The sequence below is a fragment of the Perca fluviatilis genome, chromosome 17, assembly GCF_010015445.1.
Source record: "Perca fluviatilis chromosome 17, GENO_Pfluv_1.0, whole genome shotgun sequence".
NCBI classification, from domain to species: Eukaryota; Metazoa; Chordata; class Actinopteri; order Perciformes; family Percidae; genus Perca; species Perca fluviatilis.
Window position 1 is genome coordinate 1,353,885 of NC_053128.1, and position 54,961 is coordinate 1,408,845.

Sequence of the window (54,961 nt, forward strand, 5' to 3'; positions counted from 1 at the left end):
TGTTACCAATCATAATTTTGATTTCAGATCTCCAAAATGAAAAACCTTTCCAGCTATCCATAATGTCATTTTGAATATCTAAATATTTAGACTAGTACAAATGTAATTACCGATATCCACAATTGGCATTATGACTAGTAATAATGCTATTACAGATATCTACAATCTACAAATTATGACTAAAAACAGTGCAATTGTGTCAAATATGTTTTTTATTTTGGAAAACTAGAAATTAAAATGATCACTATTAACAATTGGATTGTAGATAGGCTTTGTGAAAATGGAGCTCTTCCAGTTATATTGTAGATATCTAGAATGTTCATTCTGGATAGCAAGACTGTCATTGTGGATATCTGAAATGTTCTTTTTGACTAGGGAGAATTGAAATGCGGATATCTGCAATAAATATCCAGTCTAGCTAACAAATAATAATAATAATAATAATAATAATAATAATAATAATAATAAAACGGCCACTTATAGCCTACTTTTTAAGGATTTAAAGATATTAAATGAGTTTAGTAATGTTCAGTTGTAGATATCTTGAAATACAATTTCTACAAGAAAGAATGTTATTGTAGATATCTTTCATTACCATTCCATGAGAATATAATTTTCACTAGGAGAAATGCTGTTATCATAAACTGTAGGATTGGAGTGAGCAGATAGGAGTGGGGTTCGATTAAATGTTCGAACGGCTTGCCATACTCCCGTACTGTCCACAGACGTCTTATATACTGTCTATGATAGACTGTATGGTACTGTCCCGTACTGACTGCAACCACGTCACGTGACGCCAACACGTGACCGGGTTCACAGTTGAAAGTCACTGCGGCTCAGCGTCCTCTATGGTCCTCAGCATGGCGGTCCTAGTGGGACATAGAGCCCTGTTGCAAGCCTTCCGCGTGAAGGCAACGGGCCATGACAGTGTGTGTAGGCTGGCAGCGGCCTTCTCCTGCTCGAGACAGTATGCTTTCCCCGGGAAAGTCTCGCCTTCTTCTCGCTTGAACGGTCCCGGAGCAGGGACACGACACTACAGCTCGGACCCGAAGGAGGACCTGCGCGTCCGATACCTGGACGGAGAAGACGCCGGTAAGTCCCGCTCAGAATCAGTGTCATTTTAAAGGCAGGTTTGTCAAAGGAAAAACTGGAATTATTGTAAACGGAAGTCCCCGGTAGCTTGCCAACAACCGGGAATTGACTGTGAAACCATGTAAAGTCTGCCATTCCACTGTATCAAAGTAGAGTGTACGCGTTGACGTCATCTTTTTTTTAACGTAATAACAACCTACTGAGTTGCATTATTATGCAAACCTCTCATAAGTGGGGTGTGGGGAAAAAATAAAAATCTTATGCATCATAATTATTTTTGCCGCGAAATTGATTATTTTCCCTGAAAGCGATATTTTAATTTTGTACTAATGATTGAGCTAAATATTTTGTGTTTCTAGCGATAGGGGCCGAGACTGAGAGAGCTTCATGGAGCTGCATGGATAAATATGTACCAAACAAGCCACTTTGAAATTTTGCTGTTATCGTGAATACAAAAGTTGGGTGACCCTCCCCCCTAGACTAAAAAAATTGGATGACCCTCCCAATACTCAATATTATCGAATTACAATACTTATCAAAAGAAAATAAATTTTCTGTCATGTAAGAGAAAGCAACCTGGAGACTTCACTTGAGAACCTGGACAAACGGTTAATTGATTATCAAAATAGTTGTATTTGATGTAGTATTGTATGACATCCTGTTAGTAGAAAAGGTTTAAGTATGTCGTTTCTAGTACACAACTGCCAAAACAGTATACAGTACCAAAATGAAATGGCTTTCTACGTTCCTCTGCTGTACTGTAGTCTGTTGCATGTAGCAAGGACTTAGGATGCAGCGTTTTAGTTTTCATGTGATTTTTTTGTTGTTGTTTTTTACATTTGTGTTATTATAATAATACAGTTTATTTAAAGCGCCTTTTATGACACCCAAGGTCACTTCACAAACAAACAATCATCAAACATCGTTAAAATGATATTCATCTTATAAAAATGTGATGTCTAACATGCTGCTCTTCATTAATGTGCTTGTTAATCAATCAGCATGATGTAACTCTCTTTCAGGTATTGTTGTCGTTGGGATAAATCGACCCAAAGCGAAAAATGCCATAAGCAAAAATCTGGTCAAGATGGTATGTATTGTTATTTACTTTTTTTATTTTTTTTTTTAGATTATTTTTTGGGGCTTTTCCCTTTTAATGATAGTTACAATGGATAGACAGGAAAGGTGGGAGAGAGATGGGGGATGACCCGCAGCAAAGGGCCGCAGGTCGGACTCGAACCCGCGCCGCTGCGAAGGCCTCTGCCTACATGGGGCACACCCTCTTACTGGGTGAGCTAGAGGTCGCCCACCTTTTTTATTTTTTTTACCATATCTATTTAACAAAGATGACTAAGTCAACTACGCACGGCAATAAGCATGTTCGGTCCGCGTACAGTAAAGGCAATGAGTTTTGGGTCTTATTTGACAAAAATTTTTGCATTTTGTTTTCTGTTATTTCATCAACAAAAATGTATATTATGCTTGAGAAAATAAAATCCCAATTAACAAAACTGGTTAAAAAGATAATATTAATATTTAAATAAATAACCGTGAGAGTCCGGTATACAGCCTGACTCTCATATTCCTTGTTCAAAGGTTGTTTGGTAAATTGCTCTTAAACACATTCAGAGACGATTTGAATTGCTCTTTTAGAGATGACCGTGTGTATCCTTAGAGGAGCCTCATTCCATCTTAACTATGATGACAGTGTATGGAAACAAAGTGATCAATAGATCTTAAAAAACGTTGAAGTACCTGTAGCTCTTCACTGGCTTCCAGCACTCAGGTTCAGTGTTTTCTGATCTCTCGTATAATTTGAGTTTGACTTGAAATATGCTCCAATTTATTATTATTATGGTTTGTTAATACAAAGTGAATTTAAATCATAAAACATTTTTTAAATCCCCTCCCAAAAAAAATTGTGTTTCAGATGTTTGATGCTGTGGAGGATATCAAGAAGAATAACAAAGTGCGCAGTGTAATTCTATGCAGTTTAGTTCCTGGGATCTTCTGTGCAGGTACACTCTCTTTGTTTACTGGCATGCTGCATTTCCTCTTTTAAATCCCTTTTTTAAAAATTAAGACGTACTTTATTGATCCTGCAAGGGGAAATTAAATGTTTTCACTCTGTTGTTACTAATTACACACAGGCCTAAAATACAAACATGCCTATACATGCACTTATGGAGAATCAAAGTTGGCAGTGAACTGCAAGCAGTCCACACTCACGTCCACATATTTGGTCCACACGGGGACTTGAACCGGCGACCCTCTGGTACTGTCAACCCCTAAAACCATGTAGTCATGTGCTTTCTTAGGGTTTGTGGCCGGAATTCACTTATATCTTTTATGTCACTTCTTAAAACCTATTTACATACAAAGGTATTCTCTTAACTTTTATTTTATTGATTATTTAAATTAAATTATTTCATGTTTTATATTGTTTTACTTTTTATCAAATGTAGCTCTTTCGCTCAAACTGTTTAAAAAAAATATTATTGTTGCATTGGAGGGGTTTTTCACTGTTGGAATCTGCTGTTTGGAATGTCTTTCTGATTCACTTCTTATTCTTCAGTTGTAGACATTTTGGATCTAGTAAATATAATTCTGTATTCAGCTGTATGTTCAGAGACCTTGAGACTGAGGTTTTGGCAGATCCCAGAGCTGTGAGTGGTGGACCACACTGTTTCAGGAAGCCCCAGACCTGTGGCGCCATGCTGATGCTCTGTGGGTTTGTGCAGGTGCAGACCTGAAGGAGAGGGCCAAGATGCACCAGAGTGAAGTGGCACCGTTTGTGTCCAAAGCCAGAGCACTCATCACAGAGCTGGGTAAAGAATGATCAAGTTCAGTGTAGGGCTGGGTATCGTTCAAAAATATTCTATACCGGTACCGAGCCAATACCGGTATTGACTTTGATACCTGTTCCTAAACGATACTTTTTTTAATACCAATTTTATAAAATCCATTTTAACAAAAAGTAATGACAACATTACACATTACGGCACAAATCTTTGTATTTATGTTTCAGCTCCGACTAGGTGAGGAGTCTCTGTGTAACAGTTTTTCCTGCGTGTCTCTACGACGTGTAATGTTAGACAGCCAATCACAGACATTATTAGATCTTGGTAGAAGCACTCTAAATGCTGATTGGCTCACTGACACTGACACTGACGAGGGATTTTTCCATACTCAATAATTTAGAGGCAATTCGGTCGGTGCCTACGAAGTATTGAATTGGGTACCCAGCCCTAGTTCAGTGACTGTTCATATATGGACTTGAACGGGGGTCTCCAACCTTTCTTCATCTAAGGGGTACTTTAAAAAAAACTAAAGTGGCCAAGAGCTACTTGCATCACATCATTTATTAACATAACACACATAAGCTGAATGAAGCTACTGTTTGATGAAATTGCAATACCCAAAGCTTATGAAAAGTCTTAACTTCACGTCAAGGTTCATGACTATTTTACACTTCTTTTAGACCAGATAGTTAGCTACATCACTGAAAATATTCCCATCAGGGTCCAAGAAAAAATGACCACTTTACACGTCTACGGCCCACAAAGTCAGCTACCTCACTTTTAATATGGTGGTCATTTTGTGTCTCAGTTTGTCAACCTATTGGCGAGCTACTGGAAACCTGCTCGCCAGCTACTTGTTGGAGACCCCTGGACCTGAATGTGACAGAGATGCATGTTCATGCATCACTTTATTTAATAATAATGTTTGTAATAATGATGTTCGTTTACAGATCTCATGTTATTTTGCTGTTATCATTACTTTGAAAAAGTGAAGAAGAAAAGAAATTTGAATCTCGAAACTTTCATTAATGACCACGAGTCAGGGCAGCCCAATAAGGGACTGTTCGTTATTTATTTCAGGGGCCACCGGAGGAGTTTTAGGACCTTTAGTGAAGAATAGACATGACCCTCCCCTCACCAGTAATATTTTTTGCTATGACCCTCCAAAACAATTTTGAAAAAAGGAATGACCCTCCCCCAACAATTTATCAATACCTTCTGTACTGGTTTGCGATTGGCAAATATATACAGATTACCATTGTTTTTTACAGCAATGACATACGTTACTAAACCTCTGCATTCTCATCTGACGCATCCTACTCCTCTGTTATGGTGGGGGGGCCATTTCAGTAGATGTACTCACTAACATTGTTGTGGAAACACAATAAGCATGGAAACTAAAAGCACACTTACTGCATTACTTCAAATACTAAGTTACTCCTCTAGTAAACTAGTATTCACATGAAATAAAACAATAAAACATTGAGACCATTCAGCAAAGCACTCTGGGTAACATTCAACACACAAACTGGTTGCTATGGACTCGTCACTAGGCTTCCTCCACTTAGCCGTTTAAACAAAGTGGAATAAACGTATAAAAGTCCAAATCTACACAAAACCTGCAATCACTTAGTAAGATGACATCAAATGTGGCATTTAGGAAACCTTTATTGCAACCTTGGCACGGTAAGATGTCCAGACTAGCAACAGTCATTTTCGGTTTTTGCTGCTCCCATCGTCAGCCAGGAAATATTTTTTTTACTAGAGCAGTATATGAAATCAGATTTATTAGGCTATCTACCACCATTTAGTTGTTTTGTGTTATTTAGCTAAGATATTTATAAAATATCTGGTCATGCCAGACGTAATTATTCCACTCATTTTTTAAACAATGCAATTACCAGTTTCAGCCCCACAGCCAAACTCCTGGGTCAGACCCATCTGCTAGCGAAGGAGGTGCCGAAACTAAGAGCTACATGGAAAATATGCACTAAACAATTAGTGCATGACCCTTCCTTATTTTCCTCCGGTGGTCCATTCCATTAATACCGAATGATCCCTAAGGTTTCATTTTCTGCTGACTAATGTAATTATATACTAGTTAAGTAACTGTAATGTAATTCAATGCTAATGTTATAATCACAGTTTTTGCGCATGTTATCGTTAGCAGGCGGGCGGTTCCTATCTTCTCACCTGGCAAAAGCTGGGAACACATCACCGTTGATTATGTGAGGATTGGAGATGATTTAGATTAAGATTCAGATAACATGAGTGTAATGTGAGCTTCACTTAGAGATGGTTTGGATGGATATTTGATTGAAATATTCATTCATTCAAACTATTTAAACTCGAGAGATCATAGCGGGGCTGCCCTCATTTACAATGACATCGAGTAATTACAAAAACAACACAGAAAAAAATACATACATCATACAAGAAAGATAAAAGACAATAAAACGCAATTAATGTATAATATTTGATTAAAAAAAAGTTAGGATAATATGGATACAAAAGAAAGTGCAGTTATGTAAAGCAAGTACAAGTAGCAGTTTGCAAGTTTAAAACCAGATTTCTGAATTGTCCAAAAGGCACAAGTGAGTTGATTTTCAGAAAGTGCTGTAATTTGGTGAAAGGGGTTAGGGTTACGAAGTGTCTCTGGCTAATTACTGTATATGGCCCATAGCCCAGAAGCCGGGGGGGACTTTGTCCATGTGAAGTAAATATGTGTTCCACCAATGTAGTTGGAGTTTAAGTTGAATAGTTGTCTGATGTCTCTTGATGGGTACCTTGTTGTCTTTTCTTTGACAGGTAACCTGCCGGTACCAACCATTGCTGCCATTGATGGAGCTGCCTTAGGAGGAGGCTTGGAAATGGCCCTTGCTTGTGACATCAGGATTGCCTGTAAGACTCAGTGGGCTTTATTTTTGAGGTTACAGATAATGTTAAAGGTGCCTTTATTGTCATTTCTAAGCATACACAGAGAAATGAAACTTGTCCTCTGCATTTAAAGTGATGGTTCGGAGTAATTTCCCCCTAGGGTCCTTTGTATCATGATCACCAGAAACTTTTACATTGAGTTAGCGGAGTAGCGTTAGCCGCTGAATAGCTTACGCGAGAGCTAATGGATCCAAAGTGTCTATCACATTCCCCACTAATGTCGAAATGATACCAAAGGTCTACACTAGTATATATAGTTATGCACTCATAAAGCGATGGATTGTATGAGTGTTATTCAGAAGTTTATTAAATAACACTTGCCTGCTGGCTTCTGCTCTCTGCTGTTGTTGTTGTTGCGCCAAGACGAGTGTGTTAGGACGTCTACAAATTACTACACCGAAAAGAGATGCAACAAAAATATTTTTAATTTAACTTATTTTTTAAAGTAAGTGCTGTAGTATAACTAGCAGGAGACAAGTAATAATTGAGGTAAGTTTGGAGACATTACCTTATTTAATCATTAAATTAATAAATATTTTTGTTGCATCTCTTTTCGGTGTTGTAATTTGTAAATGTCCCTAAGCACTCTTACTGCCCGGTAGTAACAGCAGCAGCAGCAGCAGAGAGCAGAAGCCAGCAGGCAAGTGTTATTTACATAAACTTCTGGTGTACTTACAAATTTTACAATCCATCGTTTTATGAGTGCATAACCTATTTGTACTACTGTAGACGTTTGGTATCATTTCGGCCATTATTAGTGGGGTAATGTTAAGAGACACTTCGGATCCATTAGCCTCTGCGCTAAGCTATTCAGCTGATAACGCTACTCTACGCTAACTCTCCCAATGTTAGACCCAGGTGAAAAAAGCTTCTGGGGGGGTGTTTGGCTCGAGATCATGGTGCAAAGGACCCTAGGGGGAAATTACTCCGAACCATCACTTTAACCCATTCTATACATAGGAGCATGGGCAGGCTCCCGGAGACCAACTCTAGTTATAATTTTCTTTGCCAGTGCCTTTTTTTGGTCAGGGGGCACTGACAGGAATACTAGCTTAAAGTGTCTATATGTAACTTTCAGTCTGTGTTGATTCTAGCAGCCCCTTTGGACTAAAGCGGTAGTGTTTTACCACCTGCTGTCCTAAAGCTCTTTTCTTTACGGTGCTGTATTACCTACTGTAGATTACTGAGTTAGTGTTACCAGGAGGTCATATAGTTGTGATGAATGTTTAGCTCAGACAGAAAATCATTCATTTACAATAGGGATGCACCGAATATTCACCGAATAGTACGCTCTTAGAGTCTGTCAGCACACGTTTCAGTGAGATCTATTCGGATCCTCTGCACTTCATCGCGACTGTACTTGATCCGCGTTATAAAGACCATTACTTGGATGCGGAAATAAAGCAGGGCGCACGAGAAATGATCCAGGCCGCGATGGATGCGGAGAACCCGCGTGGAGACGGAGACGGAGCAGCGCCCAGCGCAGGAGATCAGAGCGCAGAAACAAAAGACTGGTCTCTCTGCACCAGATGAGGGGCATGCACCCTCGTTGTCTGATATGTTCAGTGAAATCCTTCAAGAAAGTGCCTCAAATAATAATAATAATAATAATAATAATAACAATAGGTAAGCTATTCTGTTCTTAGGCTACTATATACTGTATGTGACTATCAGATTGTTGCCATATTTCTGCTAGATATTTTTTTTATTAAACTTTAATATTAATTTATACAATTGCAATGCCTTGATTTTAGTAAAGTTAGTACACAGTCATAGCCATAAATGCAATGGTACTAATAATTGGCATAATTTCTTTCGGTGTTTCGGTTTTTCGGTCTTGGTTTCCTCTTTTTCGGTTTTCTGTTCCGGCAAGAATTTTCATTTTGGTGCATCCCTAATTTACAATAACAGAATACGTTACAGATGCATCCTTTCATTTCCAGTGTTGCTACGGTAACTTAGCCTCCTTTGGATGTCTAGTGAGATAAACCAGGTATCACTGTCACTGGGTCACGAGCCAGAGCATTAAGAGATTGTTGTAGCAACCAACATAATAATAACTTAGATTCATATAGCACATTTCATGAAACCCACGGACGCTTTACACAAGTAACGTTACAGAGGGACAAAAAGAAAATAGTAGGCCAACACAAACACGGACTAAAAGGAATAAAAACAGGTGCTAAATGTAAGGGGGACGTGATTTAATGTCTGCTACTGACATACAACCACATCAAGCATAAAGTTCTTTTATGAATGAAATAGACATATTACATACCTGAGGGCCATTCGGGGACATTTTTGAATCATTTACAGTCCAATAATTGTCTCCCATCTGTTGAAAGCCCGACTGAGTGTGACTCACGTTGTCGCCGGTCGTCTTTCACTCTCACTTTTAGCTTTCAGTTCTTCTTTTAATTTCATTCTTTCCTGTGATGGTCCTGCCACAGTATCATCCATAACTACAACATATCACTTCTAAAATAACATTAAAATACAATTAGGCCTATATAAATACATCTCCTGCTACCTTTTACCTGGCTGGATACTTACTAACACAGGCTTTTCCGGTGTTACACTGAAATCTGTGACCTGTCAGAATGTGTGACTGTAGCGCCGTCTACCTGCCGAAAATCGTGACTTTGCGGGAAAAATCAGACCCGGGCAGAGGCATTAATAAAAACTATATAAAACTAGCGTTCTTCCAGTGTTGCCACAGTTACTTTGAAAAAGTAACTTAGTTACTTTACAGATTACTTGATTTTAAAAGTAACAAAGTTAGACTACAAGTTACTTTATTAGTTACATTCAGCAACTGCCGACAACCCCCCCACAGCCTCAACATAAAAATGACAGCTGGTTTACTGTGAGGCAGCTCAGCGTTGCCAGTAGTAGGATCTGGTTTATTATGGCACGAAAGAGAGCGAGTCAACCATGTTTAAGGGCAGCATTTCCGCTACAACATACAGCCCGACCAACTTCTTCAACTCTCCCCCACTTACTGGTTTTGCACCAAAGTCCAGCTTTTGTTGTTTGGGTGGTGGGGGGCCTCCTTCTCTCTGCTTCGCACCACCTGCTGGGACTTGCTCTGTAAGTTTGACTTTGCGCTGCGACTCCAAATGTTTCTTCAAATTTGACGTAGTGTTCCCCGAGACGCAAGAAGAAAGCAAACATATATATCTTTACTAAGGAAAATGACAAAAATAGTAACGCACAGTGACTTTGATAAGTAACTTTAATCTGATTACTGGTTTGGAAATAGTAACGCGTTAGATACTCGTTACTGAAAGAAGTGCTCAGATTAGAGTAACGCGTTATGCGTTACTAAGTAACGCGTTACTGGCATCACTGCGTTCTTCTCACTGTTAGTCTCGTTTGTCGTTACAGGTCATTTATGATCATCAGATGGAACATTACACAGTTTCACAAACATCTAAAAGTTACATATAGTCACTTTAACATACATGTTTTGGTGGTGGGAGGAAACCAGAGGACCTGGAGAAAAGCCGTGGAACAGTGCTAACCACTGAGCCACCATGCCGCCTCTGGTCTGTGTGCATGTATATGTTCATGGTTATTAACAGCTGTCTGACAAAGCAGTAGAACTGCCTGAGCGAATACACTACTGGTATCATGAGTCTTCATCACAGCTAAACATGCTGACAGATTGTTGTCAGATCAGTGGAGCCTGTTGAGGCCCAGCAGCGTTCAGACACATGAGACAACAATCAGAACAGAACATCTGGGTTGAATCATTTTCAAAATAAGGAAAAAATATTGTATACAGTAAAACTTCAAACTGCATCACAGCATGTATTTCCAGATGCATCATGAGTGATGATGTAATGAGTCTGGGTTGGGAGAGCCTTAAAAGCCTTCTCTGTTCCTGGAAACAGCATTATAGATGCAGAAAGTAGGTTTTAACAGAAACTAAGAGGCTGCACAAGCGCTTTGATTGACTAGTCCAGTTCAGATTTCCCTCACTTTAAATGATTTTAGCCCATTTAGTTCTTCTATAGTAGTTGTGTGTTGAGTAATGATATTTTGGACCTTTACTGTAATATATATTTATATACTTTGTTTATTGTATTAATACATCTATACTAGTAGTGATCATTGTATTTATGTCTAGTATTTGTCTAGTAGTAATACTGCTCTTTGATCTCTCTAGCCAATACTGCCAAAATGGGACTAGTTGAGACCAAACTTGCGATTATTCCTGGAGCAGGTAAGACTGGATTCTTTTTATGTCATCATCTCCAGTGAAAGTATTATTGCTGTCTAACACATCTGCACTTCAAGGGACTGCGGTTAAAGCAGGGTTTTTGTGGGGTCTTAAAAAGTAAAAAAAAAAAAAATCCACTTAAATCCACTGTGTTCTAGGTCAAATAGTTTTAGACAGGACTAGGGCTGAACGATTAATTGCATTTGCGATAATATCGCGATATGTTAAAACGCGATTTCCTAATCGCAAAGGCTGCGATTTGGCGGAAACCCTGATCTTATATTGATAAGGGTAGACTACATTTTAAAAACACCTCTTAGGATAACATAACCGCTTTCGGCTCGCCATTAATATCATATCGCAGCAAACGGTGTCTGTGTGAAGTTTTGAAAAACTGTAACCACACTTGAAACCACTTTATCGGCATCGCCGTGACTCTCTGTGACTTCAGCAAAACTGCAGACAGTTTACTCCGTCCGCACCTCTCCGTGTGTGTGTGTGTGTGTGTGTGTGTGTGTGTGTGTGTGTGTGTGTGTGTGTGTGTGTGTGTGTGTGTGTGTGTGTGTGTGTGTTTGTTTGTGTGTGTGTGTGTGTCGGTCGGAGCTCCGCTCTGTGTCAATATGCAGAGAGGACAGATAAGCTTGCACTTAAGCTAGGGCTGAACGATTAATTGCATTTGCGATAATATCGCGATATGTTAAAACGCGATTTCCTAATCGCAAAGGCTGCGATTTGGTCTCGATTTGATGACTCGCAAGAGCAAATCAGTCTGCACTACGCAGAGAAAGCATCAACTTAGCACGCTAACGCTACACTGTACCTTGAGCTGATCTCTGTCATTCAAACAATTCTGAGTTGAAGTTTAAAACTTTTTACAGCCATTTTAATAAAATGAAGGGTTTTGTTTGGGCTCGAGTCCATACATGCAGTTAATGGATACAGGCACGCAGAACTGAAGGCTCGGTTGGCAACGAGCTAGCTCTGATTAGCGGTTAGCTCCGGTTAGCGGTTAGCTCCGTTATAAAGATATAAAGATATGGGTGGAGGAGCTGCCACTGAGAGGGGTAACAATCAGACTGATAAATGACGGTTTGGGGAGCTTTCACAGCAGCGTGGCCGCGGTGTTTCAACGGTTTTATTAGTCCAGTTAATCCCACGGCAAGACCACAGCAGCTAACGTAACGATAGCCTCTCTGAGCAAGTGCAGTGTTGACGGTGTCGGCACGCAACTTCACGAGGGGGAGGGGCTGGAGGCAGCTCCTCTCTGTGCACTGTAAAAAAATATATGTGTGTGTGTGTATGTATGTATGTATGTATATATGTATATATATATATATATATATATATATATATATATATATATATATATATATATGTATGTGTTTTTACTTATTTAACTGTCTAGTGTGTAATTGTGTGTTGTTCATACTATACAATGATTTATTGTTTGTCTTTGTTGAATAATACAGAAGACAAAGAGCTACAGTGGCGACAGTTAAGTTTAGGCCCAAACCGACTAGTTAAGTTGAAGTTTTGGCTTCACTTTTTTTACAACGGGAGAAAGCAAAAATACCATGGTCCATGGTAAAACCATTTGTTCACAGAGAAAGTCACTGAACACATTATCTTGAGAGCTACTTTTGGTCAGCCATTTTGGTCTGCTATAGATATTCACTGGCCCTTTAAAGTCCTGCACAGAGGAAATGTCCCTGCTTAAATGACCATATTTGCAAAATGCACACTGACTGTGTGACAGCTCAGGCTGACTAATTTACTAATTTTTTTCTGGCATTTTTGCTTTCCTTATGTGTCAAGTGAGAGTACTGCCAGTTCCTCCGGAGATATTGTGATCACATGGTGAACACCTTTTATCCCTAGGCCAGTGGTTCTCAACCCCGGCTGTGGACCGGCACCAGGCCACAAAACATTTGCTAGTAGACCACGAGGAAACCAGATAGTTTGGCAAAAAAGCTGAATAATCATAAAATAGTGTGGTGCTCCATTTCCCAGAGGTCCCTTAGATTCTCACAGTGTACTGTCACTAAGGTTGCTTTCACACCTGCCTCGTTTGGTCCGTTTAAAACCAACCCTGGAGCATTTAGGTCTGATAGTCCGGTTGGTTTGGGCCGGTGTGAAAGCTCATCCCAACTCTGGTGCAGAACAAAGAATAGAAACCCAACCAAATGAAAAATCCAACAAAGTTGAAACTTCACCCACCGAACTAGGAGTCCGAATCCTGGTTTTAGACGTGTTGGCTGTGCATGTGCTATGATCGTGTCCTGGTGACCGTCTGTGCACTGTATGTACCATATGTAAGCCGCCTACACATGATCCATGGTAAAACCGCTCAGCGCTGGCCGTTCCATTGTTTTCCTATGGGGGAGCGGTGCTGCCCAACTAGGTGCTACGCCATGGGCCGGTTTGCCGGTTTCAAGGTATACCGTGGTTTGAAAAAGTCACGTTTTCAAAACCAGCTTTATGGAGGGCTCCTAAGAAGCTTTTGCTGGGGACAGACGTCTATGATGGGCTTATGGTGTTGTCATTTATCCATATATTTATTTGGTTTATGGTTTATTGTCTATTTTGTTGAATGGTCTTGAATATTGTAGGTACTGTGTAATCTTTTCTTGATTTTTTTTTTTGTTGTCTGGGTTGGTGGTGATGACGGGGGGGTGTTTTCATGTTGTGAGTTGTATTTAGTTTTTGTATTTTGTTAAAAAAAATGTTTAATTGTTAATCACAAACTTTCCGTCATACTGTTCCTGTGGTGTTTTTTATGAGTGGGCAAGGACAGAAAGTGTAGTTTAGGAATCCCTCTCCCTGCCAGTGTGCAGTGTGTTCAATGGAAATAAAGTAGTTTTTTCTACCCAGAAAACTACCCCCAATTTCAAAATAATACATATTAAAGCTGTAATTGCAATCGGCGATACCGTGATATTTTTGCTGAAGGTTATGAGTCCGTCAGAATCTCATACCGGCCCAGGCCTAATCTGATTTGAACTTGGAGCAGTGTGTTCAGTGTCTTTGGTCGAGGTTCCATCCTGGTTTCTCTTCTCTCGTCACGTGTGTGCAGGTGGGACTCAGCGTCTCCCCAGGGTGATAAGTGTCTCTCTTGCTAAGGAGCTCATCTTTGCTGCTCGGGTGGTGGACGGAGCAGAGGCGTGTCGACTGGGCCTTACCAATCATTCTGTGGAGCAGAATAACAGTGGAGACGCTGCCTACCTGCGGGCTCTGGAGCTCGCCCGTGAGATCAACCCTCAGGTAACACGGCCACTCCACTGACGGGCAGACCTCTTTGATAAACTGGGGGGACAAAACGGTGATATGGTGATGAATATCATGACTAAATAAACAGGCTTTATTCATTTTTGGCATTAAATGATTTCATTATAATATTGTACTTATTCAAAACAATTTGCTAATGCAATTTACATCACACACAGCAGTTTGTAATACCTTGTAACTGATTTTAAAAAGGCACTCTCTGACTCTCGGCTTCACAGGGTCCAATTGCAATAAGGATGGCCAAACTGGCGATCAACCAGGGGATAGAGGTAAGGCTCAGACGTCAGTACTGCTGTTACCGTGTTTTACGATTGCTTTGGCTCAATTTTCACAACAGTGAAATTTGCAAAACTGTGAACATATTTTGAATCTTTTGGGAGTGTCTTCTCCACTCCTGGCACTTCAGGGCAGTGATGTCATCACATGCCTCAGCAATGGCCTAGTGGAGGGTTGCCTATTCATATGGACGGCTGCCAGACACCTCCCACCTCCACGCTGAAAAGATTTATTAGATTAGTTAAGTAGAGTGTGGTGGATGAAAATTAGGTGCTGATTTCGGATGAGCTGCAAACCAGTCACGTACAGCCAAAGCATGATGGAAATTAACATTGACTGCGCACCACGTCGCATCCTGTCTGAGCAGCCCAGTTGGTAAACATGGATGCCGAAAGGAAGCGGGCCCACCTGTGCAGTCTATGTAATGCAATCCAACACAACAATTGCAACTACAGACTCCAAAATGGCCATCTGGTTGAAATCAAGTCTCACAACACAACTGAAATATAAAGATGCATTTTTGAAGGGCTTAAAGTCAACCTTTACGTGAGTTTGTCATGTCATGAAGGTGGCTCTCTTTTAACCTGGCTAGATCGCCATGGCAACTTAAAACCTACCTTTTTTCCTTGGCCTTTCCCAGCAGAGGGTGACATTTATGTGCAATTATTTTGACGGTGATACTGTTTTATGTTTTAAAGGTCCTATGACATGGTGCTCTTTGGATGCTTTTCTATAGACCTTACTGGTTCCCTAATACTGTATCTGAAGTCTCTTTTATATAGACCTTAGTGGTCCCCTAATACTGTATCTGAAGTCTCTTTTATATAGACCTTAGTGGTCCCCTAATACTGCATCTGAAGTCTCTTTTATATAGACCTTAGTGGTCCACTAATACTGTATCTGAAGTCTCTTTTATATAGACCTTAGTGGTCCCCTAATACTGCATCTGAAGTCTCTTTTATATAGACCTTAGTGGTCCACAAAAAAAATTTAAAAAAAAAATTTTTCTTAAAAATTTAAATTTTTTTATATAGGCCTTCACTAATACTGTATCTGAAGTCTCTTTTATATAGACCTTAGTGGTCCCCTAATACTGTATCTGAAGTCTCTTTTATATAGGCCTTAGTGGTCCCCTAATACTGTATCTGAAGTCTCTTTTATATAGGCCTTAGTGGTCCCCTAATACTGTATCTGAAGTCTCTTTTATATAGACCTTAGTGGTCCCCTAATACTGTATCTGAAGTCTCTTTTATATAGGCCTTAGTGGTCCACTAATACTGTATCTGAAGTCTCTTTTATATAGGCCTTAGTGGTCCACTAATACTGTATCTGAAGTCTCTTTTATATAGACCTTAGTGGTCCCCTAATACTGTATCTGAACTCTCTTTTATATAGGCCTTAGTGGTCCACTAATACTGTATCTGAAGTCTCTTTTATATAGGCCTTAGTGGTCCACTAATACTGTATCTGAACTCTCTTTTATATAGGCCTTAGTGGTCCCCTAATACTGTATCTGAAGTCTCTTTTATATAGGCCTTAGTGGTCCCCTAATACTGTATCTGAAGTCTCTTTTATATAGACCTTAGTGGTCCTCTAATACTGTATCTGAAGTCTCTTTCCCGAAATTCAGTCTTGGTGCAGAATTCCAGCCACTAGAGCCAGTCCCACAATGAGCTTTCCTTAGGATGTGCCATTTCTGTGTCTGTAGCTATTGAGGAGGAGAGAGAGCAGGGGCAAGGTGGAGGGTGGGGGGTTGGCCTTGACCAACTGCCACTTTGCTCCATTTGAAAGCCATGATGTCATGGTGCCATGCAAGTCATGTTGTGTATCAGAGAAACTGTAACATGCACCGGCATTTTTGTCATGGTTTTTCATTAGAAATCATCGGGACTGAGTCCCATGCTGCAGTGTGAATATTCACTAAGAGATGCCACATTCTCTTTCAGGTGGATTTATCTACTGGTCTGGCAATTGAAGAAGCATGCTATGCCCAGGTGAGTAATTAAACTGCAGTTAACAATTATTTATAACCTGCTGTATGAAATATTCATTTGGTTGGCATTTTATCAGGTCAGCCTAGCTATGGGGCTGGGTACCGAACGTCGATACTTTTATGGCACCGAAAAAAAATACTACAATTCTATGAGTATCGAAATATTATTTATCTAAATTTTGCCAAATTTCGGTTCCAAAAGCGACTGAGCGCTTAAGTTAGGGCTGAACGATTTTTGAAAATAATCTAATTGCGATTTTCTCCCCAAATATTGCGATTGCGATTCGATATTCGATTATTTTTTTAAGCTCTTTGTCTTCTGTATTATTCAACAAAGACAAACAATAAATCATTGTATAGTATGAACAACACACAATTACACACTAGACAGTTAAATAAGTAAAAACACATACATATATATATATATATATATATATACATATATCTATATATATATATATATATATATATATACATACATACATACACACACACACACATATGTTTTTTTACAGTGCACAGAGAGGAGCTGCCTCCAGCCCCTCCCCTCGCGGAAGTTGCGCGCACGCCCGTCAACACTGCACTTGCTCAGAGAGGCTATCGTTACGTTAGCTGCTGTGGTCTTGCCGTGGGATTAACTGTACTAATAAAACCGTTGAAACACCGCGGCCACGCTGCTGTGAAAGCTCCCCAAACCGTCATTTATCAGTCTGATTGTTACCCCTCTCAGTGGCAGCTCCTCCACCCATATCTTTATATCTTTATAACGGAGCTAACCGCTAACCGGAGCTAACCGCTAATCAGAGCTAGCTCGTTGCCAACCGAGCCTTCAGTTCTGCGTGCCTGTATCCATTAACTGCATGTACAGTGCCTTGCGAAAGTATTCGGCCCCCTTGAACGTTTCGACCTTTTGCCACATTTCAGGCCTCAAACATAAAGATATAAAACTGTAATTTTTTGTGAAGAATCAACAACAAGTGGGTCCCAATCATGAAGTGGAACGAAATTCATTGGCTATTTCAAACTTTTTTAACAAATAAAAAACTGAAAAAGTGGGCGGCAAAATTATTCAGCCCCTTTACTTTCAGTGCAGCAAACTCTCTCCAGAAGTTCAGTGAGGATCTCTGAATGATCCAATGTTGACCTAAATGACTAATGATGATAAATAGAATCCAGCTGTGTGTAATCAAGTCTCCGTATAAATGCACCTGCTCTGTGATAGTCTCAGAGGTCCGTGTAAAAAGCGCCAGAGAGCATCATGAAGAACAAGGAACACACCAGGCAGGTCCGGAGATACTGTTGTGGAGAAGTTTAAAGCCGGATTTGGATACAAAAAGATTTCCCAAGCTTTAAACATCCCAAGGAGCACTGTGTAGCGATAATATTGAAATGGAAGGAGTATAAGACCACTACAAATCTACGAAGACCCGGCCGTCCCTCTAAACTTTCAGCTCATACAATGAGAAGACTGATCAGAGATGCAGCCAAGAGGCCCATGATCACTCTGGATGAACTGCAGAGATCTACAGCTGAGGTGGGAGACTCTGTCCATAGGACAACAATCAGTCGTATACTGCACAAATCTGGCCTTTATGGAAGAGTGGCAAGAAGAAAGCCATTTCTTAAAGATATCCATAAAAGTGTCGTTTAAAGTTTGCCAAAAGCCACCTGGGAGACACACCAAACATGTGGAAGAAGGTGCTGTGGTCAGATGAAACCAAAATCGAACTTTTGGCAACAATGCAAAACGTTATGTTTGGCGTAAAGCAACACAGCTCATCACCCTGAACACACCATCCCCACTGTCAAAACATGGTGGTGGCAGCATCATGGTTTGGGCCGTGCTTTTCTTCAGCAGGGACAGGGAAGATGGTTAAAATTGATGGGAAGATGGATGGATCCAAATACAGGACCATTCTGGAAGAAAACCTGATGGAGTCTGCAAAAGACCTGAGACGACGGAGATTTGTCTTCCAACAAGACAATGATCCAAAACATAAAGCAAAATCTACAATGGAATGGTTCACAAATAAACATATCCAGGTGTTAGAATGGCCAAGTCAAAGTCCAGACCTGAATCCAATCGAGAATCTGTGGAAAGAACTGAAAACTGCTGTTCACAAACGCTCTCCATCCAACCTCACTGAGCTCGAGCTGTTTTGCAAGGAGGAATGGGCAAAAATGTCAGTCTCTCGATGTGCAAAACTGATGGAGACATACCCCAAGCGACTTACAGCTGTAATCGCAGCAAAAGGTGGCGCTACAAAGTATTAACTTAAGGGGGCTGAATAATTTTGCACGCCCAATATTTCAGTTTTTTATTTGTTTAAAAGGTTTGAAATATCCAATAAATTTCGTTCCACTTCATGATTGTGTCCCACTTGTTGTTGATTCTTCACAAAAAATTACAGTTTTATATCTTTATGTTTGAGGCCTGAAATGTGGCAAAAGGTCGAAAAGTTCAAGGGGGCAGAATACTTTCGCAAGGCACTGTATGGACTCGAGCCCAAACAAAACCCTTCATTTTATTAAAATGGCTGTAAAAGTTTTAAACTTCAACTCAGAATTGTTTGAATGACAGAGATCAGCTCAAGGTACAGTGTAGCGTTAGCGTGCTAAGTTGATGCTTTCTCTGCGTAGTGCAGACTGATTTGCTCTTGCGAGTCATCAAATCGAGACCAAAACGCAGCCTTTGCGATTAGGAAATCGCGTTTTAACATATCGCGATATTATCGCAAATTCAATTAATCGTTCAGCCCTAGCTTAAGTGCAAGCTTATCTGTCCTCTCTGCATATTGACACAGAGCGGAGCTCCGACCGACACACACACACACACACACACACACACACGGAGAGGTGCGGACGGAGTAAACTGTCTGCAGTTTTGCTGAAGTCACAGAGAGTCACGGCGATGCCGATAAAGTGGTTTCAAGTGTGGTTACAGTTTTTCAAAACTTCACACAGACACCGTTTGCTGCGATATGATATTAATGGCGAGCCGAAAGCGGTTATGTTATCCTAAGAGGTGTTTTTAAAATGTAGTCTACCCTTATCAATATAAGATCAGGGTTTCCGCGGGGTCTTAAAGGTCCCATGACATGGTGCTCTTTGGATGCTTTTCTATAGACCTTAGTGGTCCCTAATACTGTATCTGAAGTCTCTTTTATATAGACCTTAGTGGTCCCCTAATACTGTATCTGAAGTCTCTTTTCTATAGACCTTAGTGGTCCCCTAATACTGTATCTGAAGTCTCTTTTATATAGACATTAGTGGTCCCCTAATACTGTATCTGAAGTCTCTTTTCTATAGACCTTAGTGGTCCCCTAAAACTGTATCTGAAGTCTCTTTTATATAGACGTTAGTGGTCCCCTAATACTGTATCTGAAGTCTCTTTTATATAGACCTTAGTGGTCCCTTAATACTGTATCTGAAGTCTCTTTTATATAGGCCTTAGTGGTCCCCTAATACCGTATCTGAAGTCTCTTTTATATAGACCTTAGTGGTCCCCTAACACTGTATCTGAAGTCTCTTTTATATAGACCTTAGTGGTCCCCTAATACTGTATCTGAAGTCTCTTTATATAGACCTTAGTGGTCCCCTAATACTGTATCTGAAGTCTCTTTTATATAAGGCAAGGCAGCTTTATTTGTATAGCACATTTCAGCAACAGGGCAATTCAAAGTGCTTTACATAAAACATTAAAGAGCAGTTAGAAAACAATTTAAAGGGGTGATAGAATGATTATATAGGGTATTTCACACTGTTCCTTATGGTCTCCTAATGGGGTATGTAACATTGGTTGGGCTGAAAATGGCCTGGTTGATATTTTATTGGCCCTTATGCATCCCTGTGTTTTGGCCCTATTTGTAACAAGAGCTTTTCTTCCAAATATGGTATGGTCATGAATATTTAGATGAGCTGCGCGCTGATTGGTTGAGCGAATCCCCAATACACATACATTAGAGAACCGACAGAATCTCATATTCCAGACACTGCAATGTTTCATTACCAAATTCACTTCTGAGACTTTTTTAAGCGAGAAATCAACTATATAAAGCTGAAATATGGGCCGTTTTACAAAATTTGATGGCTAATTGCAAATTTGGTAAGACGTGTCGGACTTTAGGAGCTCTACACAGTCTGACGAGAAAGCGGCAGCCTGCTGGGCTCCATACCCAGGGCAAAGTCACCCTTTGTGGATACTGCACTACGGGGCTCCGCGGCCAGCTGCCGGCATAACTAATATATTTACGGTTTGAATTTCGTTACGCCACTTTGATTTTAAGGCATTTTTATGAACGTGAGCAGCTAGCTAGCTACACTGTCGCCATAACTAAATTATATTTACAGTTTGAATTTCGTCACGCCACTTATATAACATCATTCCCCAATGTCTTATAAAGCTAACCGTTGTGTCCGATTTGATTTTAAGGCATTTTTATGAACGTCAGGCGTCTTTGTAGGACCAGCAGCTGCTTGCTATATGTCCCATTCATTAGTGATGGGACAACCGACTCTTTTACGAGAGTCGGTTCAACCGGACGGTTGTTGGTTGGCCTACCGAAGTTAATATCGATCCGGTTACCGTGCGCGGCCCTCGGTCGGGCGGTGGGGTCGCGTTTAACTTTACATAACTATCAAGATAACATTACGTGTATTTGTATGTTATATAGGCCTAATACTTTCCCCTTGGTAATGTAGCATATGAATTTCCATTAACACAATTCTAAAATGCACGAGAAATAAAGGCTTCTGCTATCTGTTGATAAGTCAAACTTGCCGAGAACCTAGACACCCGTTTGATTACATGACTCATGCAGTAGCCTACCCTCGGTTACGGTCCTTACGGTCTCCTTGTGACAGCCTAGCCTAGTTACCATGTAGCAACATTCACTTCTCTAACATTTAACTTAACATAAACCAAAATAACATGACATGTATTTGTATGTGATGTACTGTACTTCCCCATCGATAATGTTTGAATTGCCGTGAACACAATCCTCTAAGATGCACCAGAAACAAGGCTTGGTTAATAACTCAAACTTGACGAGAACCAAGACACCGCTTGATTACATTAGAGTCGAGCAGGCTGTCCGGTTGCACGGTTACATTTCAACTATGACAGGGTAAAATCGGTTTTGCATTCTATCACCCCTTTAAAACAATTTAAAAACATTAATAAACAAATTAAAAACATTAAAAGACAAGAATAAAATTGATAGTGCAGTATAAGGATAAAAGTTACAGTGCAGTATAAGAAATGAAAGTTAATAAAATTGATTATTTAAAGAAAAGCAACATCAAAAAGATAGGTCTTTAGCTTAGATTTAAAAGAACTGAGAGTTGCAGCGGACCTACAGGTTTCTGGGAGTTTGTTCCAGATATGTGGAGCATAAAAACTGAACGCTGCTTCCCCCTGTTTAGTTCTGACTCTGGGGACAACAAGTAGACCTGTCCCAGACGACCTGAGAGGTCTGGGTGGGTCATAGTGTAGTAGCAGATCAGAAATGTATTTTGGCCCTAAACCGTTTAGTGATTTATAAACCAGCAAAAGTATTTTGAAATCAATTCTTTGAGGCACTGGAAGCCAGTGTAGAGACTTCACTGTACTGGAGTGATGTGATCCACTTTCTTGGTTTTAGTGAGGACTCGAGCAGCAGCGTTCTGAATCAGCTGCAGCTGTCTGATTGATTTTTTGGGGAGACCTGTAAAGACACGGTTACAGTAGTCAAGTCTACTGAAGATAAAAGCATGGACAAGTTTTTCCAGATCCTGCTGAGACATAAGTCCTTTAACCCTTGATATATTTTTAAGGTGATAATAGGCTGATTTTTTAATTATGTTAATGTGGCTTTTAAAATTCAGGTCTGAGTCCATGACTACACCAAGATTTCTGGCTTTGTCTGTTGTTTTTAACATTGTCGTTTGAAGCTGAGCGCTGACTTTAAATCGTTCCTCTTTTGCTCCAAAAACAACCACCTCCGTTTTTTCTTCATTTAATTTAAGAAAGTTCTGGCACATCCAATCATTTATCTGTTCAATGCACATATTTAATTGTTGTAGTGGGCTATAGTTCCCTGGCTATAAGGTTATGTAAATTTGGGTGTCATCCGCATAACTATGGTAACTTATTTTGTTGTTTTCCATAATCTGAGCCAGTGGAAGCATGTAGATGTTGAACAGAAGAGGCCCCAGAACTGAGCCTTGGGGAACTCCGCACGTCATATTTGTATGCTCAGATTTAAAATTACCTATAGACACAAAGTAGTCCCTATTCTTTAAATAGGATTCAAACCACTTTAGTACTGAACCAGAAAGACCAACCCAGTTTTCCAATCGGTCAAGCAATATGTCATGGTATACCGTATCAAATGCAGCACTGAGATCAAGACTGAAATTTTGCCACTATCTGTGTTTAAGTGGATGTCATTAAAGACTTTAACAAGAGCCGTCTCAGTGCTGTGGTGTGGTCGAAAACCTGACTGGAAGGCATCAAAACTGTTGTTTAGCGATAAGAAAAGGTTGAGTTGTTGAAAAACCACTTTTTCTATGATTTTACTTAAAAATGGAAGGTTTGATATTGGCCTATAGTTGCTCATTAGTGTCGTGTCTAGATTGTTCTTTTTTAGGAGTGGCTTGATGACTGCAGTTTTCAGGGCCTGTGGGAAGATACCTGAGAGCAGAGATGTGTTTACAATCTGTAGAAGATCAGAAGCCAAACAATTCAAAACATTTTTGAAAACACCCGTTGGTAGAATATCAAGGCAACAGGAGGAGGTTTTCAGATGTTGTATAATGTCCTCCAGGATTTTAAGGTTGATCGTATGAAATTGTGTCATGTTGGAATTTGTTTTGCGTGCCTTAGTGGTCTTAGTGGTCCCCTATTACTGTATCTGAAGTCTCTTTTATATAGAACCTAGTGGTCCCCTAATACTGTATCTGAAGTCTCTTTCCCAAAATTCAGTCTTGGTGCAGTATTACAGCCACTAGAGCCAGTCCCACAATGAGCTTTCCTTAGTATGTGCTATTTCTAAGAGAGAGAGGGGGGGGCAAGGTGGAGGGTGGGGGTGTGGCCTTGACCAACTGCCACTTTGCTCGTTTGAAAGCCATGATGTCTCTCTCTCTCTCATGGGTGGGCCAAATTCTCTGGACGGGCAAAGCAGAGAAAGGGGAGGTAACCTTGCTCCTTATGACCTCATAAGGAGAAGATTCCTGATTGGCCCATCTGAGCTTTCATTTTCTCAAACACAGAGCAGGATACCCAGGGCTCGGTTTACACCTATCACCATTTCTAGCCACTGGGGGACCATAGGCAGGCTGGGGGAACTCATATTAATGTTAAAAAACCTCATAAAGTGACATTTTCATGACATGGGACCTTTTTAAAAAGCCTAAAATTTAAAAATCTAAATTTTAAGCTTTAAAAAGTCAAAAATTCGCTAAAGTATTGTGTTCTAGGTCTTAAATTATTTCAAACAGGTCTTCATTTTTCTACGTCAATGCAAAGCTACCCCTAATGCTCTTTTTTTATTTATTTTTTTTATTTCCATGGTGTTGTAGTTCTTTCTTTCGCTAGTCCAAATATAATTTCTCTGTATTACGACTAAAAATGAGACCAACATGTAACTTATATTGCAGCCAGTCAGCTTTCGTGTTATTGGTGCGAGTCTCTTTCAGATTTTACCACAGACATAAAACTGATTCTATTCTTCAGCTTTAGGGAAGTGCAAGTTTAGCGATACTTGGCTTGAAAAAAAACTGAATTTAGGGCTCAGTTGATGTTTTGATAATGGTCTTAAATATCATTCATAATGGTCTTTAAAAAGGTCTTAAAAATTCTTAAATTTGACTTAATGAAACCTGCAGAAACCCTGAAGATGAGTGTACAAAATATTAGAAACTCCTCAGGTTGCAGGTTCTCCCTCAGGAAATAAGTTAAGGGAGATAGGCTTCAGATAAAGATGGGCATCTTTTCTTACGACTAACACATTTGTGTTGTTTTTAAGGTGATACCAACTAAAGATCGATTGGAGGGTTTGGCTGCATTCAAGGAGAAGAGGCGTCCTCAGTTCAAGGGGGAGTGAAGCCCCACTGCTTCCAGAAACAATCCGGAGTTCTGCCTTCAGCTCTCCTACTACTCCACTGCTTCCAACATGTTACGGGTGAAACTGGACATGTCGACACCCAGGGGACGTCTGTTAGACCGCAGGACATTAGGGCCGCTCCTGGCTGGCGTTTTTACCAGGGACTCAAATGTTCAAGTGTAAAGCACGTCCACCAAGCAAACTAACCAATCATTGGCCACTGCTTACAGTACTAAAAACGTACTTAACTAACTCAAATGGCAATCTAAAACATCAAATTACTTCAAATGGCTATTGATCTTTGCATTATGATTGGTAGTTGGTCACTAACCTCTTTGACTTATAATCCAATCATCCAGCCACTGACATGTCTGAATGCTTCACATAAATGATGCATCAGAAAGATCATTGCCTCTGTCTTTTTTTTACTTTGCTAGAAATGTACCACTCTGTGGTCTCATAACCTTGAATAACAGAGGTGTCTGCATGAAATCATAAAACAGAAAATAGTTTTGTCCCACTTGAATAATGTCCAGAGGGTGGAATTTTGGATTTTAAAGTTATTACCACTATGTGTAAGATTTGGTGCCTCTGCCTCCCTGTACTATTGACAACAAAAAAGACACGGTGACCCAAGATGAATTGGCTGATAACAAACGCATAGCCTAAATCTAGTATCAAGTTTAGATGGTTGTCTTTAATCATAACATGTTAGACATACATTAGTGGCTTTAAGGACCACACAGGTTGTTCCTGTGCCTCAAAACTAACCAGAGCTCCATTACATACATAATACGTTCTTCAAATGAAATCGGCATGTTGCAAAAACAAATGATTTTGAGAAGAAAGCTTTTTGAAGAGCTTTCAACCACATCTCAGTTAAATTAGTGGATGGTGCTTGTTAGATTGACTCAATTTGTTAGCTCATACTGAGACACTTCATCAGCTCATAGAGACCATTACATTTGGTTAAAAGCTTGAGATTTTTCTCTGGACATATTTGATATTCATTTTATTTATGTTTTGACATCTTTTCTACAGAGCCCCCAACATACAACAACACACACACACAACATAAACTGCTTTTATGAAACTGTTGATGGAAGATTCAGCCACAGTGGAGATGATTGTATGTTATGTTAGTAAGTGAAGTGGGACAGCCCACAGGGCATCAGACCATATCCCACCGTTGTAAATAAAACTTGTCTTCCCCTACAACATTTGTATTGTTTTGAGTGCACATTATGTAATGACATGTGGTTGCCCTAACTCGAACACTTGCAGTTCTATGGTGTTGCTGACAGTGGTAGAATGTAACTAAGTATATTTACTCCAGTACTGTACTTGAGTCCAAATGTTGAGGTACTTGTACTTTACTTGAGTCTTTTCTTTCCATGCCACTTTCTACTTCTACTCCTCTACACTTCAGAGAGACATATTGGACTTTTTACTCCACTACATTCATCTGTTCCAGCTTTAGTTACTAGTTACTTTAGTTACTCCGCTACATTTATCTGTTCCAGCTTTAGTTACTAGTTACTTTAGTTACTCCACTATATTCATCTGTTCCAGCTTTAGTTACTAGTTACTTTAGTTACTCCACTATATTTATCTGTTCCAGCTTTAGTTACTAGTTACTTTAGTTACTCCACTACATTCATCTGTTACAGCTTTAGTTACTAGTTACTTTAGTTACTCCACTATATTCATCTGTTCCAGCTTTAGTTACTAGTTACTTTAGTTACTCCGCTACATTCATCTGTTACAGCTTTAGTTACTAGTTACTTTAGTTACTCCGCTACATTCATCTGTTACAGCCTTAGTTACTAGTTACTTTAGTTACTCCACTACATTCATCTGTTCCAGCTTTAGTTACTAGTTACTTTAGTTACTCCACTACATTCATCTGTTACAGCTTTAGTTACTAGTTACTTTACACATTCAGATTCCTGCACACAGAACACATGTAGTTTCTAAAATCTGATGTTTGATTCTAAAGTAAACTAGCCGACAATATAACGGCTACAAGTCACGCTGAGATGATGAGACCATTAAACACACAGCTGGTTGGATCCTTTACTCTTTCTAACATGGTTTTGTAACTTGCTTAAGTTAACTACATTTTCCTGATGCTACTTTTTTTTTTTACAGTGTGGTGTTTGTATTTAAATCTGAATCTGAATACTTCTTTCACTACTGCTCGCTGACATACATTATGTTGAGACATATTGTTCATCAATGGGGATTGGAGTCCCTCACATGCAGTCAGCTGGTGGAAACTGATAACTGAGCGTGTGCGTGCATTGCTAAAATTAGGCTCAAGCTCTCTAAAGTGACATTCGGGAAATAAAATCTGGAGCTCAGATCTTTTTTTGAGTATTGAGTTTGAGTCGTTATAACTGAGGCAGTTGTAAACAAGTGCAAACACTAACTCCACGTGCTACGCTGGTAGCGCCCCTAATATCATTGGACAGTGGTGGAAACTGTCCAAAGTAGAATAACAAAGGAAAGAAATGCTGGAAACCACAACGGACAATTCAGAACGACTGATTAATGATGTCCCTAAACTCCCAACATCATCAGCCTTAGATCAGAACACACAAACCTGAGGAAATAATGAACATACAAGTAATAATGAGTATGGACCATTTAGTATTTTGTTTGTTTGTTTTTTTCCTGCATAATTGAAATGCTAATGGAACTTGTTTTAATGTAGCATTTATTATCAACCACTGAAAACTATTATTATTCTGCCTATGAAGTAGAGATAAAGTACACTGTGTGTGTGTGTGTGTGTGTGTGTGTGTGTGTGTGTGTGTGTGTGTGTGTGTGTGTGTGTGTGTGTGTGCATATGTGTGTGTGTGTGTGTGTATGTGTGTGTGTGTGTGTGTGTGTGTGTGTGTGTGTGTGTGTGTGTGTGTGAGAGAGACTGAAGTGGAAACTGTTCTTTTAGCTCATGCATCAGACATTTAAAACTCTCATTTCACTTGATAGGTTATCATGTAGGATATATATCATACATATTTATATGATCAAGGCTTTATATTAACTTTTTTTTATCACCAGCCAACATGGCTAGTAGATTTTTAAAGTTACCAGCCAATCAGATTTTCCACTAGCCAATTTTTCCCAGGGAAAATAAAACTGATTATGAGTGTCGCTGAATACATTTAAGCATCCATGTTTCTTTAAAAATATGAGTTTGGGTTGATGGCTGGCAGATAAACATTAAACTATAAACATTTACTTTTGCTCTCGAAAAATATCTCCATGTTTTTTTTTCTCCTAACTATCTTTACTACTTCATTTCATCTCACCTGGTTTGTTTCGCGCCATTCCGTTCGTTTCCAAGCCAAACACACACCAAACCACCCAAATTTCTTGCCGGAAAAAAACCCAAATTTACAAATGTTATATCAGCCAAAGTTCATTTTTACCGGCATTTGGCAGGTTGGCAGGTTGGCGGGTGTCAATTTAAAGTCCTGTATATGATATCATACATTTATATCATATACTGTAAGATATATCTTACCAGCTGACAAACCAGTGGTTCCTAGGCCACAGACTGGTATAGCACATTTTGCTACCAGGATCCAAGGAAACTTCCATTCAGTTAATAAAAAGCTCAATAACCATTTATGCAGCAGTTATGTTGGTGCTGTATTATAGCACAGTTATTATTACCACATTATAGGACAGTAGTATAGCATGACTTAGGGAGGGATGAGGAGAGATGTCTCCTCATCCCTCCCTAAGTCATGCTATACTACTGTCCTTTATGTTAGGCCAGTCTGCAACTACATTACTATAACAATAGTCTGCAGTATAAAACTATTTGGGAACCATAAACAACAACAGTGGACATACATGGTCATACATACAAACACTTTATTTAAGTGCCCCTTTTTATTATTATTCATAAGCAGTATATTAAGATGTAATAAATGGTTTATGGCACACTGGCCATAAGCAGAAATGTTTATTAATGTATATGATCAGTGAGAGGAGGAATGACATGCAGCAAAGGGCCGCAGGTCGGCGTCGAACCCTGGCCTGCTGCGTCGAGAAGTAAACCTCTATATATGGGCGCACACTCTACCAACTGGGCTAACCGGGCGCCCATTCATTTAATGCGAATGATAATTAATGCTAAATAGAGGGACTTAAAGTGAAGTGTTACCATCAAAGCAAACCGTTTCTTTCGTGAACCTGATGTACACTACATCAACATCGGCTACACTCAGGGCACAGCATGCCTGTGTGACTGAATGGAGCAGTGGAAGTCAGTTGCTTTTATGAAATGATGAATAGCAAATTACATTTGTATTGTCTGAAATGAGTAATTAAAGTAGAGTGTGTTGTTGCATGTGGTTTCACATTTAAAATGTTTGGTGTTGCATCTTGCATGAACCTTGTGCAACTTCTACATCAACAACCCCACAGCGTTGTGTTTACTGTCACCATGTAATGCCGTTGCTTGGGCTTCCAATAGTTAAAAAACATGATGTCTGGATTTACCCTGCAGAGATCTGAGGAGCAGTTCACCATAGTCCTCACAAATCCACCGGAGGTTAGAACGCCAACACAGAGACAGAGGAAGGGGACAGTGGAATTTCCAGCGGCACCGGCGCAATCCCAGAAGTGGAACATCGTGGATATAGAATAACCTTAAGTTAACTGAATAAATTGTCACAGAATGTATTACTTTGTTTATTCTGTTAATGCAATGTTTCAGTATGTCTCAATATCTTAATGTGTGTATATGTACTATATATGTATGTGTGCATGGTATATTGTGTGTATGAGCACGTATACACATACGTATATGCATGCATACCTAACAGTTTTCTATTGTTAATAATTTATGTAATTTCTTTATTATGAGTAGCAGTAATTAGCCTGCACCCCAACAGTCATTATTTTGTGTCTGTTCCGTTTGAATTTCTTTATTGTCATTTATTTTAATCTCAAGACTGAAATAAAGTTTGATCGACGAGTATAATGCATATAGGATGAAAGTCGGCCGTCTCCACATCACAGATGCTGCAGCAAACTTTCTTTACTCTGTGATGAGGAGTGTTCAGAGTCGAATCAGGCTCTTGTGGGGTTGAAGTTAGACATGCAGTGCTGATGGTAGGGTCGGGGTTACCGTGAGGCTATATAATATATAAAATAAGTAGAAGGTGTGTGTGTGTGCGAGTGACTGTTGAGGCCCTGGCCAGCGGTTGCGTGCAGGCGCGCCCTGTGGCTTCAAGCTGCTGCTGCTCAGACCCTGACATCAGGCTGCACATCCCCACTGTGGCTGGCCTCCTTCCGGCAGATGTCCCAGCAAGAAGCCAGGGGGAATCCCACCACAAGTCAAGGTTGCGTAAAGAAAGACCTGTTCCCCAGTACTGGAGGCCTGCACCCCAGCCGCTTCTCATGGGAAACGAAGGTGTAAACTGTAACGGCATCTTTGACACCATCTAATCTGTCTTTTGTAGATTTTTTTTTTTTTTTTAAGAACCGTTTTTGTTACCGCAGGTCAGCCTAGTCTGGGAGATGTGGCTCTTCCTCCCTGACCATGCACAGGACTGTTTCTGTTTAACTCTTTCTCAGCACGTTGTTTTGGGCCTTAAATGCCACTAAAATGAAATGGAATTCAGCCGTCATTCCTTTCATTATTTTGTTTATAGCTGTGCTTTTCCTTCTGTGACATGTCAAAAATGCCCCCAGTGAAAAGACCTATTGTATTGGGTTGGAGGCAGAAATCTCAGAGACAAGTACTGTATGTCAAAACCTGGACAAATTAAACAAACTGTATTGACTCCACTCGAGGGAACTACGTTCTTTTTTAATTTGGTGAACAGACCCTGTGAGGTAGGAACAAACGCCACAGGTGTTGGCAGGTTAAGGTCACTAATTGTCAAGTAATTCATTATTGATATTAATATCAGTAATTAATAAAGAGTAATAAACTATCAATTCTGTATTTACACAGGTTGAAGTCATTAATAAAGCCTGATGAGTTTCTCATATTCTAATAAGCCAACAGCGTTTAACAGAGTTAGTAAGCCATCTGCCATTAGAAATGGTACTAGTCATATGATGAGGGGTTTCCAGTTGGTGGTTTGTGGTCCAGATGCACCGCATTCTCCAGGAAGGTCAGAGGTCAAACAGTCCATGTTCTGGTCTATCTGATGAACTGCAGAGCTAAAAAGACAAAGCATCTGTCATGATGGAAGACTAACACCAGCTGAAGAGGTGTTCCAGTTGTATCTTATATATATAATATACAGTATAGTACATATATATAGTAGAGTATGTATATATATATATTTATACGTACTATATATATATACGTACTATACTATATATTATATATATAGTATAGTACGTTGAAAAGAAAATGATGAAAAAGTGATAATATAGTATGTTGAATGAAGTAATGAAAAAGTCATAGTATAGTTTGTTGAATAAAGTGATAAAAATGTCATGGTATAGTATGTCATAAAAAGTCTTAGTATATTGGGCGCCCAGACAGCTAAGTTGGTAGACTGAGCCCATACATAGAGGTTTGAAAAAACTCTAGTATAGTATGTCGAAAAAAGTAAAACAAAGTCACAGTACAGTATGTCGAATAAAGTGATCAAAATGTCATAGTATAGTATGAGGCAAAAAGTCATAGTATAGTATGTCGACATACTATAATATGACTTTTTATCACTTTTTCAACATACTATACTATGACTTTTTTGACATGTTATACTATGACTTTTATCCACTTTGTTTGACATACTATACTACAACTTTTTCGACATGCTATACTATGACTTTTGTATCACTCTTTTTCAGTCTAGCGATGTGAAGCTGCTCAGTGACAGCAAGGAGTGCAGTTTCTGTTGAGTGACCAGCCTTGAAGCTAGACTGGTGGGGATTAAGAAGGTTGTTCTGGTGGAGATAGGTAGAGAGTTGATTGTAAATGGCACACTCAAGAGTTTTAGATAGAAATGGAAGAAGGGAGACAGATCTGAAGTTATTTACTTCAGATGAGTCGAGCGTTGTGTTTTTTGAGTAGTGGGGTCACACTTGCATCGGGGAAACAGCCAGTTGACAAGGAGATGTTAATGAGATGGGTGAGGAAAGGAAGGGGGTCAGGAGCAATGGACTGGAGAATGTGAGAAGGGATAGGATCCAGGGGGCAGGTGGTTGGGCGGGCGGAGGTAATCAAAGTAAGAATTTGATTTGGAGATAGTGACTTTCATCCCTTTTTTTAACATACTATACTATGCATTTTTTGACATGCTATGCTGTGACTTTTATCAACTTTTTTCGACGTACTATACTATGACTTTTTTCGACATACTATAGTATGATTTTTTTTACTTTTTAAAATACTATAGTATGAATTTTGTATTACTTTTTTTTCAGATACTATACTATGCCTTTTTTGACATAGTATACTATGACTTTTTTATCAATTGGAAAAAAGTCATACTATATCATGTCGAAAAGTCATAGTATAGTATGTTGGAAAAAGTCATTGTATTGTATGTGAAAAGAAGTGATAAAAATGTCATAGTATAGTATGAGGAAAAAAGTCATATAAAAAGTCATAGTATAGTATGTTGAAACAAATTATAAAAAGTCATAGTATAGTGTGTCGAAAAAGTCATAGTATAGTAAGTTCGAAAAAAGTTATAATATAGAATGTCAAAAAGGGCTTAGTATACTATGTCGAAAATAGTAATAAAAAGTCACAGTATAGTAAGTCGAAAAAAGTCATAGTATAGTAGCCCATTTCGAAAAAAGTGAGAAAAATGTCATTATATAGTATGTTGAAAAAAGTTATGTATATGGTATGTGAAAAATAGTGATAAAAAAGTCATAGTATAGTATATCGAAAAAAGTGATAAAAAGTCATAGTACAATACAGAAATGTCGTAGTAAAAATGTCGTAAAAAATCATAGTATAGTATGATGAAAAAGTCATAGTATATAGTATGTCAAAAAAGTGATTAAAAAAATCATAGTATAGTATGATGAAAAAATCATAGTATATAGTATGTCGAATAAAGAAATAAAAAAGTAATGGTATAGTATGTCGAAAAAAGGCCATTGGCATGGTTTTAGTTCAGTTAGCCTAATAGCTGGTTTGATTTGCATTGAGAGATGATTTTATGGAAAGTACCCCATGCCAATCTCTAGGTATGGTGAAGGGTATGTGATGATGTGGGGGGCTATTTTAATTCCAAGGGCCAAGGGAACTTTATCAGGATGCATAGTATCCTGGATCAAGGAAATAACTGGCCTTTAAAAATAAACATCTTCTATGGGAATTTAACATAGCGGTGTACTGACTTATGTCCCCTGTATTTTAAGGAAGAACATTTATTTATTTATGATACATTATTCATTCACAAAGAAAATTGGTGTCCTTTTACGGTTGGATTTTTCCTTCTTTTTTTTGGTCAACTTTAGCATGGGTGTATTCACTTATGCTGAACACTGTATGTCGAAAAAAGTCGTAGTATAGTATGTTGAAAAAAGGTCATAGTATAGTATGTCAAATAATTCATTGTATAGTATGCTATATATATAGTATATATACATAGTACTATATATATAGTATAGTTTGTTGGAAAAAAATTAACAAAAGTTTTAGTATAGTATGTCAAAAAAGTCATAGTATAGAATGTCGAAAAAGTGATAAAAATTTCATAGTAAAGTATGTCGAATAAAGTCATAAAAAGTCATAGTATGTCATGTTAAAAATTTAAATAAAAGATAAATAACAACATGTGCATTTCAGTACAAGCTAGAAAACCAACAAAATGCAAACATATCTTTGCAAAATGATTTTAAATGATTTAAATAATGATTTCCATGTTCAAAAAAGGAGTACGAAGAAATAAAAAAAAAGTTCTGGTCCTACCCACGTTTCCCTTTTCTACTTTAGTTAATTATAAACAACTGAATTCTTCACTTATTCATACATGTATACTTACACATACATGCATATATACTTACAGGCACATATACACATGCATACCCATATATACACATTCATACACACATACATATACACATTATTTTTTTCTTTTTCTTTTCCTGCGATCACCTGTGTCATTTATATCAAACCACATACACACATAGAGCATTTAACACATAAACAAAAGCAGCTGTGAGTCTGAATTTCCTCCTGTCTCCGTCGTGGATGCCAGTGTTGTAATTTAAAGGTCCACTGTGGAGGAATTTATCCCGTCTAGCGGTGAAATTGTATTTTGCATTCAAACCAATAGTGCTCTCTAGCGCCTCGCTTTTTCAAATGTGTGTTGCGGCTACGGTAGCCCTTATGTACCAAGAAGCTATGACAACATGTCTTCCAGTTTTCGCTTTTCTGGCGACGAGGATTCCTTCTCCTGAGGCTCGGCATAAGTAGAATCCTCCATTATGAACTAAAGGGCAGTGACCAGCGCCTCTCACTGATCTCCTTCTCCGTTTCAGCTGGTTTCAGTCACATGACACTGGCTCTGAACCAAAACGCGTTGCTAGTGCTTCATGTCCCTCTCAGTGATTTATATCAAATAAACTTATTATTATTATAGTTTTTCTTTTTAAGATTCTTTTTTTGGGCATTTTAGGCCTTTATTGACAGGACAGATGAAGACATGAAAGGGGGGAGAGAGACGGGGGAATGACATGCAGCAAAGGGCCGCAGGTCGGAGTCGAACCCGCGGCTGCTGCGTCGAGGAGTAAACCTCTATATATGTGCACCCGCTCTACCAGCTGAGCTCACCCGGCCACGATTATAGTTTTTCAAAATGGTGAAACGACGTGATAGCCTCCTTGGACTTGCCCGTCCAATGTAAATACAGATAAGAAATTCTTCGCTTATGAGGAGAAGTCAGATCATTGGCAGAGGTCATTTTAGGACATATTTACGAATGGAGACATTGATTTTAGCTAATAAAATACTTAAAACACTACACAGTGTACCTTTAATAAAGTACAAATGCTTCGTTACTGTACTTTTTCGCGTATCTGTACTTTACTTTTACTCCATAATATTTCCTCAATAAAATTTATACTTTTACCACTACATTTCCCCTAAGCATCTACATTACTCGTTACTACAAAATAAAATCAGAAAGACAATTGTTAGACTGCAAGTTAATGCAAGCTCCATTCCAGTTGGTTGACGTAATGCAAGTGCAAAAACCAGACCTAAACTAAAGAAGAAGAAGAGGAAGCATAATAATGGAAGCACCTGTTGCAGGCTCTGCTGCCAACCTAACAGTGGCTGTATATACAATAAATGGTTTCATATGTTGGAGTACAAGATTCTTCCTCACAAAAAATGAAAATTCTGTTTCTGTTTTTCTCTTCGTTAATGTCAGACTTTGAATTTGATGGTTGAATAGTATGCTTTATTATAAGGAAACCACAATCAAGTTCATAATCAAAGTTATTATTATCCTTCTAATTCTTAAATACATTTAATATCAGAAAATGACTTTTGATACTTAGGTACAGTAAATACCAGATACTTTAAGACTTTTGCTCAAGTCATATTCTAAAAGGTGACTTTAACTTCTACCCAAGTAATTCTCTGGTAACATGCTTGTACTTTTACTCTAGTATTGCTGTCACGTACTTTATAAAAGACTGGTGGAAACTTTTATTTTAAAGGCACAAATACAAATACAAATGTATCTGAATATATATTGTAATTGAAAAGAATGTGCGCATGTAGAAATGAAATGGATATAGCATAGCTTTGACATCGGAATGGATGTATATATTGGCACACATAGAAACATGAATCGAAATATTTTTAGAGGTTAAGGGGTAACAAGCCAAAACATTTTTGAGTCACTGTTTATTCCTGATGTATATGTAATTATTTTATGCAGTATTACAATTTAATTGGGATGGTGTTTGACGGTACGAGTGCAAAATGACACGGGTCTCCTCCCATTGAGAAGTGATTGTTTATTGTCCCACACCTGGAGACCCAGAATGGGAGGGGAGAAATGTATTTAAACCCGGTTTTGTTTGTTATTTGAGATACTCTTGATGAAGGTCCAGAGGGACTGAAACGTTACCTGCACAGGAGAATTTGTTTGGATGTGCGAGCTGTTCCTAAAAAAAGGCACAAATCCAGAAAACTGTCAAGCCAACATTGGAGCCAGTCGAGTTTAACAAGTGAACATCGTCAGGGTAATAATGTCGTACAGATATGTGTACAAGAGCACTCAGAAACACAAAAGCAGCTGTGCTGTTGGTGCAACATTGAGATTGACATCACTTTGACTCTGCTGCCACCTGCTGTTTCCCACAACTCAGCAGAACAATCTCCTGACTGCTCCAAACGAGCTCGGTAGAGTTGTATCCCAATGACCTCACCATGCACATCTGGATTTGTACATTTTTAATCTCAATGTTCTCACAGTGGAATTAATTATTCACATTAAATTAGGTCTCAGATACAAAACTAAACAAAAAAAACAAAGTCCTGGTTACTTAGCCAACTGTTTCAATTTCACCAGTAATCATTTGTTTAAGAGCCATCATTTTGCAACAAAAAGTGTCTCAACAAATCTGACTCTGCTTAGATTTTGGACTTTCACAGCAAAAAAAAAGACATTTTTATATCCTGCTGCAGTTCTGTACAGTGGGGGTTTAATAAACTTTTGGTAAATAAATGGCTGGTCCTCTACTCATTTGATCAAATGAGAAGTGAAGAGAGATGCAAATAGATTCAGCTGAATTACTGTAATTGTTGGGTCTTTGTAAATTATAGAGTGTGGTCTAGACCTACTCTATCTGTAAAGTGTCCTGAGATAACTCTTGTTATGATTTGATACTATAAATAAAATTGAATTGAATTATCTCTTATAGAAATGTTGGTGTTTTCACTTCTGTATGTGTTATACAATGTGTCTGGTCGTGTTTTGTCCTTAGAGGCCACCATAAAGTGATATGTAACAGAATGTTTAAATACTTTTTAAATAGTTTTGAAAAATAGTACTTTGGAAGAACAAGATTCTTCAGATTTTTCAGAGATCATTAAGGATTTTGTTTGCCTGTTTCTCTGGTAGATGGCAGATGGATCCGTATTTTGATCCATCTTGGTGTTCCTAGAAGGTTAGTCTCGCATAGCCAGACCTTCCTCCACAGCGCTGCAAAGGAGAGTCTGGCTAGTCCACACAGCATTCCTGGATTTTTTCTTTAAACCAATCAATCGTCTTGGGCGGGGCTAAGCTCCGGACTGAGCCCTGGTGCCTCTGCTAAATAGTCTCAGGAAGGAACTTGTTTTGGTGGAACATGTGGACGTTCAAAAGTAGTTTTAGTCGTGCAACAGAAAACTCCGATTGGACAGATAGTCTAGCTAGCTGTCTGGATTTACCCTGCAGAGATCTGAGGAGCAGTTAACCATAGTCCTCACAAATCCACCGGAGGTTAGAACGCCAACACAGAGACAGAGGAAGGGGACGGACATCGTCAGAAAACAGTGAAATCCGTCGGCAACGGAGCAATCCCGGAAGTGGAGTGTCGTGGATGCTAGAAGGTTGATCTGAACGCAATTTTGTCATGAACTTTTCTTTAATCCATTTTATTAACTGATGTTTACTGACACTCCATACCTGTTTTAAAGTAAAGTCAACCAAAAGCTTGAAACTGTAACAAGCTCTGTCGTTTTGGAGAAATTCTACTCTCTCATGTTTGAAATATCAATGGATTCCCTGGACACTACCTTTAACACTACCTACTGACAGGTGTTAGCAATAAACATGAGTCATGGATATGTGAAAAGGACACTCATTCACCCAAATTGGAATTTCATGATATTGAATTTGGTACTATAAAGGACAAAAAGAAAATTAAATTATGTATAATTGTCTAATCGTAATGGCCAAACAAAACCTTTGTTTTTAATTTTCAAAAATGAACTGTTGAATTTAAAAAAAAAACTTTGAAAAACGTGAAATCCAAACAAGCCTTGACTGTGTATGAAAACAGCCAACTTCTGTTTCCTGACTAGACCTCTAATTAAATGTATATGTATATACTTTATGGTATATAAGGTAGTTCATTTAATTATTTGAAGTTATTTTGTATTTCGTTTGTCAAATGTTCTATTTTTGTATATTCGCTCAGTCTTTTTGTACCATTGACAAGTGAAAAAATGCATAAGCCTGTATTGGTTGGTACACAATAAAGTTATGATAATATATATATTTATGAGTCACAATGATGGAATTTATTCATATGTGAGTACAGAAACACCCACTCTACTGATAACCGCAGGACGTCCAGGTGTTCCATCACACTGAAACAATCAGACCTTCATTCAGGGATTTGGGGATTTTATAAATTCATTGCAATGGTGCAGCTATATGAATCCAAGTAATCTTGGAAAGGCAGCCTTTAGATATTTCACCCCATTTCTCTTGAATGATTCACAGAGTAATCTAAAAATGGATGCACTGATACCAACGGGTCGATTCATAATTCTGATTAGAGACCTCATTCATTTTAACCGTCTGAGGACAAAAGAAGCACTGGCGAGTCCAAACCATGTTTAACAACACTCCTACTCAAAAAGTGATATTACAAAATTTCATTTTAGACATTTATTTACTATTTTAATTCATATATACGCTACTTTTGTGTATTTACACTTTAGGGCCAAATTATCTCTTAACACTTTGCTCTGGAACAAATTTGGGTCTCACTTTACAGAAAGCTGAGTTTGTTCTGAATATATTTATATGAAACACATGGGGAGCAGGTTAGATACAAAAACCCTTAAGATGAGAATTCTAGAAGATTTCTAAAAATGCCCTTAGACCTCTGAGGGTCAACTGTGACTGTTTTACATGGTTTAGTCATACGTCTTTGTTTTGGCATCAATGTCATTTTGAATGCAATTCTCTTTTCATGAATGGGTTTAAACATTTTTCATTCTTATTTGTATGAAATCATGTTATAAATTTTTTCCAAGTATGCCTGCATACTGCTGTCTACTTGTCTTGATATTAAAATCTTTTCTTATTTTCATTTAATTGTATTTTTGTGTGATATTTCACTTTGTACTCAGGCCTCACTTGCTAAGGAGATCTTGATCTCAATGGGATTTCCTGATTAAATAAAGTATATATATGTGTTTATGAAACAAGATGCAACGTGTGTTCATAAAATAAGATAGACTTGGATATGTTTATTACAACTTCCACATTGTGTACATTCAGGAATGAACAAGTAATAAAATAAATGTAATTTGCATAATTATGGTATATGTTTAAAAGTTAGAATTATTCCTCCAGTTGAAGTCAATGTTCTACAACAGCATTTATATTTCATAACAGGAAACAAGTCATTCGTACGCGATTAAATGGAGTTTTTCTCATCAACCAACAGTTTGGGTTCTCTCATAACATCCATGTGAAGAATCACTGGGAAATGTCGTAATAATATTCTCGTAGTCTGGGCTCAACAACGGAGAATCCAGGCCTGTCATCCAACCTGTAAGACATGAAAACAGCAGAATGAGACACTGAATGAAACGTGCGCTGCCCTTATTATTCCGTGCGATGACTTAGAGCATGTGTCAAACTCAAGGCCCGCGGGCAAAACCCGGCCCCTCGCACATTTTGAAATGTTGGCCCGCATATCAATACATTTTGGTCCACCTAGATGTGCGCCAAACCAAAAAGACGGGAAACTGTTTTCAAACTGCAATTACGCAACACTCAAAGCAGACTTTGGCAGATTCGTCGACTTTGACACTCAGAAATTCCCCCAGAACCAGAGAGTTTACATATTCAGGCAGCGAAACAGGATGCTGTCAAAAAAACTTTAATCTTTGTTTTGCTTGATTTGCTGCTTTATGTCAGCCAAACTGTAAGAAAGCCATATGAGACATGCAATAATACATTCAAAGATGTTTGACTTTCGATTAAATGAAAGCATGTCTATAAACTCTACATGTCTGGCCCCTGATGTGATTCTCTTTTTCCAGTGTGGCCCTTAGTGACGTTGAGTTTGACAGCCCTGACTAAAAGACTAACTTGTCACTTACTTGTATGTCCAGCAGGTAGTCATGAGGTCATACATCTCTGGTGGACAGTTGAGCGGGGCATCCATTCGACTTCCACTTTCAATCATCTGCATGACATCATTTCCTTTCATTCCCTGTGAACAGCGGAGCATTCAGATTAAAGGTGACACCATCAGGCACACATGTAACACCAATTACTACAGGAATGGGCGGGTGCAGAATTCTGCAAAAATGTTCGCAGATTTAAAACAAATTTTAAAAAATAAAATAAAACTCAGAATGTTAACACATCTCCACCCCATGCAGAAAAACTAAAGTCTGCAGATTTTTATTCTAGATCGCCGGTGAAAACAGTAAAAAAAAGACCCCGTTTGGGTCTGCTTGTTACAGTATCATTAAAGTTTTTCAAAGTAGTGATTTCTTTCTTTGCATTAATCCTTAAGCAAAGTAATCATTAAACTGCTTATTATCTAACCTTAAAGTAACACCCGAAGAGGATTGTGAAACAGGTCAATAATAACTTTTACAGAGCACATTACAGTAGTAGCAGTGGTACGGAGTAGTCTCAATGAGAGGAACATTTAAATACAAAAGTGAACACATTTTATTGTCTTGAAGTGTTTTGGTCATAGTTATGCCTTTATGTATCAAAAACAGCAGCTGTAAAAAATACAAAAATAAAAGACCACATACGCTTTTACTTCTACATCTGCAGGTCTAACTACTGCTGCTGTTAGCCCCCAGTAAGAGAGTGTGTGAGCAGTGGTGGAACGTAGCTTCTACCATCTATAATCTAGCTACATTTACTCCAGTACTGTCCTGATGTTAAGGTACTTGTACTTTACTTGAGTCTTTTCTTTTCATGCCACTTTCTACTTCTACTCCGCTACATTTCAGAGAGAAATATTGGACTTTTTACTCCACTACATTCATCTGTTCCAGCTTTAGTTACTAGTTACTTTAGTTACTCCACTACATTCATCTGTTCCAGCTTTAGTTACTTTAGTTACTCCACTACATTCATCTGTTACAGCTTTAGTTACTAGTTACTTTAGTTACTCCACTACATTCATCTGTTACAGCTTTAGTTACTAGTTACTTTAGTTACTCCACTACATTCATCTGTTCCAGCTTTAGTTACTTTAGTTACTCCACTACATTCATCTGTTCCAGCTTTAGTTACTAGTTACTTTAGTTACTCCACTACATTCATCTGTTCCAGCTTTAGTTACTAGTTACTTTACACATTCAGATTCCTGCACACAGAACACATGTAGTTTCTAAAATCTGATGTTTGATTCTAAAGTAAAGTAAGTATAATTCACGCTGTCACGCTGAGATGATGAGACCATTAAACACACAGCTGGTTGGATCCTTTACTCTTTCTCACATGGGAGGATACTTTAACTACATTATCCTGATGATACTAACACACTTTTACATTTTCAATGCAGGACTTTTACTGTAACAGAGTATTTGTATGGTGTGGTATTAGTACTTTTATTTAAGTACAGGATCTGAATACTACTCCCCCCACTGTGTGAGTGATTTAATGGTGTTAGATGTTTCTACCTTGTAGGGTTTCTGGCCGTAGGAGAAGGCCTCCCACATGAGCACCCCAAAGCTCCACACATCACTTTTGGAAGAGAATTTGAAGTAGTTTATACACTCAGGAGCATACCATTTCACTGGCCACTTCCCATGACCCTTGGCCTGGAGGAGGAGACAAACAAAACATTAGTGGCTAGGACTTCATCTTATATTGATCATGTCCAGCCCATTGTGGGATTCTGGCAGTTATTCCAAGGCTCATTCTCATGTTCTTTTATTTGATGAGCAAGCACAGATCTCCTGTTTAGACTGACTGTGACCAACTGTTGGGCAGCGATGTTTACTATATGCTCATAGCAAGTTGAGACACACAAGGAAGCAGATAGGTGCATGTTAGTCTATATCGACAACGTTTCATTTACGGCAGGGGTCTTCAACATTTTTTAAACCAAGGACCCCTAACTGAGAAAGAGGCGGAGCAGGGAACCCCTACTACATTTACTGTATAAAATTAAGTTTCATATTAAAGCTATAGTAGTGTGTAGTTTCTGTCGCACCATGAGGAATTTAAAGTAATAACAACAAAACTGTCAGCGTGTCCACATAATGCAAGCCTTCTGTGATCGCGCACCCCCCCATATATTTGCTGATATATGTATGTTGGATTCGTGTTAAGACATTCTCATTTTTGGAGGCCCCACCCCTGCATTGACTCTGAGGACCCTAGGGGTCCCGGACCCTCTGTTGAAGATCTCTGATTTCCGGGATTGTTCCAGTGCCGCTGGAAATTCGACCTGATGTCCCTCATTTTGGCCGGATGTCCGTCCCCTTCCTCTGTCTCTGTGTTGGCGTTCTAACCTCCGGTGGATTTATGAGGACTATGGTTAACTGCTCCTCAGATCTCTGCAGGGTAAATCCAGACAGCTAGCTAGACTATCTGTCCAATCGGAGTTTTCTGTTGCACGACTAAAACTACTTTTGAACGTCCATATGTTCCACCAAAACAAGTTCCTTCCTGAGACTATTTAGCAGAGGCACCGCGGCTCAGTCTGGCTAGTCCATACAACATCGATATAGACTAGAACTAGCCAGACCATCCTCCGTAGATCTGTGGAGGAAAGTCTGGCAATGCAAGACTAGGTGCTTGTTAATATTGCAGTAATTTTAATGCTTGCATTGCCTGCTTCATTTCATCATATGAATATGGTTTGATGTGATAACAGTGACAGATCATGTAAGAAAAAGACATATGTATTTATTTGTGCTTCCTTCTTGGCCCACAGCCTCCCAGCGGCTACCTTGTAGTAGTTCTGCTCCTCAGCGACAGCTTTGGAGAGGCCAAAGTCGCTGATCTTGGCGTAGTGCTGCGTGACCAGCAGCACGTTCCTGGCAGCCAGGTCTCTGTGGACAAAGTTATGCTCCTCCAGGTACTTCATCCCCATAGACACCTGGTGGACCAGCTCCGTGATGTTCTTCACCGTTGTTTGCCTAAAGATGATCAATTGTTTATCTTTTGTTAATTGTTTAATTATAAAAGTATCTGTTATTTTAATTATTTTAACTGTAAACCTCAAAATATAAAGATGACAGGCTGATCACTAACAATCTTTTGCGATGCCTTCGATTCTGAACATCATCTTTAAAACTGGTTTATCAATATCAATGTGTGAATGGCTTTAAGTTTTTGCAACTTTAATACAAAGGGCACTGTCCTGCCTTATCTTTGATGTTCAATTCAGAGTAAAATGGAATTTTAAAAAGCGAGGGGACAGCCACAGAGGAAATCATATCCTTAGCCTCTAGGAACGAACATACACTGCCATAGGCCGGTATCCTTAACAATCCCATTTCAAACCAAACAGGTGTGTATCACTATGCCTCCGAGTACATACTTGTGTTTCTGCAGGAACTTGTGGAGTGGTCCCAGCTCGGCCAGCTCCATGACCAGCATGAGGCTCTCTGCCTCACATATACCGATCATCCGGACGATATAAGGGTTGTCCAGCTGTTGCATGACATTGGCTTCTCGCAGCATTTCATCGGTTACTGATTGGAGGTTATCATCATTCTTCAGGATTTTGACTGCAACTGGCTTCTCTGTCCTAGTACATGGGAAGGGTTAGCATTAGGATGGATGCGCCACAGGCACCACAGATGCACCTTACAGAAATGTGCGCTCTAGCCCAGTAAGCCACATGTTTTAGACAACATGAAAAAGGATCATCCGCATATAATCAGTAATACAACAAAGGGTGGAATAAGGGATAGAAAAGTGCACAAACTGAGTCAAAAGATCAATACTATAAAGATGGGCAAATTCACAAAGAATGGATTGCGGCTGCTGATAGCAACATGAATTGCACATCACTTGCAACCGTTATCTGCTCAAGTCATAAGTTCTGATTCACAAAATATATAGACTTTATGATAATGACATTACAGCATAAACACGCCTGTAAAGTTTTCCAGTTGAGTGCAACCCCCATAGATCCCCATGTTAAAATACCCAACTTTACAGATGAATTAAACAGTTTACAGTCTGGTACAAAAAATAGTTTTGGTCTCCATAGCTAATTTCCCCCCAAGAAGCTGGAGGCAGCAAAAAAAAAACACCGCTGGCTAAACTATTTAAAAACGGCGGGTTTGTTCAGGACCCCACCCCGTCTGTCGCTAGCAATGATGACGCAGTGATTAGTGACGATTCTCTCCGACCAATCAGAAGTCTGCAGGTTTTCACGTCACCTTTTGGTATCTCCTCAGCTCACTTGGAACCTCGATGGAGGTGAGACTAAATAAAGTACCTGTTAGCAGGTACCAGGGACTTTTTTCATAATGGAAAACCAAAAAAGGCGAGTAGAGTCGAGCAGGTACCATGTACCTTTGTAAATTATAGAGTGTGGTCTAGACCTACTCTATCTGTAAAGTGTCTCGAGATAACTTATGTTATGATTTGATACTATAAATAAAATTGAATTGAATTGAATTGAATGTAATGGAAAAACGCCATTAGTGTCAACTGCCAAAGGCAGTAAACAATGTCATCTTGGCTGCCAGTGTTGTTAAATTTGCCCCAATTCTGGGTCACATTACTGCTGAAACATGTCCGATTGGGTAGTGGTTTGGTTCAGAAGCCTTTATCTGTAATTTTTTTGACGGTAGAAAATTCTGCTTCCTTCCACTACAAACACACGTTAGCATACTGCTAACTATTAAGTAGCTACATGCAAACGCGACATAGCTGTAATCTCGTCCAATGCTGGTAATTTCTCCCCAAATTCTGGTCACTTTACTGCTGGAACGTGTCCGGTTGTGTAATATTTGGTTTAGAAGCCTTTATTGGTGATTTTTCAAGGTACAAAGTCCTGCTATCTACTCTGTTGCAGTAGCTCCAGCTTTAACTAGTGAAACACGGAGCGGAGGCTCCGGAGATTCCAGGAAGCGCGCTGACCAATCAGAGCAGACTGGGCTTTTTCGGGAGGAGATATTAAAGAGACAGGCGCTCCTACAGAGCATCTCATTCAGAGGGTGAATACAGGTGCAGCTGCCATGGGCAGTATGAGAAAAAAACATTAAAGCATGTACACATGTTATGTCATGCAAGTATAATCCTGAAAATGTTATATAATAGTTGCCCTTTAATGTGATGCTATGTGATTTAACATACTTTCTCATCTTGTAGATGCCCTTCATGACTGTACCAAAGTTCCCAGAACCCAGTTCTCCATCCTCCAAGAAGAGCTGGCTGCGATCCACTGTGGAACTCCTTAGTTCATCTGGGTCTGCGTATGGACTCTCATACACCTCCGTGTCCATCGGCATGGCCTCTGATGGAGAAATGACCATGACACATTTAAGTGTTTTACACATCAGTCTGTCTTGCACAGTATGCAAACTTGTATGTGAAGTGAAGTTAAAACATAGATATCATTAAACAACCTGTTCTCCAAACTCGTCAAATACTGACACTTGGGTGGTGACACACAAGGAACCCTTTAGAGTCTATAATGGACACACTGGGCATAGCAGCAGCTCGACCTAGATACTGTTAGATGATGTAGTATGACGAGCGACAACGGTAGGGGGTAGTAAAAAAAGACCACAAATCTGTCTAAGGACGCAGGTTGGGGTGGTGGATGGGTCAAACAACACAGGACTCCCACCCAGGAGATTGGGGTTCATGTCCCGTTATGTCCTGCGTGTCACTGAAACATACATTTTTTGACCCCACCCAGTGCTTTTACCATGCATGTAGTCTGGATCGACAACAGCTTATTTACCGGATCGCCGGATGTCCTTCGCCTTGCAAAACTTGTTTGTTTCCGGAAGCAACAACAAACTTTGTTTTGAAGTTTTGTAGAAAATTTCAAATCAACATGGCAGGCCTGCTTGGTTCTCTCGGGGAATGATTGTAAAGATTTACAGAGAATATGTTTAGGGCGTTTCCTCACCAATCAGTAACATTTCTCTAACTAACAGTTCCCTCTTAAACCTGGGAGCGATGCATTCACTGTGGTCTCTGGTGTCTCAGCCTCCTACCTAAGAATTTCTACCAAAGTAACAGCAGAAGCTCATAAGAGTGGAGGGAAGCTACAGTAGGACTAACGTACCAGCAAGTTAGGAATCTTTTGAATACAAGTGTGCTTAAACGTCCTTACCTTTTCCACCTGTTTGATTATTGGGCACTCTGGTTTCATAAGGATTTAAATTATCTGTGGTGTTGTGTCGAGATCCCCTCTGTTTAAGAGGAAAAACAGAGTGAAAACACATAAAACACATACATGGTGCACTGCTAAAAAGTCATCTGCATTGAGTGAATTAAGCAGGGTGCCACTGTTAGTTTGTAACCCGTGTTCTAGTGATAGACTTGCCCTCTGAATGTTTAGGTTCATTTTCAATAAAACATAGAATTTGATGTGTAGTTCTCCTCACATTCAAAACTCATTCACCCTTGACTTAAAAGGAACACGCCAACGTTTTGGGACTTTGTCTTATTCATGGTATCCCCCAGAGTTAGATAAGTCCATACATACCCTTCTCATCTCCGGGCGTGTGGTAACTCTGTCTGACACCCCCACCGCTAGCCTAGCTTAGCACAGATCCTGGAGGTAACCGGCTCCATCTAGCCTAGCTTAGCACAGATCCTGGAGGTAACCGGCTCCATCTAGCCTAGCTTAGCACAGATCCTGGAGGTAACCGGCTCCATCTAGCCTACTGCTCCCAATAAGTGACAAAATAACGCCAACATGTTCCTATTTCCATGTTGTGATTTGTATAGTTACAGCGTGTACAAATAACAAGGTCACATGAGACACAGCCATCTTCTAACCGTATACATACTGGGAACTATATTCTCAGAAGGTGAAGCACTGCTACTTCTGCTACTTGGGCGGAGTGATATGCTGCAGCACTCCAGGCGAACTCTCTGCTCCTCACCACTGCGCTTTTCAGGTGCTGCGAGCAAATCACTCCGGCCAAGTAGCAGAGATTAGCAGTGCTTCGCCTTCTGAGAATATAGTTCCCAGTATGTATACGGTTATGACACGCCCGGAGATGAGAAGGGTATGTATGGACTTATCTAACTCTGGGGGATACGGTGAATTAGACAAAGTCCCAATAAGTCGGCGTGGTCCTTTAAGATGAAGGAGAAAAAGTACTGAAATGAGTCTACCCATTGGCAAAAGGTGAGTACATTTGGGTTTACGTATGCTTACATACAGGCTATGTGATACACAACACTGTCAAGTGCTAGTGTTCATGAAGGAGCTGCCAGGGGAAAAAGGAGACAAGTGGACACAGAGGGTTTTCCAAAAAGTTCCTCTTCCTTCACAGAGGCAAATAGTAAGCCAGTGTGCTTGGTGTTCCTTTCAATGCTTAAGGAATATAATATTCGACTCCACTGTTTGCAGCTGCTGCCATGGTCCTGCTCAACGACCTGTTACACCCTGCACTGCTTCTACTATTATTTCTAGTCATAGTTTTTATAAAGTTATCTTTATTGGTAATTATAATTGCTACTGTTCATTATACCAACTGCTATAATTATTATGAATCATGTTTCTCCATATCTGTATATCTGTATCAGTATCCCAACCAGCAGCGAGAGTCAGGGTCTGTCTGAGGTTTCTGCCTGTTTGCTCTTCGGGGGGGAATTGTTGGGTCTTTGTAACTTATAGAGTGTGGTCTAGACCTACTCTATCTGTAAAGTGTCTGGAGATAACTCCTGTTGTGATTTGACACTATAAAGAAAATTGAACTATGAGACTCATGGCAATGGTTTTACTGGTCTGGCCCACTAGAGATCAAATTGGGTTCTATGTGGCCCGTGAACTAAAATGAGTTTGACAATCCTGGTTAAGAGGAAGTACCTAAAGGGACAGGGGGATTTTTTTCTCGGGAGCATGAGATTTTTTCCAATCTGAATACCAGTCAGAACGGCTGCCGAGGAGGAGGTATTCATCCTCCTGAAAACACAACGAAATGTACCTGATAGTGTCATCAACAAACTTAAACATGATAGGGTTACTGTTAACCGATTTCATGCTGTGAATGTGAAATATTAACTTTAGCCACATAATGTTAGCAGTACTTTGTTAGCATAATTTTGCTAGCCTTAGAATGGTTTCTTATGAGCACGAGATACTTTTGCATGCTCACGAGAAAAGTATCTCGTGAGCACCAAAAAGTACCTTGTGCTCACAAGAAGCACAAAGAAAAAATAATAGTAATCCCCATGTCCCTTTAGGGGCTCCGTAGAGGAAGAGAATAAATGCATCTTCCGTCATATGTGTTTTATAGAAGGGTTATGGAACAAGTTTAGTGTCCAAATGTTCCTCGGCCCACATCAAAACTGCTTAATTTCAATGATCTGTTCACGTTGAAACATACAGTATGTCCCACGCCCCCAGGAGGAGCCTTTGGAAGATAGGACAGAAATGTTGTTTGGTCTTGTCATGCACACATAGAAGGATGGGACGTGGCACAGACTGCTGGACCGGCTCAGTATGTAACTGCAGTGAGTAACCTCTAGATGGTGCTAGTGTCATCACAGTAATCACAGGCCAACGACGATAATGTCACAAAGCGAATTGAAAAATGAATACCGTAGGTTTCTGAGTGCAGCCAGCTCCAGTTGTGAAACTATCTGCTCTGATCTGGGATCAGTCAGAGGCAAGGGCAGAACTTTGGGTTCAACATTGGGGGGCTTGAGATCTTTTTTGTTTTGAGCAAAATTTTAATTTTGAGCATATCAAATATTTCATTTCCTGCATTGTGATGAATCTTTCTGCAACAATTTGTGCCTTTTCTGCATCGATTTATGGTGCAAATGTCTTTAATTAGCCTGCACAGGCCACTTCTGATTATTGGGAGGGGGGTTGTAACCCCCTAGAACCAGTGGTGTAGTCTAATATATTGTAGTGGGTATACTGTACCATATATATATATATATATATATATATATATATATTTTTTTTTTTTTTCCTGGCTCAGAATGGGCCTTTGTGGGAATATCAAAATGTGGAGTCTGGGTGGTGTGGGTTCTGGGTGTCCTCCCCCAGGGTTATTTTGAACGTCAATGATTTCATTTGCTGCATTCTGATACACTTTGATGCACCAATGTGGGAATGGTGGGAATACCTGTATTTAGCCTATGAGAAGGAAAACTGTGCTGTGTTAGTGACAAGCAATCCATTCCAAACTGAAGCAAAATCACACAGGGGGGAGGGGGGGGGGGGGTTCACAAGACATTGATCAACAGGTTTATGAGGAGTGTTAGTGCACCTTCTTTAGGCCGGGTATGGGAACAGTTTTGAGTTTGGAGATAATCCCACCTGCTGCATTCTGCTAAAAAAACAAAACGTCAGAGAGGTTATCAGAGGACTACGTGCTAATCTAACGGTCATGCATGTGATCAGTACAGAAGAGGCAGATTCAGGGCAAAGGTTAGCTCCAAACAGGATGTGTCCACATCATGTCTCATATTACTGACTCATTCAACTGCAAACTACAAGAGAGACACTGTTCATACAGTATACAACATCTCCATGTTCATTTTACTGTACAGACAAGTACTGGACTGTACAAGAAGAAAAGTGTTGGTTCACCCTAAATTATAAAGACGTATTTTCTAACCCCCCTCTAGTGGTGTCTCTCCATGTGGACGTCTACATTAGGGGTGGGGGAAAAAATCGATACAGCATAGTATCGCAATATTTTCTGTGGCAATATTGTATCGATACACAGACGCTAAGTATCGATCTTTTATTATATATGTGTTGGTCAGTTTGTCTGCTTGACAATCCCATTTTGCAGCAATACAATTGAAGTGAGATGAACAAACAGAGAAATGTATCTTTTTAGATAAAACAGATGTTGACAAAGTTTTCTTTTGGGGACATCATTTGAAATTGGGAAAAATTTGAAGTTGGAAAAAAGGTAATAAATTGCAATATATCGCAGAATATTGTAATATCTTTAAAATCGCAATAATATTGTATCGTGACATAAGTATCGTGATGATATCGTATCGTGAGGCCTCTGGTGATTCCCAGCCCTAGTCTACATCAATGAGCTGCTTGGATTGATTGCAGTTTTGTTTTTGGAAGGGTTCATAAAAATAACAGAGCCTGTTCATCTGTTGATCAACTTGTTGAAAGAAAGAAATAAAGAAATAAGTTGATCTAAAACGTATGTTGAAAGGTCAACAACTGGTAAATGTTTTACGATTTTGTGCACACAAATGAGTCTGGGGTTACAGTAATCTCAGCGACAGATATTCAAAACTATTTCAAAAGAAACCCAAAACTGTCTGCATGCATAAACACCACTAAAGGGAAGTGAGAAAATTTATTTTTTTGGGGGGATTCGGTGAACCAACTTTTCAAATATTAGCAATGCAAGAAGATGAACATACATGTTTCGATCTAACTATGAAATTCTTATTATTTATAAATACGTCAGAAAACATAGAGTAACAACCAGATGTAGCATTAAATCCCATTTCAGACACAAAGTGTGATTGAAAATATATCTAAAGATGAATATTAATACATGATCAATGTTGGCATGTATGGGACAAACTTACGTACTGTTTTTGGTGCATGCTGTGGGCACAGGACCATGAGAATATGCAAATGCATAATTGACACCACACACACACACACACACACACACACACACACACACACACACACGCACACACACACATGCACACACCCCCCCACAAACACATACACACACTACACACACACACACACACACGCACACACACACACGCACGCACGCACGCACCCAGACACACATGCACACATACCTCACCCCACACACTAGGGCTGAACGATTAATTGCATTTGCGATAATATCGCGATATGTTAAAAGTTAAACGCGATTTCCTAATCGCAAAGGCTGCGATTTGGTCTCGATTTGATGACTCGCGAGAGCAAATCAGTCTGCACTACGCAGAGAAAGCATCAACTTAGCACGCTAACGCTACACTGTACCTTGAGCTGATCTCTGTCATTCAAACAATTCTGAGTTGAAGTTTAAAACTTTTACAGCCATTTTAATAAAATGAAGGGTTTTGTTTGGGCTCGAGTCCATACATGCAGTTAATGGATACGGGCACGCAGAACTGAAGGCTCGGTTGGCACGCAAGCTAGCTCTGATTAGCGGTTAGCTCCGGTTAGCCGTTAGCTCCGTTATAAAGATATAAAGATATGGGTGGAGGAGCTGCCACTGGAGAGGGGTAACAATCAGACTGATAAATGCCGGTTTGGGAGACTTTCACAGCAGCGTGGCCGCGGTGTTTCAACCGGTTTTATTAGTACAGTTAATCCGCAGCAAGCAACCACAGCAGCTAACGTAACGATAGCCTCTCTGAGCAAGTGCAGTGTTGACGGTGTCGGCACGCAACTTCACGAGGGGGAGGGGCTGGAGGCAGCTCCTCTTTGTGCACTGTAAAAAAATATATGTGTGTGTGTGTATGTATGTATGTATGTATGTATATATGTATATATATATATGTATATATATATATATGTATATATATATATATATATATATATATATATATATATATATGTATGTGTTTTTACTTATTTAACTGTCTAGTGTGTAATTGTGTGTTGTTCATACTATACAATGATTTATTGTTTGTCTTTGTTGAATAATACAGAAGACAAAGAGCTTAAAAATAATCGAATATCGAATCGCAATCGCAATATTTGGGGAAAAAATCGCAATTAGATTATTTTCAAAAATCGTTCAGCCCTACCACACACACACACACACGCACGCACGCACGCACACACACACACACACACACACACACACACACACACACACACACACACACACACACACACACACAATTTACCAAGGCTGAACTTAATCCAGGATGGTCCCGTTGGAGTAGTGTCCGTCCAATCAGCACTATAAACACAGCATATGACAAATGTGGATCAGACTTGAATATATTCCTAAACGTTTAGTTGTTAGATACTAATCCATACGCAGCACACGTGTGTTTGAGTGCGAGTCTTGCTGTAGACATGTTTGGATTAGCTGTGAGTGTTTTTACCGTCCCCTTCGGGTCGAGGACACGGCTCTGTTAGCACCCGCAGCAGGCCGTCCGGTTTGTAGGAGTAGTGCTCCACCAGCTGTGGCCCAGAGAGAAGGTCACATATCACACACTCAGGACTAAATATGCATCAGTAATACACAAGACTAAAGGCTGTAACATCAAAATGATATGACAGCATTGCAGCGGTGGAATGTAACTAAGTACATTTACTCCAGTACTGTACTTCAGTCCAAAATGTGTTAGGTGGATTACTTTACTGCCAGTCTTTTCTTTTCTGCCACTTTCTATACTCCATTTCATTTTTTTACTATTTTTACTTTACCACTACATTCATCTGTTCAGTTTTAGTTACTAGTTACTTTAGTTACTCCATTACAGTCATCTGTTCGCTTTAGTTACTAGTTACATTTAGTTACTCCATTACATTTATCTATATTTAATTACTCCATTACATTTTCTGTTCCATCTTTAGTTACTCCACTACATTCATCTGTTCCAGCTTTAGTTACTAGTTACTTTAGTTACTCCACTACATTCATCTGTTCCAGCTTTAGTTACTAGTTACTTACTAATGGATACATATGTAACTGTAACAACCATGAAATAACATCATATTATTCCTGAAAGAATCAAATGAGTGGCAGTGACTGAGCAACGCTTCAGACAGCTGCTGGGAAAGCCTAAACCTAATCCTGAGAGTCATAGTTAAAGATCAACATGAAAATACATATAAATAAATATAAAAATGATGGCTCACCTGCCACAGGGTGTCAAACTGCTTGCCATCTGGGATGGAGAGCTTGCCATTCCTGTCCCTGTCAATGCGATAATGCATGACTTGTCCTTCATGCAGCAAACACAGAGCATAGGATCCATTCAAATCTCTCTGTCGGATCCTGCACTCACAAGAAGAAGAACATGAGTTAAAACACTGGGGGTGTGAATGTAGTATCATTTACACTCTTTCTTCATAGATGTGAATGAGGTTTTGTAAAAAGCCCAGTTCATGACTATATTCATAAATGCAAACTTCTAGTCCTTCCATGTTCAGTAGGGACTGGACCGTACATTTGTGTTAGCCTCAAACTAGTCTCGCATTGCCAGACCTTCCTCCACAGCACCGCAGAAGAAGGTCTGGCTAGTCCACACAGATATTCCTGGATGGGAGAAAAACGTGCTCTGGTTTATTGGCATTTCTTTAAACCAATCACAATTGTCTTGGGCGGTGCTAAGCTCCGGACGGAGCCCCGGTGCCTCTGCTAAATAGTCTCAGGAAGGAACTGGTTTTGGTGGAACATGTGTACGTTCAAAAGTAGTTTTAGTCGTGCAACAGAAAACTCAGATTGGACAGATAGTCTAGCTAGCTGTCTGGATTTACCCTGCAGAGATCTGAGGAGCAGTTAACCATAGTCCTCACAAATCCACCAGAGGTTAGAACACCAACACAGAGACAGAGGAAGGGGACGGACATCCGGCCAAAAAGAGCGTGATCCAGCAGAATTTCTAGCAGCACCGGAGCAATCCCGGAAGTGGAACATCGTGGGTCTGGACTAGAATCCCACAGTCTCTCCATTCTCTCTGCTGATTCCTCACGTCTGTTTCCACTTCTTTCTTCATAAAGCTCAGTTTTTCAGGTCGGCAGCTTATAAAAACTTCAGTTCTGGGTTCTTTCCCCTGTTGGTAGTGAATATCACCACACAGCAGCCTTTAGGCATGGTTCTGTTGTTTGCTAGCAGACAGAATTGATGTGTAGGAAACCTTCACACAATACAAGTCAATTGAGAGCGGAGAGTTGTGGTAATTGTTGACTTTGTTTAGATATTACAAATTGTAATTATATAAGTGATTATTGGTCAGACTATAGATTTTTATTATTATAACAATTGTTAGTTTTTGGCACTTGACCCCATACATAGCAACACAAACAACAGTTAGAAAATATTTTTTATGATAATAAAGAGGCATGGTTTACTTCATAGGCTGTGTATTTGTGTTATTATATTATCTGGGTTACATGACAGTGATATAGAACCAAAATATGTATCCTGGGATTTATTCAAAACTTTAATTTGTTTAACAAAAGTAATACATAAATACATATTTGTAAATTAGACTAAAAAAGACATTTATATTGTTGATCCAAATTATTTCTGAGACAGTTCACTGTAGAGCAACATCTGGAACTGTTCCAGCTCTACGGTGCCTACACCTGTGTGTATGTGTTGTGCTTCATCACTCGTTGCTTTTCTTTGTTTGTGAAGGTAGTCAGGAAGCCTGATGGCTAGTATTGTTACTTGGACTATTGTATTGTATTGCGTTACTGCCATACTACTTAGACATCACATTGCACAAACTGTTTATTGATTGATCATATTTTTGGCAGACTCTTTACTTTATTTTGGATGTTTATGTTTTGCGTATTTAATGTGTAACTTCATGTTGTCTCGCACGTTTATGGTTGGTCTTGGCCAGGTTGTTGTTGCAAGTGAGAATTTGTTCTCAATCGGCCTACCTGGTTAAATAAAAGTTAAATTTAAAAAAATACATATAAATATATAAATGGCAGTCCTTCAGCCAGATTTGGAGCACAGGGCCCAGTGTTCCTCAGGCTATAAAGGCCCAGATTTTGGTCTCTCGCTTTCTCTTCCTTCCTGCAACCCTTTCGCTTTGATGAGATGATTTGTCACTTATCTTTTATTTCACAACACCTTACGCTACAGGTTAATGTGATACAGCACCTTTTGAGGACAAAGTCAGACATTTGAAGTTGTTCTTCGATTTATAGTCTTTTTTTTTTTGTTATAATAAATGACTTATAATTTGGCATTCTGTGTCATAACGTTTTTGTCAGAGTTATGACAGGACGAAGTTCAAAAATAAACCGTACAGGAAACACATTGAGGTTAAGAGAAAAGCTCGACATGAATTGAGGAGCTTGTAGGGTAAACATGTAACAAGTGTCTCTTTGAAGAACACAGACCATTTCTACATCCTCTTCTTCAGGGCTTTACTTCCTCTGTGAGGCGGGCACAAGGCCAGGCTCAAGTCGCCCGATTGGCCCTCTCTGGCAAACAAAGCTATTGTTTCATTCC

General features: G+C 39.4%; 2 protein-coding genes across 4 annotated transcripts in view; one reads left to right on the plus strand and one right to left on the minus strand.

The window, feature by feature from the left end:
* Positions 1–802: 802 nt before the first annotated feature.
* On the plus strand, positions 803–25,911 carry auh (AU RNA binding protein/enoyl-CoA hydratase). The gene is made up of 10 exons (XM_039780591.1): positions 803–1,092; positions 2,115–2,182; positions 3,023–3,110; positions 3,834–3,920; positions 6,702–6,794; positions 11,002–11,058; positions 14,129–14,316; positions 14,559–14,609; positions 16,563–16,610; positions 24,616–25,911. Exons 1-10 carry the CDS (start codon positions 849–851, stop codon positions 24,691–24,693), a joined length of 1,002 nt encoding a protein of 333 aa, XP_039636525.1. The 5' UTR covers positions 803–848; the 3' UTR covers positions 24,694–25,911.
* A 12,968-nt stretch (positions 25,912–38,879) lies between these two features.
* The window catches only part of syk (spleen tyrosine kinase), a 30,396-nt gene continuing 14,314 nt past the window's right edge, over positions 38,880–54,961 (minus strand). For 2 of the 3 annotated variants that reach the window (XM_039780304.1, XM_039780305.1), the window contains 11 exons: positions 52,627–52,765; positions 51,867–51,945; positions 51,663–51,718; positions 49,070–49,132; positions 45,946–46,024; positions 44,955–45,114; positions 43,183–43,392; positions 42,589–42,778; positions 41,312–41,452; positions 39,761–39,873; positions 38,880–39,204 (listed from right to left, as the gene is read on the minus strand). In XM_039780304.1, coding sequence (XP_039636238.1) covers positions 39,132–39,204; positions 39,761–39,873; positions 41,312–41,452; positions 42,589–42,778; positions 43,183–43,392; positions 44,955–45,114; positions 45,946–46,024; positions 49,070–49,132; positions 51,663–51,718; positions 51,867–51,945; positions 52,627–52,765 — 1,303 coding nt within the window. In that variant the 3' untranslated portion in view covers positions 38,880–39,131. The remainder of the gene's footprint in view (positions 39,205–39,760; positions 39,874–41,311; positions 41,453–42,588; positions 42,779–43,182; positions 43,393–44,954; positions 45,115–45,945; positions 46,025–49,069; positions 49,133–51,662; positions 51,719–51,866; positions 51,946–52,626; positions 52,766–54,961) is intronic. The other variant, XM_039780306.1, reaches the window with a different exon arrangement.

Excerpts from the sequence above, each read along its gene's own strand:
- auh (XM_039780591.1), top strand. The coding sequence starts at position 849 with ATGGTCCTCAGCATGGCGGTCCTAGTGGGACATAGAGCCCTGTTGCAA. Across the intron at positions 1,093-2,114 it reads CCTGGACGGAGAAGACGCCG|GTATTGTTGTCGTTGGGATA; the intron begins GTAAGTCCCGCT and ends ACTCTCTTTCAG. Across the intron at positions 6,795-11,001 it reads TTGTGACATCAGGATTGCCT|CCAATACTGCCAAAATGGGA; the intron begins GTAAGACTCAGT and ends TGATCTCTCTAG.